This window comes from Carassius auratus, unplaced genomic scaffold (assembly GCF_003368295.1).
Source record: "Carassius auratus strain Wakin unplaced genomic scaffold, ASM336829v1 scaf_tig00032605, whole genome shotgun sequence".
Taxonomy (NCBI): domain Eukaryota; kingdom Metazoa; phylum Chordata; class Actinopteri; order Cypriniformes; family Cyprinidae; genus Carassius; species Carassius auratus.
The window spans coordinates 8085-76347 of NW_020526014.1; the positions used below are offsets into that span (position 1 = coordinate 8085).

The window sequence follows — 68263 nt, forward strand, 5'->3', positions numbered from 1 at the left end:
GATCTGTTTGCGACTCAGATGACATCGCACTGTCCCCTTTGGTTCTCTCTGACTCATCCGGCTCCACTGGGGCTGGATGCAGTGGTGGAGACTTGGCAGAGGCTACGCCGGGATGGGATCCATCTTCTATTAGTAGCCTCATTCTGGCCAGGCCAAGTATGGTTCTCTGACCTGATTTCTCTCCTCGACAGCAATCCATGGGAGATTCTCGTCAGGGGGTATCTCCTCTCACAGGAGGAGGGCACAATATTCCACCCCCGCCTGGAGCTACGGAAGTTATGTGTGTGGCCCCTGAGGGGGCACATCTCATAGCTTCTGATCTTTCAACCGAGGTTGTTGAGACCATCCTCCAATCCAGAGCTCCCTCAACGAGGAAACTGCATGCCTTGAAGTGGAAATTTTTCACCTCTTGGTGCGGAGATCACCAACTCGACCCAGTTAACTGCCCAGTTGGTACAGTGCTGGAATTGCTGCAGACCCATTTCTCCACAGGGTTAACTCACTCCACCTTGACGGTCTACATGTTGGCCGTTGCGGCCTACCATGCCCCTCTTGGTGACCAGTCAGTGGGCAGGCACCCTCTGGTTTCACGTTTCGTGTCCCCACGTGGGACCTGGCTGTGGTGCTACAAGCTCTTTGTAAGCCTTCTTTCGAACCTATTGAAGAAGTTGCTGATTGCTATCTCACGATTAAGAACTGCCATTCTCCTAACTATTACTTCTCTAAAAGGAGTTGGGGATCTTAAGGCCCTCTCAGTGGCCCCTTCCTACTTAAACTGTGCACCCGGCATGGCTAAAGTGTTTCTCTACCCTCAAGAAGGATATGTCCCGAAGGTTCCCTCAGTTATACCACAGTCTATTGTGCTACAGGACTTCAGTCCTTCTCCCTTCAGGGAGCCAGACCAGCAGAAGCTAAATTGTATGTGTTTACAGTATGATGCATACATCCACACAGCTGCCATGTGGAGAAAGTGGACCAACTGCTTGGTGGATTGTGGATGCGATTACTATTGTCTATGAGTCCTGTGATCACCCCACACCATTGGGAGAAAAAGGCTTACTCGACCCAAAGTATTGCGGACTCTATGGCCTTCTTGTCATGTGTGTCTATGCAGGACATCTACAACACAGCTAGATCTACAACCACAGCCCTCATGTTTGTCAGATTTTATAGTCTAGAGCTGCGAGCCACTCCAGGCTCTTCTGTTCTCTCACCTTAGTTGTGCTCCTCCTATACACACTAGGCAGGTCTTTGCAAGTCTGGTGGCGTGGGCATTCTCATTTCCATAGCTTTTTCGGACGCAGCTTGAGTTTCTGAAGGGGAACGTCCCAGGTTATGTAACCATGGTTCCCTGAAGGGAACGAGATGCTGCATCTCAAGGCCATACTTATGGCATCCCTTCCAGAGCTTGCTTCATTCCTAGAAGCTGACGCTTGTTCCACCTCATGTGGTTTTATAGCTTCCTGGTCGCTACATTACCCACCTATGACATCTCGCCCATTCATTGGACTGATTACATATGTTATTCAGAGCTGGTCACACTGAAGGCGTTCCCATAGCATTTTCAGATGCACCGTCTCGTTCCCTTTGAGGAACCATGGTTACATACAGTACGTAACCTGGGACAATTTTTAGCGTAAAAGTCAAAATTATTTTTGGCTATTGCTAAAAATATACCCCATGCAGTGACTTAAGACTGGTTTTGTTGTCCATGGTCACAAATGTGAAATCAAACTCACAATTAATGTTTGACTAGCAATAGCACTCAAGTGATTTTGATTAACTTAAGAATTATAGAATTCAACTTGAATCTCAGAACTACAAAATGAAAAAGCAGTGATATGAAATGCTTACAGCAGAGGCTATAAATAAGCCCTGCACTTAGAGACTGAGATAATGTGAAAGAGCAGAGACGAGTGTGTTGGGGCAAAGATTACAGCCGCACTCCCTCCACTGTGATCTTTAATGTCTCTAATGAGCTTTGTTCTCCTGTTTAGTAAAATACTCACACTTTCACATTAAGCTTTCAGGTCAACCACAGTATCTCCAAGGCCAAGGATCTCCTGATCACAAAAGAATATTCATTATCTTTGGGTTGTGTATATGTGTGCTCCATTGCATGTGTGCGTGTGACAGAGAGAGAGACAGGAAGGGAGAGAGAGAGAAACTCTTTGTCCGAGTAGGTTAAGGAGTAGGTTTTTTGATTAAAAATCACCAGGTTAGAAATGGGAACTTTTCCACCCTGATGTGCTTTGAATTTCAAGTGTGAAATCCAACAGCAATTCCATTTGCCAAAGTATAACAAGAACAGCCCTGTCCACAACCTAGTGAGCTGCCTCACTCCTTACAATCTAATAAAAATGTACCAACATTATAAAATTGACCCAAGATCGGCTAAAAGCATATACTGTATTAGACACTAGTTCATGCATTCACTGGATCAATGCCCTTGAGTAGCAAAGCATCAGAATTCAAAATTCAGTTTTGTTTGCCGAAATCATGTGATTTAGCAGTCCGCACCACTGATATGAAAAATAAGATTTGCAAGGTTTCAAAGCCTCGTAAAGCAGTGTTTCAAACACAACCATCACTATGCTCCAGGAACGTGTTTATGATGGCATAAAATGCTTTCTGCGAAGGCAAGTTTTTGAACAGCAAGTGAGATTGATTGGTTTAACAGCTGCCTTTTGGTATTGTGCAGGAAACAACAGTGGTCTTTCATAAAGCATATCAAAGAGTCCTGTAACCAGTGTCATTACATTTTCATTGCTTTGCTCTGTGCTTGTGTGTGTTTGTGTGTGAGAAAGTCTACCATTTAATTTACATCAAAAGTGTTTGACTTGCTATGTGAATGTTGACAGTGAAGATGACTTCAAGACTGTGAAACAACATGGTAAGTTGGAGTCGTGCTTTTTAGTTCTGAGAGGTTGTGATTTATTGATTAAGGAGATCATGTTTTATTCACAGGAAGAAGAGGGAGAGCATGAGTGAGTATATGGCATGTGTGTGTTCTGGAAGAGGATGTTTGCTAGAGGGAAATTATATGGTTATATACAGGCATGGAGCTAAAAGAACTGAAACAGCATGTGTGTTAGTTGTCAATGTCTGTCTGTTTGCATCAGGTGACAAAAAAACTAAATACAGTACTATACAGTTTGTCTCCAAATACATCCAAATGGATATCAGCATAAATGTTTAAATGCATACATTTCATAAATGCTTGTTTAATGCAATTTGCATAATCCCCTGGAAGTCATCACACCATTTCAAATATGAGATAGAAATTACATTTGCTTTAAACATTTTAAGGGATTTATTCAGAAGTATTAGCCAAACAATAAAAGCTATATTTTAGTAGACTGTTACCTAATAGGACAAATATGTTAAATTTGTGCTGTCAGAAGATTATAGATCTATATTATTGGCAGGGGTGTTTTTTTAAAAAAAAAAAGTTGCTAGTGCAGTGGTTCTCAGCCAGGGGGCCGGAACCTCAGCAAACTTCCAAGGGGCCAAATGCAGGATGCCTTAAAGGGGGGGTGAAATGCTATTTCATGCATACTGAGTTTTTTACACTGTTAAAGAGTTGGATTCCCATGCTAAACATGGACAAAGTTTCAAAAATTAAGTTGTATGTTTGAAGGAGTATTTTTGTTCCAAAAATACTCCTTCCAGTTTGTCACAAGTTTCGGAAAGTTTTTTTCGAGTATGGCTCTGTGTGACGTTAGATGGAGTGGAATTTCCTTATATGGGTCCTAAGGGCACGTCTGCCGGAAGAGCGCGCGCTCCCGTATAGCACAGCACTGAGAGCAGAGACATTCACTGATCAGAGCGATAGAGCGAAATTCCACCAAAGCACAGCAGACCAAAAAAAAAAACAGCATTAAGGGACCAGTGGATGGAGTTTATTTTTACAGAGCATCAACGGAGTTGTGCAAGTGTTTATGTTTGTTCCCTGCATTTCGAAGATGCTAGTTTTACAAACAAGGCCCAGTTTGACGCCGGATTTGCACATCGTTTATTTCTTAAGGATAATGCAGTCCCAACAAAAAAGGGTCACGATCGTGTGTTGGAACCGCAGGCGGTGAGTAAAACTGCTTCAAATATCTCTGTGTTGTTAACTTAGCTATCGACGTGTAAGCACATCAAGTAAACAACATGCGATGTTGTCATCAAACTGCACTTTCCACATGTACAGCTTGGAACTTAGTCATTTTCCAAAACTGCTAAGCAAATATATACAGTTTCAGTACATACCACATAGAGACGTCGTTGCTGATGCTGCTCTCGTTCAGTTTCAGCTTCGGGATCTGATTCTGGATCATAAATAAACGGCTGAATCTGACTGTTAGCCATGGTTTGTTTTGGATGATGTTTTTTTCCTCACGGTAATGTCACAGCTTCCAGACGCTCTCAACCCAAAAGATTCTTTAGCTCCGCCCACACGTCACGCCTCCAGACGCGCAAGTTTTTCCGGGACTATCTTTCTCTTATAAATATAATAAAACTAAAGACTTTTTGGAGTTATGAAGGATGCAGTACTACTCTATAGGTACTCATGATTAACAGGAGATTGAGTGAAAATGAGCATTTCACCCCCTCCTTTAAAATAAAATTATATAAAAATAATGATTTATATTTATATTAAAATGTATATTAATAATTATTCTTTGGATGAAAAACAAAGTCACAATAAAGTTATGTTCGTCTTTAGATGGCTGCCATAAGACACAATGCATCCTGAAATTCTGGAGATTACAGTTCATTCTAAAAACAACTTTATTAATTATTATTTGTAACACCACTTAGAAATATTTGACTTCAATCATCACAATTTTTAATAAGTTTTCATTCAGAAAAAGTAAATATAGTCACCATACATTGAATGAATAAAATTTTTATGTATTTCTTTAAGAGTTAGTTTTGGGGGAAAATGTTACCTGGCTATGCATTGAAAAGGCCAATTAATACATAAAATGACTTGACTACACCCCAGTTTTTAATTGCTGAATTAAGGCCAAACAATATGCAGGTCATTTTTATTTTATTTTATATGAAGTGAAGAAGATGTATAGCTAACACAGTGGTACTTTGGTGATTCATAAAATGCACGTCAGCAGCTGTCCCTACTTGAAAATTAAAAAATAAAGCATATTGAGGAACACAAAATGAATAGCTGTTGCTCCTTACAATATACTGAAGTCTTATGAAGCGAAATTATCAGTCTGTGCAGTAAATAAACACCCACACCACACACATATTAAAAAACCTCACTGCTTATTAATATTTGAAGAACTTTTCATGCCAAAAAAAATTCAATTTACATAGTGTTGTGACACCTTTTTATGAATTAATCTGTGATATATGTTACACAAATTTTTACCTTAAAAATCTACTTAAAAACTCGAAAATACCCTCATGATTAAAAAAATCTGTTAGGGTCCCCAAATTAGTCTTAGATGGCAAAACTGCACCATGTGCACTAGGCTTAACACATTAAACTACTGGCTACTGTTCGTTCACAGATAAAAATTCGATGGTAAAGATTGTTGCATGTGGTGAGTTTTGACTGTAATTAATGCAAAGCTGAATTTTGGAAGGACTGGAATAAAACAGTGTTTGTAAGTCTGCACGTGTGGTATCCCTAGCGAGAGGGATCAGTACAGACTAACTGCTTAAGTGGCTCTTCGGGGGTTTGAGAAGACACAGATTCCCCCTTATAAAATCTCATAGTGTCTTCTGTGAGAGTCTTGTGAGACATGTGGAGCACTACTGGTATGGAAACATTATAATTTTGAGGGGTCAAATGATCTGATGAGTTCAGTCCCACCCAGAGCATTAACTATGGTTATGTTCCTCTCATGCATTTCCTCTTTCATAATTAAACCTTTGAGATCATGCCAGAAGATGAAGCACAGGAGTGGGTCTGTTGTTTAGAGAGGATTTAGAGAACACAAAAGCTATACACAAATCATTTGACGCATTGCATCTGTTTGGGAGAGAGAGAGATAGAGAGATTGTTTTGATGATGGAAATGGTTTATAAAAAATCCCCACATGGTATTAAAATGTGAGTGCGTGCAAGATACATTCCTACAGCATGATCCTACTATTCCATGCAGAAAATGCTCCTTTAGTGGATAATCCAACACAGTTTCCATGAGGTTATGACTAAGAGGAAAGTCTATTAAATGGCAGGAATTGTGGAGTTTTAAAGATTATACTTGAGTTAAGTTACACTTACTTAACTTCCCTTTTAAGAAAGCTTAACAAACAGGGATCTCAGCAGTCTATTATGTTTCACAAAATGTATGTACTCTTTAATATGTGTTTAATCTTAGATTTTATCTCCAGTAAGTATTGATTTAAATCCAGAGTGACATTCAGGGTTCTTGTGGACAAGATATTTATAAGAAAAAAAAATGTCTTTGCTGTATAACTACTTGATGTTAGCGGTTGAATGAACCTTTATCCACTGAAAATGTCTTTCAATTTGTCCATAAAGGTTAAGGTATACTGTATATACTGTCAGATATACTTGTATATTTAATGTATTTTAGATTTGTTTGATGTGTTTTACCATTTTAATAACTTTTTAGGTTTATTTATTTATTCCATTCATTTAAATTACCTGGTGCTTTGACAAATATTTTTTTTCAAAGATTCCATATGTTCACTTTATTGATGGTCAAATATGAGAAGATTAGATAGATAGATAGATAGATAGATAGATAGATAGATAGATAGATAGATAGATAGATAGATAGATAGATAGATAGATAGATAGATAGATAATAAATTGAATATAAACCTAAAAATAAAACCTTATATTAAAAAAATTACAATAATTTACATCTACCTCTGAAAGAGTTCTTTGCAAGAAGTTTGGTAAGTTTTAATTTTGTGTGACTAATTTGCGCCGACAGTTCCTTCCCTAAATTATTCTTAAGGGAGGCTTTCCTTTGACAAGCACTGTTCCTGCTTTGCAAAAGAGCTTTAAACATTAAAAAATAAACCCACCACCGACTCAGACAGCCACAAAGTAAGCTTTTCATGTCGTATTTTCTCAATTTCTGTCAGGCTTATTTTTGGGCAGGTGGAATCTGTGGATAATGCTGTTTAGATGCTATACTCGGGTTCCTGGCAATACACTGTGGCATGAATAAACTATGCTGAGAAATCTTGCATATTATTATTTATTGTTATGCTTTTTGCTGCCTGTATTTTTGTCCTTGTCATGTATGTATTGTTCCCTTCAGTTATCTGTCATGTGGTTATTATCTTTGTCTACATAATAATTTTTTTTGCTGGCGTTGTTGTCTTCACAATTATTCTGGTTTGTCCATGTTCATATGACTGTATTAAACATAATTTATTTTTTTATTTTTTTATTTTTTTTACAGAGGTTACTGTAAGAGCATTGGTTAAACTTTGAGAGAATCAACATTAGCCAAAGTTCAACATTAGCCAAAGTCCTGAGACCTATAGCTGGGTTGGACCTGTTTAAAAAAAAAACAAATAAATATGAATATAAATACAAAAAGGGTTAATAGGGTTAAATATTATAAATGTGTACGCTGTAATATAACATCATGACAGCAAAGTTTGGAAAAGTACACTACCTCATTTTTTTTATTTATTTTTTTATTTTAGACTTACACAAAATGACCTCATTGACATGCAGTATTACTTATATATATAATTTATCTTTCCACCTTGTTTTGTTCAGACTACTGTGAGAATGTTACTTCTCGTGTTATTGTTTCCAAACTAATTATGAGCAGGCAAGCATCTCTACGTACATACAGTATTGTGGAGATTGAGTTGGGATGAATTGTAATTCTGACAGCAGCAGTTGCTGCCATTGCCTCTAGAGATGTACCGCTCTCAGCTTTAACAGCAGATTAACAATGACCAGTCCAGTCTCAGCAGAGACGCTCTGCTAAATCACAAACACCTCAGTGCCAGGGAAATGGCAGAACTGAGCAGGCATGAGCGGGTAGGCCAGATGGTTCAGGCATTGTCCTGTCTATTATTATGATGGAAACAAGGCCCCAATGAGACATTCCTGGGACATTTTGCAACTAACAATTTTTTTTTCTAATGGACCACTATCTCACGTAAATTTAAGAAGCATTGATAAAGCAAAATAGTGTGGAATCCCTATTTAATGTCTAATATGACTAGGTTAGTGATTCTTGTAGTACTGTCTTGTTCCTTTAAGAATTTCCTGATTGATTTATGCTCATTAGTTTCCTATTGCCATATTGTTTACTACCAGCATAAAGTCTAATCCAGATTGCAGTTTACTCTGCTCTAAAACCAGCCACTTATACAGAAAGCACCATCTGAGTGACTTGTGAAGTGTCCAACTCCAGTCCGTTTAATTTGAAGAAGTCATTTACTGTAGTAGCAGGTGAATATGAAATCTTTGACACCACAGATTTCTTATTGAATAGCTCATTACAATTACTCATGTCTCATAAGAGTAATTTGTTTTCAAATCTGTCTACACAGCTTGTGCAGTATGCCAAGAAACACTGCAGAAAACACTACTGCGACCTACAACACTGTATATTTTATGTAACTGTGAGCCTTTCCAGTTTGTTTTGACGTGTTGAAATGAACATACCATATTCCATGCATCTCAATATGGCTAATGAAAAAAGACTCAACAATCAGACTTATCTCCTCCAGAGAATAGCATTAGCTTTACGAAGGACTGGCCCCTGCTGGTTAGTGAATGTGATACACAACCACCTACAGCCTAACATTATTGTAAGCTTGGTGCTGAAATCACAGTCTCACTGTGAGGCAGTGGTCCCCACTGGTTAGTGCGAATGAAGTGTGGTAGCACACGTGGTGACGCTGAATGATTTACAGCCTGTCAGTCCCCGAGCAACTGGAGTAGCTGTGACTCTCATCCAACAGCATCTTTAATGAATGGGGAGAGTGTTAAAAATACACAGGTTGTCAATTATTGAACATCTTCTCTCTCTCTCTTTCTTTCTAACGTGCGAGGACACTTTCGCTTGAGTTTATTGGCCTGCTTCCTCCATCTTTCTGCCATTTTCCTTTTCTGCCCTCTTTTTCAAACCAATGTGGCTCATATTCCCTCATGCCTCCAGTCTTTATTTCATATGTATGTTACTAAAATACTCTTGTAAACAGGACCAAGCTGTTTATTGTAAAATATTTAAACTCTAAAAAGATTTTTTATTTTAAAAAAAGTACAAAAGTGTCCTTCAACAGACTACTTTGCAATAGAATATTTTTATGCCCCTATATATCAACTGAATCCAAGTCTTCTGAATGTCTTTATATGATGAACAGATTTAATCTAGGCTTTTATGCACATATACACTTCATCAAATGATAAATGGAAGCTGAAACGTGCTTTGTTTCACATGCAAGAATCAATTTTCTTTGTTCTCACACAGCAAGTAAGTAGAATTGAGCTTCCATTTACCAAATACAGTAGTTAGGGGAAAGGTGACAAATGTGTACTTCTGAAATTCCAAATGCCTCTTCACTATTTAATCCTGCCAGCAACTCTGCTGGTGCCTTCAAATCTCATTTGCACTTCTGCATATTTAAGCATCACGTTTAGCATCGTTGACATCAAATGAGAATGCTTTCATGAATCTTCAACCTTCTGTGTTCCAAAAATATGTTCGTCAGAAAGTAAATGATGACACACTTTCCTTTTTTATTTACTTTTTTTTTTTTTTTTTTTTTTTTGGTGAACTGTCCTTTTAAGTACTCGGTCAAAGCCTATCAGCACTGTTTTTATTCAGATTTAGAGTATTCATTGAATTTATGAAGTTTCCCATTGAATGATTCTCATATTATTCAAGTACATCAAAAGCACTCCAAAAGTGTTTTGTTAACAATAACATGATGTACTGAAATAAAAAAGGAACTGCATTAGTACAACAAAGCACTGCAGCTGAACTCAGCAACCTCCTCCGAAACCCTCTCACCTCTGGATTTTTTCCACACATGCAAATCGCTGCTTCTACAGTATATCACCTGGGTATTCAATAACTAGGGCACTAGCAGTATCTTGAAATACCTTATTGTACTCTGACCAGTTCAGGTCTTTCCAACACCTTTTCCCCAGCTAACTGTTAAAAAGCCATGAAGAAATAAACAGCCTTTGGATAAACAATACAATATGTAATTTATAATGCTTTCCACAACAGAACCATGAAAAATTATTTATTATTATTATTATTATTTTTAAGATTCTTGCCACATTCTGCACAGTTTCATTTCTGATGATTTGCTGAATTTGGCTATGGCTGTTAAGTGTGACAAATAGCTGAAGGTGAGGCTGAGTATACTGTTTATTACTATTTATTGTGTGACTACCCAACATAATCATAAAACAATATCTGCTATGTTGTAGTCATCATAAAAGATTAATGATCGAAGAGTGGGACATATATTAATGATGTGCAGGATGGCACATGTATGTAGTATTGCTCAGTATTTTGTCGATATTATATAGTGTTGCAAATCCTAGTGCATTGCCTGATAAGCAAATGCTCTGTTAAAGCCAAGTGCAAGTACATACTGCCCCCTATAGGCTCACTGAGCTTTACTTTTACAGAGATTGAGTGCTGTAGGCAAAAAGACAGATGTGAGTTATGATGCAAACTCCCTTGTGCTGGATGACACAAATGAGAGCTGTGCTCTGACTGAATGTGTGCTTTGCTCTGTCACCACCAGAACTAGAACAGAGAGACGAAGTTAGACATATAGCATCCCAATGAAAAAGAGTGAGACTTGAGACAGAGTCACACTTTCTCTTTTACTGGCATAAATGTAAAAAAAAAATTAAATGCTTTGAAAAACTTGCCGATGTTATTAGAGGGAGGTTGCAGAAAATAAACAAATAAATCTGATATTTGATATGTACAGCCTCAGAAGGCAATCATTACTTTGACAACTATACAAGAGTCGTCTGATTAGGGAATTTCATTATTCCATTTTAATGTGCATTAACTTAAATGTGTGTATAAATTTGTGTGGTGTACTGACACAACAATACGTTCAGGGTTAAATTATGTGAAGGAAAGAGGTGGTGAACCTAGCACATACTGTATACTTGCAAATAGTCGAATTGCATTGCATCAGTTGAAAACTGCAGTGGAGATTTTAGCCATTTTTAGCAATCAAGGTATATCATATCACCCAGTCAAGGTTATCTATTATTCCACCTACTAATGACTGATTAATATGTTTTTAAAGACATGCAACACACTCTAATTATTAATTTATGTATAAAAGTTTCAAATATTTTATTTAATTTTATTAATGCCACCTTATTGATCTATTTATCTTAACTCACCAGTCCAGGGGTCTTATACAGTAGTCAACATTTGAAGTGGATCAAAAAAGTTAATCAAAGTTGTCTTAAGACTAGAATACATTTTGTTTTAGGTTTTAGGACAACTTTGATGAAAGGTTTTATCAACTTTAAATGTTGACTAGTGTAGATATACATATGTATGTGTGTAATTGCCTATTTGTCTACAAAAACAAATAAAAACAGGGTTAAAAAAAAAGCCTTGAGAAATGACAGAAATAGAGTTAACATCTGCTTATCACACATGATTAGGTGTTTTTTGTGATCTAGTGGAAATTGTGCATTGTGTGTTTGTTTTGGTGTGTGATCTTTACAGCTAAATCTGTTAATGACACTTGGAAGAAAAGTGGAATCTGTCAGTCAAACTTGTGACTTCCTTTGCAACTCTCCCACTATGTTAATGACAGATATGCAGATGATTTATTTATTGTAAGATGTCTTGTAACTCTGCATGTGAATGGGAGACACAGAGGGAGTAGTCAATCATAAACACAGCAGTCTATGAGCAAGTGCATTTTTGTGGATCTTTAAAATTATGTGTTTGGCCAATGTTGATAACTTGTAATTGTAAGGAGACATGTGGTACTTTAACCTCTAAAAAGAGTCTGAGTGCATAATTCAACATTTATTAACTCGACCCTTTTTGGGATAAGGATTCATTATTTTATAACCATAATTTGTGTACCAGCCCACCCAATAAATATTGTCTTTTAAGATTTGAATACTTGTAATTTGAATACTTAAAGACTGTTCAATTGTTAATGGTACGTTCCTTTAATTTATAAGTGAAAAGCTATAATGAAGTAATGGGGAATTTACTGTAAAATACCATTTTGGAAGTGAAAAAGAACAAGTCTTTTTTCATTAGCGACATTGAGATGCATGGAATATGGTATGTTAATTTCAACACACACACACACACACACACAGACACACGCACACATTTTGTCAGTTTATCGTAAAGGTACAAAACCGAAGTTAGTATTAATTCAGTTGGTATAACATTATATTAGTTAATGATATGTATGTTTATGTACTGTTCATTTAAGTTGAATCCTTAAAAGCTAAAATATTGTTACCACATATTTTACAGTAAAGTTCTGGCAACTACAGCTGCTATTTCTACTGTAAATTTCACAGATGTTGGAAGGTATGTGGCTCATGAAGTTAAGGCTGAAAAATCCTCTTGTAAAAGGAAATACTGAGAGAAGGACAATAGAATAGAAAAGATGTAGCCAGAGAAACCTGGCCTGTTACCTCCTCCAGAAGTGTTGAGAGGGAAATTTCACGGCTAGTTATTCATGCTGCGATCTCTTCCCCTCCAAATCACAGTGAGAAATTGGCTGAGCCCTAAAGTGACTCTAGCTTGTAGTCTGTTTGAGGGTAGAGACCCATGACAGAGGCGAAAGCTCAGCGGGAGTCTCTCAAAGGTCTTCGATATATACAGTCTTTCCATAAGTTTCCTGTGCCTGAAGCTATTGTCCAAACAGCTCTGTTACTAAAACCCAAACCGATGAGCCTTTCCCATATGCCAAAGAGTAGATTTGACTAACTCTGACTTATTAAAACAAAGCAAGCAAAATGTTATTTTATAGAAACATTTGAACCAAGTAGGACATAGTTTTACTGTAGATTCTGCTATAAATTGTTTTATTGGAACTGCCAGGAATAAAATCCCAAATGTGAATTTTTCTGCAATCATTTGTAAAATTACTTGTCAGCAAAACCTAAAGCTATAGCTCGCTTTCTTAGGGCTTCAATCCACAGCTCAATCACAGGGTCAGTGTCATGAGAGACAACTTGTTAACCTCACAAAATGTGACATCATATCCTGGATTTAGCCTGAGGGTGGAGGTGGCACTCTAAGGATTCGGTTGCATGCAGCAGAGGCTCCCATAAATCCACATACATCGATGCAAGACCCTCATAAGACTGTATCCAGTGTGTATGGGTACAAGAAGGAGTCTGACATTCATTTATGCAGCAAAAGTAGAAGACACACACCTCTGTGTCGACCACCTGCTCTTCACCGTCAATCATTCTTCTCCAACTCAAATCTTTTCTCATTAACACATCAGCACTCAGAGAGACACACAGACCCTGAGCTACCGAGCTGCTCCTGCCTGTGAAATCACTTACTGTCTGCACTATGGAGGTGCTGCGGCCGTCCCATTATCAGCTGCATTCCCTGGTGTTCACTCCCCTTCCTCCTTATTTCTTCTGTCAGTACTTGTCAAATATTGGAATGCACAGCTCCCATCGGAGGTTTTCGGTATGCGAGCCTGTCACCTTCTCGTGCTCAGCAGTTTTCTTTAACACCTCATGGGGGCAGGGTTATCTTCTCAACACTCAGTGACTCTGCAGAGAATTTTACTAACTGTAGAAGCAACCAGGGTACACTGCTGTGCACTGCCATAAACAGAAAAAAATTGAGACATGCAAAGAAGCAAGGTATATGAAGTAGCAAGGCATAGTCAATCTTAAATCTCTGAAAATTACATATAAATAAAATTTGATTAAAATATTATAATATAATGAATAACTAATGCTGATATATTAATCAGATAATTTTCATATTTAAAACTGATAAGAACCCCCTCCAAATCAAGACTTTTTTTTTTAATGATCTATTACAATAACTAATCTATTTGTATAACTATAAATATCTACTTATCTATTAGGTTACTTATTTAAGTGTTTTTCTTATTGTTTTTCTTATTATTTTTTAATGACTTTATTTCTAGATTAAATTTGATAAATTAATTAAATTTGATTAAATTGCATGATGTGCTGTAACACCAAATTGCATGTGCAGTTTAAAGTGGGGATGTTTAATATACAAATTTCTTTAATTTGCTTCCATTCTGGAAAAACACATTGTTCAGCTAAATTCACTGCAGTCACCAAATTAAATTTGGCTCAGTTTCTAATAGTTTCCCTTACGAAAGTGAGAAACAGCATGCACTGGCTCTAAAACAAGTCACGTTTTGATCTTAATTTGTGTTTTTAGATTTGATTTGGAAGCAGCTTCCAAACTGAAAATCTGTGATTTTAGTTGCTTTTGGTTATTCTAGCTAAAAATAACAGCTGCCCTCAGATTAGACATTCATGCCAATGATTAAATGCATTTTCTCACTAACATTGGCATATTTATGTGTGTTTAATTGCATTTGGCTCATCTGAATTCATTATGAAATTCATCAATCAGCCCCCAATCCCAGAAGTATGTGATATGAAATCTGTTGTGTTTGCTTGTCAGCACTCAGTTACATGGCAGAATTGTTTTGAGCCAATCACGTGAGCCCTAAAACGTCACGTGACCAATGACTCTGCAGAAGCAAGAAAATTATGGCATGACCTTTCATTAGTGACTATCCTGAGCTGTGAAAGTCAGCAAACAGGAAAAATATCTTATATTTCAACAGAATATTATATGTAATAAATTAAAAGCACATACAAAAAAACACACGAAAAGACTAATATACATATAAATTTTAAGGAAGGAATAATTCTATGAAGAGTTGGTCTGACTTACATAATTACTATTTATAAGCCTATACTTGTTTCCAATGATACACTGTCAGCCATTCTGTTCCAGTTGGCACTGTTTCATGCCTTATATTACTTTGAAAGTCAACCAGTCACTATCTATAGCCGACCACTTGACTGATGACTGGCACCATGGGAGGAAATGAAAGACTACGCTCATTAAACTATATATTAAGCTATCTTTCCCTCGCTCTTCCTCCTCGCCATCCCCAATTGCTTTGTGTCTCATACCACATTGATGCTTGCTAAGGATGATAAATTTTCTATTCCACTTGAGAGGCGGAGGTAATGGGGCAGGCCGAACATGGAGACAAAAGGCCTTTCAACAAGGACGAGAGAAAGACATCGACGAGCACAGATACAAACATCTCATTAAACAATCCCATCACCGCAGCCACACGTCCTGCCTTCTTTAGTCTTATCATTCTAATCTGATACGGCTGATATGCATAATATTTAGTGTAAACATTGAGGGTGTCGTTGATTGACTTTTTAGGTTACTTTCTATTTGTGTGTGTAGCAGTGTCGTGGATATCTGGAATCCCAACCCCAAACAGAAAACCCTCTGTATGTAAAAAAATAATAATAATAACAAAAATACCTTACTTTATACTGTTTTCACAAAGTATAATGCCGGTTTTTGTAAATAATGTCAGACTTTGCACTTCTATGTACACATTTGTCACATTTGTAGGCACACACAATTATTATTAATTATTATATATTTGTGTCTGCAGGTTCTTATATACAGGATCCATAATTAAAACTGACAAGTGCATAGTGAGATTGGCCAATAAACTGTCTTTGGCAATTAATAAAATTGTATTATTACATTGAAAATTAATAACATAACACACAATTTAAATTTGACCCTCTTTTGAGTGTGTTCTTTTTTCTCAGTAGAAAATTTACCATCAGATGTTTAGCTAAGAAAAAAAAAAACATTTGGCAGTCCAATAAAACACTATGTCAAGAAATAGATTCATAAATTAAAAATGTTTTGAAAACTTAAGTCATACTGGAAATGGAAGGTCAAGTCAAGTGCAAGTGTGCATCCAAAGGACACTTTTCTAACCCATGAGGCCTCTGGAGAAAAAGCTTTTTATGGAAGTGATGCAGCCAATAACCACGTTACAAAGATCCAGATTTACAAAAACATCCAGATTATGTTCATACCACACACATTCATACTATATAGCAATTAGTATGAAAATATATTTAAACAAGCAAATATATGTCAATTTTCTAATGATTGTGATTGCAAAGAAATTACTTGGGCCTACCTCCTCAGAAAGTGATTTCGGACACAGACAAAATAAGCTCTGAATAAATCACAATAAACTTTTGTTTTGTTTTTTTCTTCAAAAAGAAAGCTGCTAATTTTTCAAGCTATCACAGTCAGTGCACGTTATATATTTCTCCGACCGATGTGTGTCGCGCTTCAGCCCAGCCGCGCGTTTTCAGTGCGGTTCTTTGACTCCTCTCGGCCACCGTACACACACAGAGCTGTTACAGGAAATCGTTTTCAATGCGTTAATAACAACGTTTGATAATCCTACATGAACGTTAGAAATTAAGTCTCTTTAACTGTTTGTGATAATGACCGAGTACTCACACGTCAAGTCCACCAAGCTGGTCCTAAAAGGATTAAACGATAAAAAGTAAGCCTTTCATTATGTATTGCGTTCGAACAAAAGTTGTATCGTTTCTCATGAATGTTTACAGTTAACGTTACGTCACTGTAATAATTGATGCAAAAGTTAATAATATCAGAAGTATTTACGCTAACATATATGGCCTGCGACTTCCAAATTGTGCAGAAAGAAGAAAAGAACAAGGACAAAAAGAGAAAACGAGATGATGATGAAGACAAGCTGGATATCATTGGTATGTTGTTTCTTTGTCCATGGAGTTAAGATAGATAGATAGATAGATCTTTGTAAATGCTCTGTGTTTTGTTGAAAGTGTTTATGATGCATGATATGAGCCTGTGTGAATGTGTTTTCAGGAGGCTGGTGGACAGTGAAGAGTTATGGTGAGATCACAGGCACAGTGGCCATTGAGATGCACAAAAAGTCCTTCATTCACGCGCTGGACACTGGACTCTTCACTGTAGGAGCTCCACATAAAGGTGCTGATTCTGCTTCATTAAACTCCTGAATGTTGTGGCTGCAAGGCAGCTTGGTTTATGTTGGCAAAACAGATATTTTAGCTTTGCTCTAAAAGATTCTCAGATATATCTTACTTTGTGGCTTATTTTGAATCGTTTTTAAATAACAAACAGGGTGGCAATAATTTCATTCCCTGAAGAAAAAAAAAAAAAAAAAAATATATATATATATGTGTGTGTATATATATATATATATATATATATATATATATATATATATATATATATATATATATTATTAAAATAATATTTTGTAGACCAGTGGTTTATATGTTTTCAAATTATTCTAAACCAATTTAATTTATATTTAAGTAGGTTCAAAAATTCAAATGTAAAATCAGTTAAGCTTATGTATGCATCAAATTTCTTACTGTGTTTTTTAAACTCATGTTTCCTTAAAAAAGTGTTTGGCTATTTGAGTAAGTTAGCAGTAAGTTTAAAATACATTAAAATGTCCACGGGCAAATCTGTATCTTTTTTGTGTGTGTATGTGTGGACCTCAATTAACACATTTAAATAGTAAAACAAATTCAAGTAAGAGTTTACAAAATGTGCAAAAATTGTTGTGCGTGTAGGATGGCCTTTTACAATATTAACACTGTTTGTGATAAGCAAGTGCATTAATATAATGATGAGTTGGTTTAAACGAACTAGAAGATTTATTGGAAATGAAATGCTTTATTCTTAAAGGCGTATCATGTCTTAAAATACACTTTACAAGCTCATTCTGCAGTATTTTCAGGCAACAAGCAAATCTCTGCGATTATACTGCATTGTATTTTTTTCAGCCATTGCATTTTAAATTGAAAAGGTTTCTCTAATAGCACGGAACAAATAAGTCTCGAAAGTGGAGATGGCTAGGTGCTGCTGTTTCTCTTTTGCTCTCACTGTGGGATTTAAAATCCTGAATAATGTTATGGTTGGTCAGTCTCCATTACCGCAGCCATTCATGCAAAGCACAGAGCAATTTTATAGTTCAGTCACCAGAAGTTGTTGTTTACAATTTTTTTTTGTTTTCAGCCTCATTTTCTGCTTTTCACTGACCGCTGATTGAAAGGATCGGTCTCTACATTTGTGCACGATCTCTAAAATGAATTTAATTTAGTGGTTGAGACCTGATATTAGTAAATGAAAGACTGTAACTGTTGTTGACACCCATGAGAATTCATGACAAGTGCATCTGTTTGATTCCTACACCTCTCTAGGCAGAAAGCATGGACACACACACGCTACTCTGTAAATTTTTGAGCATATCATTTGAAGGCTCTTGCAGAATTCAGTATCTTAGATAATTCATGAGTTTGTGATAGAATAGAATATCAGCATTACTCTTTCTTTTGTTCAGTCATTCATGATCGAAAAACAAATAACTGTTCAAATACAAAGACTCCGCAGTGTAATGAGTTGGGTTACAAGACTTTTTCTTTGTTTTCTGTTTTTGATTTTTATTCGATTTTTTTCTAGCATTGTTTCATGTTCTTGTAAATGTTCAGCCGTGAAAACCTTGATGACATGGAAATTATTCAGTTATAAAAGTGTGGCAGCTCTGAATTATTTTCTGGAATGGAAATGCTAGCTTCATCTCCAGTAATATTGCAATTATATACAGTAAATATAGACTACCATTCAAACATTTGGGGTCAGTGAGGTTTATTTATTTTGAAGAAATAAATAAATAAGAAATTAATACTTTTACTCATTAACCTTTCGGATGCTTTTACGTTGACCCAAATTGACATTAAAAACATTTATTATGATTAATTACTGTAGTTTTGACCTTTATTCATAAAGTGTCCTGAGAATTTTTTCCACAAAACTAGAAATCAATTGTTTTCAACATTGATAACAATAAGAAAGATTTTTATTAAATCAGCATTTTAGAATGATCATGAAGACTTCTGTATTAAATCATATTAGCAAACTTTTGTTTTACTATAATGCAGCCTCGGTGAGCATAAAGCATAATTAATAAAAATAAAAAAACTTGCACTGACTTCTGAGTTTTGAATGGTAGTGTATACAAGTTTTAAAATATATGTGACCCTGGACCACAAACCCAGTCATAAGGGTCAACTTCTCAATATTAAGGTTTATACATCATCTGAAAGCTAATAGGATTTTTAGGATCGGACAATATTTGTCCGAGATACCACTATTTGAATATCTGGAATCTGAGCGTGCAAAAAAATCTAAATATTGAGAATAATCACCTTTAAATTTGTCCGAATGAAGTTCTTAGCAATGCTTATTTCTTATCATAAATTAGGTTTTGATATATTTACAGTAGGAAATGTACAAAATATCTTAATGGACATGATTTTTACTTAATATCCTACTGTTTTTTGGCATAAAAGACAAATTGATAATTTTGACCCATACAATGGTTTTTTTTTTTGGGGGGGGGGGGGGGGTTGCTAAAAATATACCCCAGTGACTTAAGATTTAAAAAAGATATGTTTTGTGTTTGCAGACGATGAAGGCCCAGATCCTCCAGAGCAGTTCACTGCCATCAAAGTCTCCGACTCCAGGTAAAGATCATGACCATATCTATATCTATAACTAGTGTCATGAGCAGTGATGGAATAGAAATGTGTAAAATGCATAAACACCTTTTAATGTTCTGTAGCTAATTTAGTTATTTTGATCTTGTGACTCATTTTTCTCTTTTTTGTTTTGCTGGTGTGTAGGATAGCGCTGAAGTCAGGCTATGGGAAGTATTTAGGTATAAACTCAGAGGGTGTTGTGGTGGGGCGATCAGATGCCATCGGCTCCAGAGAGCAGTGGGAGCCAGTGTTTCAGGAAGTGAGTGAATCTGCCAATCAGATCAATTCACCTGTCACAATGAATATACTTCAGTTTGTGTAAATGTGAATCAATCTGGGACATGAGGCTGGAAAGTTTTGAATTCATTTTTGACCATTTCTTTTATTTTTGTTGTTTCCTGTTCGCAATAGGGTAAAATGGCCTTACTTGCTGCAAACAGTTGTTTCATCTCGTACAGTGAGAGCGGAGACATAGTGGCCAAAAACAAGACGGCGGGAGAGGAGGAGATGATCAAGGTGAATCTCTCATCAACTCACAGTCCACACCAAGATTCATTTATTTGTTGTTGTCTGAAGGAAATGATTCAAGGCTTTTATTTTTTTATATACATCCATATCTTTGCCCTTAAAAGCTCAACAAACATTTGAGAAATAACTCCATGAGAGTAGCCAGATTTGGCCACTACAGTGCAGAATGTATTTTATCTGAACACATCTGCTGTTGATCTACAAATTACATCTTTTTCTTCCGGAGGGAAGGCTATAAACTATTTTTTTTATGCTTATCTGTTGCCCACAGATCCGTTCATGCACGGAAAGAGAGGTGAAGAAAAAAGACGATATTGCAGATGAGGACAGGGGTGATGTCAAGAACTGTGAGGTCAACTATGTGTGAGTGCTTGCATTTATTACCTGCAGTGAGATACAGAAGCTGTGCTGTTTATTGAGCATGCAGTGAAGTGAATGTTTCCCTACAGGAAGAAGTTCCAGAGTTTTCAGGATCGAAAGCTGAGGGTGAATGAGGAAGACAGCGGTACGCTGAAAAAAGCCAGAACAGACGGAAAATTCCATGAGACTCTGCTGGACAGGTAAGACGTCTGACTTCAGGAGGACAAACCTCTTACTGTGATCATACTGAATAATAAATGACTGTAGCCTGCTGATCATCCTGATGGATGAAAAGGTGTCCGATTATGTTGATATACCCTATTGGGTGATTTATGGTGTTTTAAACAACATCGTGAATATGCAAAACGTTCTACAATAACAGTGGGAAGTGATGTATTATCATATGTGTTTATAAGAAATCATGTTTTTTGTTTATTTTTTAGGAGAGCCAAGATGAAGGCTGACAGATACTGCAAGTGAAACCAGCAGAAGTGTTTCTTTTTTTTCTTCCTCATCATTATAATTTTACATTGTCATGGATCTGCCTTTTTTTTTTTTTTTTTACAATAAACCTATTCACTTTACACAGGAAAACAGTGGTGTTATTGTTTTTTAAATAGCCTATAAATTATGTTGCTATTAGTAAACAGTCATTTGTTTAATATTGGGTTGTACATTTGCTTAATTCAACACATTAAATGGATTTTAAACTCAAAATCTCAATTTCATTATTATTATCCAATTTTCTGTTTCATACAAAAAAGGGATGATTAATCTATGGAAAACGTGGTTATACTTAATGTTTTGACTTTAGTCAATTAATGTTGATGTGGTGTAATTTTTTAGGGGTATAATATTTATTTGACCCTCTAACTAGCACTCTCTTTTCTAATTCTATATATATATATATATATATATATAAATACTTGCCCCATTTTAGACTTGCACTCTATTAATTTACTAACTGCTTGTTTCCTTAAAAAGATAAATATGTTTTTGTATTCTTAATTGATTTTATTATTTATTATACAATTAACAAAATCAAAAAATGCTTCTAACACCAGCCTGCTCTATTATTTTTCTATTGTTTTCTTTTTATTTATTATATAATAAAAAAACATTGCAACCTGTTAAGCTAACTGAGACTTGTTTTAGCACTTGCATATCATTCATGATTTGTATTGTTTCCATTGTCCTCATTTGTAGGTCGACCAACTGTATTGTAAATGTAAATATTTAAATTATAATTTTCTTCATGTTGAGCCACAAGATAAAAAGAATATTGAATAATGAATATTAATCTTGTGCAGTTAATAAGGCTTCGCGGTATGCACGTAAAATGAATTTGTACTTCCACTCTTACATTTGAAATAATATAACTAAGATATAAGATAGTTAAATATAATGTCATAGACTTTTTACTAATTTTCTAAAGATCTCTAAGTTTTCTATTTACGCACTTTGTGTAATTAAAAACTACTTAAAAAATATGGTTGTTGTTGCACTTCCCTCTATAACCGTTAGATGGCGCGAGACCGTCGCCTGTTTATCGGTCGATTTGACCTGCTCTGGTAAAACTGCATTATTTTTCTGCGAATTTTAGTTTTCCTAACAAACCTATATAATAATAATAATAATAATAACATAATAATAATAAATAAATAAAATATAATGTAGGACCGACTTATGGCTTAGTAAAATAAAACAAGGACCAACCCAAATCCAAGACAGAAAGTGCGAAGTCATCTTTTATTCTGTAACTCATTGTTATGGTGTCTCGTGGGTTTGTGTAACGTTAGATCACGAACCGTCACGAGTATCGTCGGTACTTCCGCGTTCACAGCCGCTTCTGAAGAACACCGGGTCCTGCGCGCGTCTCACCATGATCCCCAAATCAAACCTCTGCTGTTTTATTCTCTCTTCTGTGTTTATGTGCTTTTCCGCGCAATATGTCCCACCGGTAAGTCACAAACTAGAGTTTGTATTATTTATGAAAACAAATGCTTCTTTACAGGTGTCCTCGTATCAATTTAAGTTATAACAGGACTGCAGTAGTTTGTTTAAAATAACTTAAATCACCAGTGCTGTTGGCATAGAAAAGCTTGACTGAATAACCAACACAGTTTACTTAATTAAAAGACTAATGTTCACATTTCAGTTCACAGAAGAGTGCAGAAGTGGCATGTATCCTCCAAACGGCCCAACGTGAGTATGACAAGTGAAGTTATGGATTATACAACCATAAAAACTGCTCTCAGAGACCAAAATTAAAATCAGAAAATCAGTACAGGCATACAATACGAATGAATCACAGGAGAAAAAAAAAATTAATAGTGATATTTCCAAATGTTTTTATTTTAACAGCTTATTGTCTTTGCTTTACAACTAAATTATATTTTTTTTCTTATTAACATCAAAGTCAGGTGTTTTGTAACAACCGGGCGGCTGTTTCATTGTTATGCAATTGCGAAAGATGTATATTATATTATCATTATATATATTTACATTTTTAATGTTATATTATTATTACATTTATATTACATATTACAGTGTCCCATGTAATTTTTTTTTTAGTGCAAAAAGGTTCATTTAAAACTATTTAATTAATTTATTTATTTATTTGAACCAATTTAAACGTTTTCAAAAGTGTTTTCATCACAGTTAATCTATAAATCTACAAAAACTTCATTTTCTCTTAATATGAATGATTCAAAAAGTGAATTTGTATTTGTAATTCACATTGAAGGGACATAATAAGAAAATCTCTGATAATCTCTGGATCTTTTAGATTTAAAGGTGATGTGTCCTGGTACACGGTTAATCTGGATTTACCACCAAGCAAAAGATGGACAGATGTCATTACAGACAAAAAGAACGATGTGAGTTTATATCAGGTTCAATGTTCTGTCTATGAATGTACTTATAGCAACAAAAGAATTGCCAGTCATTTTGCCATGACAGAGTGTCACTTCATTATTAGTTGCCTTGTTAGAAGGCTAGTTTATGTATTGGTGAACTTCTATGTAAACTATGAACCAAAATGTAAGTGAAATCCTTGAATTCCACGAAACTAAAACCAGATGTTCTTGAGCAACTCTCGGTGAGCATTTCTCAAGAGCTTGTGTGCTTTGTGTTCAGATGGTGAGCATGATTCAGGCCATCAGAGATCTAGCAGACGCCTTTGTTCCCAGTGGAAAGCTCATCGAGCTCGTAGATAAGGATTTGGTGAGTTATTAAAGAATCTCATCAGTCTAATTACGTATGATGCTTAATTATGATTGACTTAAGTATACTACAATCTTAAATCTGGCAGACATACCGTATACAGTACCTGTCACCGTTCATCAACATAATTTGAACTGTAATAACTCTGCCTGTCATGTGCTTGTCCCCAGCCCTTGATGGTGGACACCCTGCCTTACCCGTTCAATGAGGAGATACGAGGAATCGCGTCAGTGTCTGGTGTTTCTTTGGGTATGAATGCATTCAAACAATCCTATTATGTTGAACACTTGAATAAAATCTGTATTTAAATCACACAATCACCTGTTCTCTGTGACTCAGGTGAGGTGGTGCTCTTCAACATATTTTATGAGGTGTTCACCGTGTGCACGTCTCTGGTTGCGGAGGATGTCAATGGTGAGGATTTCGTCAGAGATAACATTATTGGCATTTTTTTCACATTATTTTCAACAGATTTCATTCATTTCATTATTGGCATTCTAAAAAAAACAACATCTAAAAACTAAGCCAATAACTATGATATGAGAATATTCTGTTTGAAGTTGTGCCATATAGAACACTTTATTTATTATTATTTTTTTTTTTATTGTAGGCAATCTCATCCATGCAAGGAATCTGGACTTTGGTCTTTTCATGGGGTGAGTTTAAAGTTGTTTTGACATTTGTTGTTAACCTACTTCCCTAATTTAGTTTTAGTGAGTGAATGCTTATTTATATATATATGTATTGAAATCAAAACATGAAGACTTTATATTGTTGTGTGGTCTGCTCTGCTTACAGATGGGATTTGAAGAACAGGTCGTGGATCATCACTGAGAAGCTGAAGCCACTGGTTGTTAACATTGACTTCAGACGCAACAACCTGACTGTCTTTAAATCTACTAACTTTGCAGGATACGTGGGCATGCTGACCGGGATTCATCCAGTAAGGACAGAGCTCACATCCGTATAAAACCAATCTGAAATTATTATAAGAGAATGGATTATAAATCATGGTGTCAAGATTCAGAATGAGCTTTTGTCTCTGACATTGTTTTTAGTTTGGCTTCTGCAGTTTAACAGGAAGCAGAATTGTGAAAGCATGGATTGTTGGTCAGTAATCACTTTGCTTCTCTCTCTCAGTGTCTCTCTGTCTTCTGTTTTCTTTGTAGCACTCATTCACCCTCACTATGAATGAACGCTTCACTCTGGATGGAGGCTACATCGGTAAGCCTTTGCCTGATATTTGCCGAGTCATATGAGGCATTGTCAGAAATATGTTGAAGCTTTATATCGATGATTTGCAGATTTTTATTTTCTTCATTATGCATACTTATTTTATTTGCTCAGATCTTTGGTAAATGCTTGTTAGTTTTATTGTGACTTGTGATGTGAATTACAGGGATTCTGGAGTGGATCTTGGGGAAGAGAGACGGCATGTGGATGAGTTTTTTGACTCGTTCTGTGCTGGAGAATGCAACTAGGTTGGCTACAGATAAATATAATATTTGTGCATTACAATGCTTTACAAATGTAATAATTTATTAAAATTACTTAAAATACACATTCTGGTTCATTGTTTTGTAAAATAATTCCTTTTTTTTATAATTAATAATTAAGCACCATAGAATGACTTCTGAAGACTTTGCATAATAGTTTAAAAATATAGTAAAATAGAAAATAGTTTATTTTTAAAATTGTAATCATAATTCACAATGTTAGTGAGAATGATATTTCTTTAAAAAAAAAGAAAAAAAAAAGTGTACAAATTTTGACCAGTGATTATTATTATTTTGTTGTTATGCCTATTACTTTATTTATTGATATTGAAGTATGAAACAGAAGAATCATATCTCTTTGGTTTATAAAGATGATGATAATTTGGATGTTGTGTTCTTTTAGCTATGAAAGTGCCAAGGCTCTTTTGACTGACACGAAGCTGCTGGCTCCAGCGTACTTCATCCTCGGAGGAAACCAGCCGGGTCAAGCCTGTATTATCACCAGATCCAGAACACACAGCATCAGTCCACTGGAGTGAGAGAGCATTGCTATTATCTACACATAGTTAAAAGAACAGGTGGGAAGTTGTCAGTATTTCAGTTTATCATGACACTTTGTGTGTTTTTCAGGCTTGATGTGAAGAATGGCAGGTGGTATGTTTTGGAGACGAACTATGACCACTGGAAAGAGCCTCTGTTTCTGGATGACCGCAGAACTCCTGCTATGAAATGCATGAATCAGACCACAAAGGCTGTGAGTGTGGACACTGCAAACATAGACCTAAACTGGCGTTTAAAAAAATATTCTAAGTTTTACTTTTGTCTTTTTATTCTTTCAGGATATCTCCATAAAGACAGTCTATGATGTGCTGTCCACCAAGCCAGTCTTAAATAAAGTAGGTTCATCATCTTTGAGTGTTTCAGATTTCATTTTCTGACTTGTTTAACACTTCTCTTTATGGTGCTGTACAGCTGACCACATACACTACTCTTATGGAGGTGTCTAAGGGAACATTGGAGTCTTATATCCGTGACTGTCCTAACCCCTGCATGCCGTGGTGAGGGACTCCACCTGGACAAGCTGCATTACCGTGACAGTCTTCCGTAATTAATATTTTAGCGGTTTAAAATTGTTAATCTTACATTTAAAAAGGTTTGCAGTATCTGCTTTTGAAATTAAAGTGGGCATTGTTGGGTTTAATCAAGATTAACCTGTCAAACAGGTACAGTAGGGCAGCCTACTTAACACTTGTCTAAAGATGCATGTATTGAAACAAAAATAACTGCACTGAGAGTTTACATTATGTAAGACAGATTATAGAAAATATTTTTTTCAGTCAAATATTTGTGAATGTGACTGACATGTTTGTGTTGTTTTTTATTTTAATTTTTTGTAACCACACAGAAATGTGCACAGTGGAACAACTTGATAATTAACCTCATCAGCCCTGTTAACTAACAAATGGATGAGGGGAAAAATATCAACCAAAAGAAACAAATGTACATAAGTTGTACTCTTAAGCAGTAGACAACTTTACACAACTAACATCAATAAATCATGGAGATACAGTACTTGCTGCATAAATAATGCACTGAATACTTACCAAAGCAGGTTTTCTGCAAATGGGATAGAGAGCAATCACCACAGGAAATGGTAAAAATCAACGTTTTATTTATTTTAAATCTCAAGTCTAAACATCAGCAAATTACACAGGTAAAATGGGGTGAGAACCCAAGCATTGGACAACATGCCTTTAAAAAAAAAAAAAAGTGAAATTGAAAGCAAGAGAAAACATTTAAAAGAGTGCAATAAGAGAGGACAGGACGACGTATCAGTGCTAATATGTGATTCTGCTCTATCCATTACACAGTTCAGTCTAGGGACATGTCGAATACATTTAAATAGGGATGTTGTTTTTTCAAATGTGCTTAAGTTTTGTACTGAATCGGATGAAGAAACATCTATTGTCCTTTATGTACTGCATTAGCAAAAAAATGCTAGTGGTCCGGGAGGGAATCCTAGAAAGAAATGCATAAAAGCCAAACATAGGAACACAAAAATGACTTGCATCCCTTAAACCGTAGCCTTTGAAGGAGCTTTTACAGAGATTTCTGGCTGAACAAAGGGAAACAGAAAATGTACTTACAGACTACAGAACAGCTTTAAGACAAGCCCCTTCAAAACATCATCTCCTACATTCAGAATAAAACTACTTACAAGTGTAGAGACTTCTTTAACATCTCTTGAACTGTTAGACCACACATGCTGACAGGCTAATTCACCAAGACTTAGCTTAGCTGATTTTTCCAAGAATCTCAAGCTATTGAGCTCATTATACAGTAATGTTGCATGAATGATGGTGTGCAGTGCAAGACGGATAGAAAGATCATTCTCATGCACTCTGGGCTTCAGTGGTTTCTGGGGAAAAAACATAAATATACTAATATGAGTAAAAAAAATGTTCATCCATCATAGGGATCTGTTGATGTGCAAATCATTGTAATTCTACTCTGAATTTCAATATCCAATACATACAAAACCAATACATAAATTCTTAAATTAACAAACACACACAAAGTTTTGTTCTGTTGAACACAAATTAAATCACCATATATTCTCATTTTACATTTTGAAAATGAAAATGAAGTCTGAAGCGATAGCATATGGTTTGAGGTGATATTTAATAGTTACCAGGCTCTTTGAGTGCTTGAGGATTTCCCACCAATCCTGCAAGCTCTTCTTTATTTTCACTGAGAATTTCAGCTGTTAAGTTATCATATTGCTGCTCTTCTGAGATCCTCTTACAAAGCTCTTCCTGTACAAAGTACAAGCAGAGAACATGTTTAAGAGCAGCATTCTTTGGAGAAGTCATACAGTTTATAAACGAATATGTTAACATGACTACTCAAGCTTTTACCTCACACAGAAGAGACATTTGAAGAGGAAGGCCCTCCACTTTAACAAAATCTTCCTCATCTGATCTCTGGCTGGTATTTCCAGACCCTGCCTCCTAGATTATAAAAAGTCAAACATTATACCTTTTTTAAAAATCAGAGAAAGATAATTTGGTCAGTCTAAATAAAGAAATAAAAGATGTTTGATGAGAAGAGATGATCTGGGGTTTGCAGTGAGAGTGAGACATACATCAGTGTTGATCATGACCGGAGACTCTGTGTCAGGACTGGCTGAGTCTGAGCTCTGTGGTGTTTCCTGGGCTGGTGAAACCGTAGAGTCCTCCTTTTCTCTTTCATCTCCTGAACCAGTTTTTGCCTCCTCTCTGCCCTCCTCTGGAAGCTGAACCAAGTCTTTGGACTCAGATTTTATGCTTTTCACTATTTGAAATGGGAGACAAAATGGAGTGTGTTGAGTGTAAATACCCCAATAAATGTTAAAGGGTTAGTTCACCCTACAATGAAAATTCGTCCATCTTCTACTCACCCTTGAAGCATCCTAAGTGTATGTGACTTTCCTCTTTCAGAATAATCCAATCAGAGTTATATTAAATATTGTACTTACTTATCCAAGCCTTTCAATGGGGGTAAGCGGGTGTTTGTTGTCAACAGTTCTTTAGACGTGAAATAAAGTGCGCACATCTGTAATAAAACATCCCTCATACAGCTCCGGGGGATGAATAACGCCCCCCTGTAGTGAATCCATGTGTTTTTGTAAGATAAATATCCAGATTTCAGACATAATAAACACTTATTTCTCACTTCTGCTGACCGTGGAACCGGAAGACGTGCAGGTGGATGTCGTAGTTCGTCAGCGCTGCGCAGAGAGAGAACAAAACAAAACTAAACGCTGGTCACGAATTAGAAGCACAAAATGAGGATTTGTAAATAAAAACGGTGGAGGATTTCAAAATAAGCCAAGAGGAGACTGGTTTTTCCTTTGCTCCTACATTTTCCGTCTGAACATCATCCATATCCCAGAGTCAGCAGATGTAAGAAAAAACGTGTTTATTATGTTCTATAAATCTAGATATTTATCTTACAAAAACACATGGATTCGCTACAGGGGGCCTTTATTCACCCCCAACCCCTCCCCCCCAGAGCTATATGAGGGATGTTTTACTACAGATGCACGCACTTTATTTCACGTCTTCTGAACTGTTGACCCGCTTACCCCACTAAAAGGTTTGGAAGAGAAAGGAAAATTTTTTTATATAACTCCGATTGGATTATTCTGAAAGTGGGAAGTCGCATACACCAAGGATGCTTCGAGGGTGAGTAGAAGATGGACAAATTTTCATTCTCAGGTGAACTAACCCTTTAAGGCTATAATAAAGAGGCCTACATTGGCTGCTTTCTGAGTTTTCGATGTCAGATTTGGTTTCCTGGGGGTCTTCGTTTTGTAAGGCAGAGCCCTGGAACAGCACAACAGGTCATTATTAGTGTTTGTCAATTTGAGCTGATTCTGATTATTTGCTCTCTCGTATGAATGCCAACACACCTGTCTGTGTTCACTAGTGTTGTCCATGCTGGCTTCTAATGATGTTTGCACCTCAACAGGCCCAGCCTCAAACTCCTCCATCTCCTCCACTTCATTTTCATCTTCTCCACTGCCGTAGTTGCATAGAGCCTGTGTCTCTGCTTTCGACAGGCCTAAAACAAAATTTTTTAAAAACCTTTGATTCACTCAACACACAAGTCAAACAGATTCTTATCAAAGTCAAATACATTATAGAACAGTGTAAGCCTGTAGACGATAAGACAGACAACCTCCAGCAAACACTCCTAATGGGTACTGTCAAACAGTCAGAACAGTAAACACTAAATGCACAATAGATGGCGTTTTAGTGACACCAATCAAAAGGAAGAACATGTAATCACTTGAAATATAATCTTTTTTACATATGGATTTATTCAGCAAGGAAACGACTAAAAGTCAAAAGACTTTTCTAAAAGACCATGGTGACACTGAAGACTGGAGTAACAGCCACCAAAGGAATAAAATCCACTTTGAAATGAAAAGTACTGTATATTTATTTCCAAAGCCAAGCTATTTTTTTTTCCAGTTTCTTTTACTGTCTGTATGTTTCAGATAAACTCACTTATAGAAAGAGGCAGCCCTTCTCCCTCCTCTTCTTCCACCTCAGATGCTTCACTGCTCTGTGCATCTTTCTCCTTGTCCTCTTCCTTCTCATGAAGCGTCCCTCCCTGCTCAGTCTCATCCTGATCCTAAGGATGAAAAGTTCAATTTTCAACATTCAAAACATTTAGACTCGAAATAACAAAAATAAAATGAATTACTAAAACCCCATGCTTAAACAAAGATTCAGAAGCAGTGTATCTGCTAAATGTATTTATGTGAATGCTGCAAGTGTATCAACAATTATAACTTACTCTGTCTTCATCAAAATATGATGGGGAGATTGTCTTTTCTCTCTCTATAGTTTTCGCCTCCTAAAAAAAAAAAAAAAAAAAAAATCCCATCAAGCATTCTCTTCAAAAACAGAAGCATCATAACATACATGATGATGATTAATCACTCAAGCCTACCTCGGTGTGAGGTGAGTGTTTTGGAGATGTGTGATCAGAGCGTCTCTTGGTTATGAGTTTGTTTTTAGAGGTGTTCTGATCTAAATCCTGCATCAGTCTGAAGAAAGCAAGCTCATTAAAGAGGATCTCAGAGATCTCCACCAGCAGGTCCTCACCGCAGTCCTGCAGCGTCCGCCCGACAAACTTACTCAAGGAGTCCTGTGCACAAAACCAAGAACTTGTAGGCTGTGATCCAACTAGTGGCCTTCCTACATAGACTACATTTTAGGGCATCACATGCTCAAATATTCTAGCACACTATGATTCTCAAAACTAATTCATCTAAATAATTAGTTACTAATTAATCTTAAAAATAAATAAATTCAAATAATTACTGATGAAGACAAAAAAAGAACAGAAGCAGCTAATTACATTAGGAAAGACAAATTAAAACATTAGACCTGTACTTACCTGCAGGATGCCGCCCAGCTGTCGGTGGAAGAACTGAACAAACTCTTTGCTTTCATCATTTTGCTGAGTGAGTCTGAGCACCATGCGTCTCACAGATGTGAGCAGCTGGTGTGAACACACCTCCCCAACATGCTCCTGACAGAAAGACATTAGCAAGACAGCATGTCTACAAACTGCAGTTTTGATAGTTAATTTCTAAATTTAAAGAGATAAGTAAAGCAAGCTCACCTTTAGGAATGGAATAACTTCTGTCATTATGGCTTTAATCTGTCTGTCAAGCTGTTGTGTGTCAATCTGAGGACAATGTGCATCTGTAGACGAATGTCCAGCACCTACAATCAGAAAATTCATGAAAACACAAGTACATCTACTTAAAAGGATATAAAACCCAATCATTCATTATATACATGTTTAAAGCAAACAAAGCTTTAACCAGTGCTAATTAAAAACATTCAACCCCCATAATCCTTAACAGCAAACTCTCAGAAAACCTAATTAAAGGGAAATTTATCAAAAGGTCTTCTTTTCTAGGTATAACATCAAAGACCATCTTCTATAGGACACAAAGTTGCAGCCTGTGAAAATCAAGACACTGCCGCAAGCGTGATACACAGTCATTAGATTGTAAAAAGCCTGGATTATTCCTTCAAGACAGAAGCACTGGCCGTGATTATCTGTGCAGTTCAATCATGATTAAGCCAAAGTGAATCATAAGAAGATTACAATGCAGTAAGGTGGTCAAGCGATAACTCTCTAACCAGCCATTCGCTAGATGTTTGGTTTCTATTTACATGTGTTCATCTTTTAAAATCTACATAAATCAAAAGCTTATTTGTCAAAAATAATGAGAAAAAGATATATAATAATAATTACTAAACTTTAAATGAATTAAATGTATTTTATCATCAAGTAAATTTCAACATTCAACATGACTGATATGAATAGAGAGAAAGGGGTTCGAAACAGAAAAAGCAAAGGGAAATAGAACAAATGTTAGAAGGGCTCTACTCTGCAGTCTAAGAGTGTTCACAGCAGTACCTTGAGTGAGTGCTGAGGCGGCAGCAGCAGCAGCTCCGGGGCTGTGCTCAGGGTTATCTGTGTTAAACTCAGCCCTCAGCTTCATGCGCTCATACTCCCTCATCCTGGCCAATGCCTTATCTAAATGAATTACTGTGTTACCTGGAGGAGCAGGAAGGAAATAAATGGAGAGAGAGAGAGAGAGAAACATAACAGTATTCAAGAGTAGCATGATAAGATTCAGACCAAGCCCAGCAAAGCAAGCATGATTGTGGTAGCGTGACGCATACAGCGCTGTCTTCTTACCCAGGTCATCACTAGCAAAGGGTTCAAGGTTGGAAGAGGTGGACAGCAGGCTCTCGTTGTCCATCAAGTCTCTATCTGCTACCCTCTTCAATACAGAGTTGGATTTAACGGTTACAATCTTCTCAGATGCATCCTGGACACATCAGCAAAAATTAGCGTGTTAAAATTAAAGAGAGAAAAAACAAAAAGCAATGAGGGAGCAGATGTATTTACATTGTCACTAGTAGCCAAGCTCTCACTAGGTGTGAGCTCTGACTGGGAGCCTGTGGCCCATATGGCCGGACCCAAAGACGATGCCTGCTCATCAGCCACACTCTTCTCTGTCAGGTGCCTCGTTACAATGTCCTGCCAGTCAGAGCCAACAATGAAATATGGTTAGTACTTTAAAAACAAAAGGGCAGTCATCACAAAACAATCCTTAAAAATACAAAATTCTATTGATTTGTTGATAAAGTAGCTATTAAACCAAAGGCTGTGAAAATGATGTGATTAATGAAAACGTTTTTACAATTTCAACTTAAGTATTCAGACTCTTTTTTTAAAGTCTTTGAAAAAGGTATCAAAGAGGTCATAAATGTGAGAAATCAACAAACCGATAAAAAAAAAAAATCTCTAGTAATTGTTAATATTTATAAAACAATAAACGTGTATATTATCAAAAACACAAACACAAACACACACATATATATATATATATATATATATATATATATATATATATATATATATATATATATATATATATATATATAATTCATGCCACCTGCATATTTGTATTTAGTTGATCATTCTTTTGACATTCTAAGGTTTGGGCAACACATTTTTTCATTTTTTCCAGAGTCCATTTTGTAGACTTTCTCCATATTTAATGCAGAAATCGTGGAAAACCATCCAGTCTCTACAGGGGCCTGTTATGTCTGTAAAAGTGTGCAGTTTTGATTGTTGTGTACTGTACCTGTAGTGAGTAGAGTGCCCTCTGGCGCAGGTAGTCTGTATTGAGCAGCTGAAGCTCATGGAAAAGCTCGATGAGGAAGTGAGGGCGAGACTCATTCTGAGAGATCAGAGTTGCCACCTCAGAGTAGATCGTCTCTCTCAGCGCCTCAAACAGAGAGAAATCACTGCTCACGTCTACAGAAAAGAATACACACAGAACAAAATGAAAAATGAACAGGCAATCTACTGAAACTCTTCAAGCATGTTGGGAGTAGATCAAACAACTGCTGTATGTGCAAACTAATTATACAAACAAACAAAAAAATATTTGTGGAAGACATTTTACATAGCAAGACCTTGAGTACTGAACTTCACACAATTATTAAAAACACTGTGCTCACTTAACAATTAAGACAACTTAAGAGATGTTTTTGTGTTAAACCACGCTCAGATCTGTGACTTCAACTCAAAGGCAAAGGTATAAATCCTGGACCCTGGACCACAAAACCAGTCACACGGGTAAATTTTTACAAAATTTGAGATTTATTCATCACCTGAAAGCTGAATAAATAAGTTTATTAGGATAGGACAATATCAATAACTATTTGAAAATCTGGAATCCGAGGGTGCAAAAAATCGAAATACTGAGAAAATCACTTTTAAAGTTTTCCAAATGAAGTTCTTAGCATTGCATATTACTAATCAATAATAAAGTTTTGATATATTTACAACTGGAAATTTACAAAATATCTTTACTTAATAACCTAATGATTTCTGGCATAAAAGAAAAATAGATAATTTTGACCCATATAATGTTATTTTGGCTATTGCTAAAATTATACCTCAGTGACTTAAGACTGGTTTTGTGGGCCAGCGTTACATATTAGTTCTTAGTACTACCTTATGCATGTGGATGCAGTTTAAAAAAAAGGAGATAAAAAAAAAAAAAGAAAATGTTGACAAGTATTTAGCAGGTCAAACAGCTGGTGAACATGGAGTTACCTGGGACTTCAGTGCATGCAATTCTGTTAGAGAGAAAAGGTGTTCTCCAAGCATATGCTGTGAAGAAACCAAAAACAAAACCCAAAATGAAATGTGAACAAAAATAGAAAGAAATAAAAATAAATGAAACTGGTGAGTAACACTATAAAATACAAGGGAATGGAGACATAAGAGGTTTAAATGATGTTTAAATGAAATAAGAATGGAGGAAATTGCGTTTTCTTTTTATAATGTTATAGCAGATGCTTCTCTGATTGAAGAACATAACATAGACTATATAACAAGGCTGTTCTCATTGTTCTACACATTGATCTGTTTAGTTTTATCCAGTGTTATCTGTAGCAGAATCAATGAAAAGGCATACCAGATGAAAGGTCATTTGGTTTGCTGTTCTTAGCCTTGCTGTCCAGTTTCTCCTGGGTCAGTTTGTCTAGCAGACCCTGGTTGAGATCTTTGTATTTGACCTGAGAGGAGCGCTCTCTGTCCTGGTCAAAGTGAGAGTCACTTGAAACACTGTCACTGTCCACAGATGCTGAAAGTGAGAAAGACAAAACTGAACTCCATTTGACTGAATTGTGGGATTTCTAACCTAAATATTAAATAAAACATTTTTATGTGCTATTAAGCTGTATTTAATACACACACCTGTGTTCTTCCGTCCCCTGCCTCTCCTGCGGCGGCTCTTTGTGTTGGGGGTCTTGTCTCTCGAGGCCAGGCTGGCCTGTGCTGCAGCCTTGCGCCCTGCTCTGAAGCTCTTGGTGACAGTGGTTGGATCTACCCTATCTGGAAGGCTGCTCATTGATTCCTGGGAGTCAGGTATGTAAGAAAGATCCTGGGTAGTGGAAGGGTGAGGGATAGGAGAGGAGGAAGGAGAGTTCTGCTCTATCTGACTTGAATGGTCTGAGGGGAGGGTGGTTCTCTGACCAGAGCGATTCAGAGAGGAGTTAAACCAGCTAGAGTTATTAGCGTTGGCCACGGTATCAGGCTGAGATGGAAACCTATAAAGGGAGGGAAATAAATTACAGAAGGCATGGTTCAGTTCCTTTTTGTTATAGGTTATTCTTGCATTTTAACCTGACTGTGTTTAATATAATCATGATTATATCACCTTAATACAAAATACAGTAAAAACGTTTCTACCGTTTCTCTGTGTTGTTGAGTGGAGATCTCTGCAGCGGAGGGGGGAAACTCATGTATTCCGTTTTGAGGGATATGTTTGGATCATGTTGTTGATCTGAACCGGCCTGGTTCTGCTGGAAATCTCCTGCTGAGGAGGGAAACAAGGGACTGAAATTAAAGCCTAAAGGCAGAAAAGAAAAGTGAAAGAAAAAGGTTAGAAGTTAATTAAAATCGTTTTTTTTTTTTTTTTTTTTTTTTTAGGTTATTTCACTATTTGAATGAGTTACAGACAGATAATAGACTTGCCAGTAGGGAAAGGAGAGAAGTTTGGCAGTCCAGGCATTCTTAGTGTATTGACAGGTGGGAAGTTTACGAATAGAGAAGATGATGCAGAATCACACGCAACATTCTGATTTTGCTGTTGTCCTGTCAATGCAGGATTCTGCTGCTGCCACAACAGATCATTCAGAACCTGTTTCAATCTGCCCAAAAAAAAAAAGTTATAACAGTTATATAATTATAACATATGAAACCATACCTGCACTACCATCCAAAATTTTGGGGTCAGTAATAAATACATTCTCAAAAGAGACAATGTTCTTTATATCATATTTTTAAACATTAAAATAGAAAATAGTTTTTTTATTACTGTTTTTGCTATATTCTTTAATTAAATGCAGACTTTTGTAAGTTAAAAAGAATCTGACGCCAAACTTTTCAACTGTAGAGCATCTACATTAAATGCCTAATTTCTTACACTTAATATCTGACATAGATCCATTCTTCTGATTGATATTTAGATTGTTAAAGTCTAAAGACATACCGATTGACATTGTTCTGCTGCCAAGCCAGTTGTGTATAACACTGGTTTAGTTGGTGCATGATGAGAGGGATTTGAGGAGAGGTCACATTATTGGGCACAACACCACAGGGACCTGTGAGCAGATCCTGCAGCATGTATGAGAGAGTCTAGAGATGAGAGTGGGGAATAGAAAGGCTGTTAGTAAGGAAAAAAAACACAGTGGAAAAAAATTGATAAATGAAAATGTTATATTAGGGATGCACTGACTCAAAATTTCTATACCAATAGCCCATTGTTCAAATGTTATTTTGCTGATAGCGATAGTATTGTTTTCTCTAGAACAAATCTCTCTCAACTAATGCTGTAAACTATACAGGAAACCCTCTGATTTGATAAGTTAATATATTCTTTACAATTGCAAATAAGGCAGTTTCTTTGTGACAGATTTATTCAAACATACATATATATATATATATATAATTAACAGTAAATAAGCTTAGTGTTTGTGTAGCTAACTAACCAACAGTGAACACTGGATAACTTATCTGATGTAAATGCAATGTTAAGTAACAAAGATAACAAGCGGTTTTCCTGATGCCTTTCAACGGTCGAAACACTGATCGGGTGATTGCATGAGACACGATACATTTTGGAAGGTTGTTCTGAATCTTTCAACATATCTTCTGATGTTCATTTACATCACATGCTATCAGTTGTATAAGAGACTCGTGCTGCCACTTGAACCGAGGTTTGGAATTGTAAAATTGTTCTCAATGTTTTGGCAGATAGACACTGTCTGATGCCGATTTGGTAGACAAAATGGCAGCTCAAGCGAGGTGGTATTAAAAAAAGTAATGTGTCAAATTTCTCAGCCCTAAATTCTTCACAAGAGACAACTGCAGTCCTACACATTTCTTCAACCACTTTTTGATTGTCAAAATATATTTGGCTGTGATCTTTAGCTGTTTTTAATCAATCAGCCGATACATCCCTAATGTTGCACACTCTCTGACCTGTTGGTCCTGTAGCAAAGTTTGGCACATGGTAGTGCTGAAGTTGAGCTGTTTCTGAAGGTGTGTGATCTGCTCCTGCCAGTGTGCTGGTGCATCACCCTCAGAAGGAGACAGATCAGCCGCCCATCGTAGATTCTCCTGCCGTTTGGATTTATTGGAACTTCCTCTTTCATTCTGTGGATGCTGACGAGGACGACCTCTTGATCCACCGGGGGAAGGACTTCTGTTAATTTCCCTTCGAATTTTCAGACTTTAGAATTAAAAAGACAGTTGATAATTGATGGGTTTGATGTATAGTTAAATTGTATAGCTAATTGTGTGCCTATGTATTTACCCATCTCTGTTATTCCTGCTATAGTTGTGTTGTTTTTGTTTGCAAGCATGCATCTCATTGGTGGAACTGGACTCCTCTCCCTCATCATGTTCAATGTCAATATTTTCCTCAGCCCCCACCTCAGAGTAATCATCATCATCATCACCAAGGGGACACTGTGTCGAACCACCCCAGGTGGCCACAGTTCTGATGGAAAAATTATAATTAGCACCTTAAAAATTAAATCCTCCTAGCATATTTATAAAAGAAATTTTTAAACTCTAAGCCATGAGTTGTCAAAGCCATGTATCACCTTTCATCACGGCTGTACGACTGGGTCTCATGTGTATCACTCCTGAATGGAGAATCGTTGATTGTGTTTCTCCTCTGCTGCTCTGCCATCAGACTCTCCAAATGTTTCCGCCTCTGTCTCAACTCCTCACGCAACATCTGATGCCTTCGCATCTCCGACCAGAGCTAATACAAATAAAACATTTCAACTTGGGCTTCTTTCCCTTTCTGCAAACAGATCCCAATAACTTACTCAACCTCATGTAGATATTTTTAAAGAAACCCAAAGGATTTGTGTCCCTCTAATTAAATCTATATGTATATATAGTACATGGAAGATCAAATGTACTTGATTGACATTCAAAAACCAGTGAGGTTTGCTCTTGCGTGTCACACAGGTAAGACTGAGCTGCCATTGATTATATCTGATGTGCACTGGTCAATAATTTTATGCAAGTAAATTTGAAAGTGAAAAAAGTTGTGACATTTGCCAAGTATGGTAACCAATACTCGGAATTTGTGCTCTGCATTTAACCCATCCAAGTGCACACACACAGCAGTGAGTAGGGAACAAACACACACACACACACAAACACACACACACACACCATGAACACACCCGAAGGAGTGTGCAGCTATATTTTCCAGCACTCGGGGAGCAATTGGGGGTTCTGTGCCATGCTCAAGGGCACTTCAGCCATGAGAGTGCTGCTCATTCGAACCCCTCCACCTACAAATCCTGTACCCCTTTGGGTTACAAGTCCAACTCTGTAACCATTAGGCCACAACTGCCCCAAACTAATTTAATCTGTTCATCATATAAAGCAACTGTGTCTTCAGAAGTGTTTTTTTATGTTTTATTCAAATTGATTATTTTGATTTCTTTATGAACATTTCAAATCTTAAATATTTTGGTGAAATGGACTTTCTGTCGAGGGACAGAAATCTCTCTGGTATCATTAAAAATGTTTTACTTTGTGTTTCAAAGACAAACAAAAGTCTCATAGGTTTGGAATGACATGAGGGTAAGTAAAATATGACAATTACCATTTTTGGGTGAATTATACCTTGAAAACTCCACCTCATATATAAAAGGAAGCAAAACTGGTATTTTGATTACACACTTACCTCATTGTCAGTGACAGTAACTGGAGGAGGCTCAGTAGTGGGTTTGAGGCCACTAGTGTTGGCTTTAGTTGAGGAAGAGGAGTGTAACGGTACAGTAGCAGGAGTAGAGGCTGCTGCAGGAATCTTCCTCATCTGACCGCTGACACTACTGCTCACAGACGACTGACAGAACACAATGTGATCAAATAAATTAAGACTCCATCTCAGTAGTTGTTTGTGTATATGATAGTTACCAACTGTACATTGTGTTTTTAAAAAAAAGTGCAGATGTCTGAAGTACCTGAAGGTCAGGACAGACCCATTGTAAGTCTTGTATCTTGCCCTGAATCTCCATCAGTCTCTGTCTCTCTTCATGGAGCTGCTTTAGCTCTTGCTGCTGCTGCTTGAGTTTCTCCTCATACAATTTTTCTCTGAAAAACAGGTATTATACATACACAGTACATTTGTAAAACATGATATTAAACAAAGCATGTTTACAAACAACACATCATGAACTATAAATGCAAGCAGAGATCTAATTTCCATATGAGGAACACAAACAAACCTGGACTTTTCAGAAAGGACGATGTCTCTCTGGATTTTGGGAGCTGTTGCTCGGGTGTTATTGGGTTGTTGCTTCAAACCCTCATCCTCATTAGCTGTAGTACCATCTGTATCATCACTCTACAATAACAATAACAGATCCAGAGAACATGTTTGCTTATACAAGCTACACTCATAACATATTTGCATTGACATATAAATGTATGCAATTAGCAGATGCTTTTATCCAAAACAACTTACAAAAGGGCCAGGAATGTTCATTGTATACATTGCCAGGTTTAATAAGAGACAACTGGATTAGGAAGCAAGCTAGAGAAGACTTCTTTTTTGTGTTTGTGTAAGTGCATTGATTTAAGTGAATAGGGAGGTTAAGTGCTTGCAGAAAAGGTGTGTTTTAGCAGCTTCTTGACAGAAGTGATGGTCTCAGCAGTTTGGTTTGAGATTGGCAGCTCTGCATTATGAATGACCATAACTTCAAATTACCCCCGTGACTCCAGACTCTCACCTGCACCATGGCCACCAGTTCTTGAAGTTGTCTGAGTTTCTGTTTGGCAGTTTGAAGACGTTGGACTTTCTCAGCATAATCTGCGTCACCAACTAGACTGCTTCTACGACTGGACCCTGAACCGTCACTGCCTCTGCCTCCTTGTCCTCCTCTTGCCCCGTCATCATCCTCCTGTGCCTCATCATCATCTTCATCTTTATCACCATCGTAAGGCCTGTCCCGGCTGAACTGGCATTCTAATATGATAATGCAAAACAATTTAAAATAAATAAATTGTGAAGAGCCACTTTGAGTCTTTCAACCACTCTCTCCGAAAACTGTATGCCTTCTATACGGCTGTATATATATATATATATATATATATTTGAACGTGTGTGTAAAATAGTTATCGGTCTGGCGACAAAAAAAAATGCACTAGCCAAAGGATAGCCAAGGTGTGCATAAAGGGTTGTTTGCGGGAGGTCCGTGAATCATTTTATTCTCCTAAATCCCGCACATGCGAGAGTGTCTACCCGCCTGTACCCGCACTAGCCCATCAAGTGTTGTCCCATGCTGTACTCTGTTGTGTCCCGTGGGTCTCACGGTAGTCCAGTGGGAGTGCAGGTCTCTAGTTGATAATTTTGTTAGCACAGAATGTTTTTATTTTTTATTTTAGATTACCATATTTTCGGACTTTGTCAAAATTAATTTGACATGAACCAAGAGAAAACATGACCGTCTACAGCCGTGAGAGGGCGCTCTATGCTGCTCAGTGCTCCTGTAGTCTACACTGAGCAGCACATAGCCCCCCCTCGCAGCTGTAGACGGTCATGTTTTCTCTTGGTTCTTGGGTCTAAATAAATGCGATTTATAGTCCAATTATATGTTTTTTTTCCTCATCATGACGTATTTTTGGACTGATGCAACTTATACTCAGGTGCGACTTATAGTCCGAAAAATACGGTAATAACTCTGTAAAAAGACTGACTATGTTGACAGAAACTGCACAATGGTGAATATTTATAGATTTGAAAGATTGCAAGGTCTGACCTATGACTGAAGGGACGTTGAGACTGTGGAGATTGGCTGTGGAGCGGTTATTGATTTCACATTCTGTGTTCAGATGGCCATCTCTATTATTGGAGGCACCATGAGCTTTTGTCAAACTGTTTATGTCCATCCAGTTACTTGGAGTCTGTGCTTGGGCTGGATTTCTAAAAAAAAAAAAAAAAAGGATAGTTAGTTACTTTCCCTTTCCTTCAATTCTCAGGACAATTCTCACAGAAACAGAGGCAACATTGTATCCTTTAAATCACACAAATCACAAATCACCTTTGAATCACCCACACTGAAATGCGACAGGAAATGTTTTGGCATGTTACCTGACCTAATTTTACATTTAAAAGAGAAGACTATTTCATATGAATGTAAAGAGTTGAGAATAAAAATATGCACGTAACGGTAAATAGGAAACGTGCGGCTCTTAAAGTAACAGTTGGTTATTTTCCTGCTGCCGCTGTGTGGAGTGATTAACCAAACAACAAAAGACAAATTCAAAATCAGACACTACTCTTGAGTGAAGGATTTTTGTAGCTTTAATAAGAAACAAAAGTTTAACTCTTACAGTGAAGACATTTTACATTTGAATATTAAAGGGGGGGGTGAAATGCTATTTCATCCATACTGAGTTTTTTACACTGTTAAAGAGTTTGATTCCCATGCTAAACATGGACAAAGTTTCAAAAATTAAGTTGTACGTTTGAAGGAGTATTTTTGTTCCCAAAATACTCCTTCCGGTTTGTCACAAGTTTCGGAAAGTTTTTTTCGAGTATGGCTCTGTGTGACGTTAGATGGAGTGGAATTTCCTTATATGGGTCCTGAGGACACTTCTGCCGGAAGAGCGCGTGCTCCCGTATAGCAGAGCACTGAGAGCACAACAGACTTCACTGATCAGAGCGAGAGCGTCGTGAAATGTCACAAAAGGAGTGTGTTTTTGGTTGCCAGGGCAAGACAACCCTGCACAGATTACCAAAAAAAACAGCATTAAGGGACCAGTGGATGGAGTTTATTTTTACAGAGCATCAACGGAGTTGTGCAAGTGTTTGTGTTTGTTCCCTGCATTTCTAAAATGCTTGTTTTACAAACAAGGCCCAGTTTGACGATGGATTTGCGCATCGTTTTTTTCTTAAGGATGATGTAATCCCAACGAAAAAGGGTCACGATAGTGTGTTGGAACCACAGGCGGTGAGTAAAACTGCTCTGCCTCTTTGTTAGTGCGTCCGCCTCCCATGCCGGAGACCCGGGTTCGAGCCCCGCTCGGAGCGAGTCGTTGCTGCTGCTGCTCTTGTTCAGTTTCAGCCTCTGGATCTGATTCTGGATCATAAATAAACGGCTGAATCTGACTGTTAGCCATGGTTTGTTTTGGATGATGGTTTTTCCCTCACGGTAATGTCACAGCTTCCAAACGCTCTCAACGCAAAAGCCTACTGGCGCTCGTGATTCTTTAGCTCCGCCCACACGTCACGCCTCCAGCCGGTCGTGTTTTTCCGGGAAAAATCGGTACAGACTATCTTTCTCTTATAAATATAATAAAACTAAAGACTTTTTGGAGTTATGAAGGATGCAGTACTACTCTATAGGTACTCAAGATTAACAGGATATTGAGTGAAAATAAGCATTTTACCTCTCCTTTAATGTCTGTAGTAGGCAGTAAACTGATTTAGATTTTGCTAAAAAAAAAAAAAAATTAAAATCACAGTTTGTTTCAATTGTATCTTTTTATTCTATTGTATTTGTCCTTTGCTTTTTTTTTATTACTGACGGTTTAATAATTTTCAATAATTTTGAGGACTTTTTGTTTGTTTGAAATTCTGCTGGTCTCTACAATGTAGATGTCATAGCAAACCTATTTACAGGAAATAAATATTTGATATATATAACTATCTTTAAATAAATCACTCATAACAATTTTTGATCATATGGCCCCCTCATATGTTAATCATGATTACAATATTGGCCCAAATAATCTTGATTATGATTTTTGCCATAATAGAGCAGCCCTAGTATACACAAAATGTTTATACTCAAGTGACTATTCTGTACCTGATATTGGTGACTGGTACATGGTTCTCCTGCTCTGAATCAAACATGGCCTCGAAGAGTGAACCGTCCTCTGTTTCCTCATCATCCTCCTTCACATTCTCATTTACTGTGTCCACCACCATATCTGATGTCTGTTCATAATACTGAACAAGCTCTCTTAATTCATTCAAACGCTTGTGCACCTCCTTCAGTTTCCTGCATTGAGTGACAAAAAAGACTTCAAACACACTGCACTGCTAAAAGTTAACAATAAAAAACAGAAAGAAAAAAGAAAGAAAGTTAGATCAAATGGGATGAACAGAGTAACCTGAGTTTATCAGCAGGATGGTTATCATTTATCTGTGTGTAAGAGGAGGAAGAGTCCTGCCTCACTGGACGTGGCCCATTTCCCTCTCTACCCAATACAGACGGACGCTGTGACATGCCCATGCGTGCACCACGCTGACTGACACTCTGACCTGAAGAAACAAACACATCATTTAATCAATAAGCATACTTTCCCTCAACTGCATCTATGCATCTAACACAACACCAAATATATTGCAAAAAATTTAAAATTGAATCTTTCTAAAGAGAAGGGGCTGGATGTGGTGTGTAAGGGGGCTTACAGGAACTGTTGTTAAGGGTCTGGTCTCTAAGGGAGTGGAGTTCCTGAAGGATCTTGTCCATGGTCTGCTTTTTGTCCTGTAGCTCCTGTAGTTTGGTGAGTTTAGTGCTGGTGGAAGTTGATGCAGTAGTTAGTGGGGCAGAGGAGGGCAACTGACTCCTGGAATTATGGCTAGTGCGTGATCGGCACACCTCTCTTGAAAGAGAGAGACATTCTGCCTGTCTTCGGTTGTCAGGGACCGTCTGGGACTGAAAGAGAAACGGACATTTAGTAGTTAGTTGTTTTATTTAGGAACAAAAAAAAGTTCCACACTTTTTCAGTGATCATTTTCCAGGACTTTTAAGGACACTGTCAATTCAATTATGGAAAAAATAAAAGACAAGGATCAAGCTCTAAGTAACATAATTTTCTCTCCTGAAGTCTTTAAAAACATACAGTTTATGGCCATGATTTAACTAAAAACATAAGCTCTTTAATATGAGCTCTTAATTCTACATTACAACAAATGGTTTCCAGAACCAGTTTCAGTACCAAAAAAATAATAATAATAAAAAAGGAAACTATAACTATTTGAAAATAAAAATACATTAAATCAGTTCATTATTATTTCTAATAATAAAAATATTAAAGAAAAAAAAAAATAGTGGATTCTGACTAACCTTAAACACCTGATTTCACAGAAAGCGATATAAACATCACAATCCAGACAAAGATGCTGTATACATGCAGCATGAGCATATTTTTGCATCTAAATTAAATTAATGCATTTAGCAGACGCTTTTGTCCAAAGCGACTTACAGTGCATTCAGTCTATACATTTTTACCTATCATGTGTTCCCAGGGAATCGAACCCCCAACCTTATGCTTGATAGCACAATGCTCTACCAATTGAGCTACAGGAACATTAGAATTTATTACATTTTTGTTTGTCTAAGAGGAGCAAATGTCCATGAATACTTTGGGAAGTCTGTGTATCTGTATATACTGCTAGCCCTGTGTAAATTGCTAGAATTATTTTATGGTGTGCTTCGGACTTATCCCTTGATAAAACATGAACAAATACATGGTGAACTACTGTATTTATAACAGTATTTTTATTATCTGACATGGATTTGACAGTAATATTTATTTTCTTAAGCGAAAAAGAACTTCAAATGCAACCAAAGATCTAACACTGCAAACTAAAAAAGGTATTTTAGTTTTACAATGTAAGTGTATAAAAAACTGCAACAAATAAGTCTAGGAATATAAGAAATTCTATATTAATTAAAAAAGGTATTTTAGTTTTACAATATAAGTGTATAAAAAACTGCAACAAATAAGTCTAGGAATATAAAAAATTCTATATTAATCAGATAATCTCTTTACAACAAAACAAGTAAAAAACAAGCTACCGTCTAGGCATAATTATTATTATTAAGAGAGTATTATTACTATATAGAGACTTAGCTAAATCTACTGTAGGCTACAACAGTAGCTTAATATATTGTCAATTTACTCGCCATGGAGATCTTTGAGTGTCTGTGTTTATGATATGACAGTTTTCTCAAATAAAACTAACCAAAAAAAAAAAAAAGTGATGGTTTATGCGTTCGTGTCCTCATATAGTGACACACAGCAGAGACTACAAAACAGCGAGCTCCCGCGCATCTGCACCCGTCTCCCACAGAGATGTAGAATTTGCAGGAGTAATATTTAAATAGTATTTTGCAGTTTAATATTCACAGACACTAGTATATATTCGGCTACAGTATGGAGCCCTGCGCTTAGACTAACACAGAAACGAATGAACGCAGCTGTGGGGACAGAATATACTCTGGAGTCAGTAACTTACTACCGGTACTACAGAGACGCTGGTATCATCACATTTTTTAATTTTCAGCACCGTCTTGGTAGTGAAGTGCCAGTACTCGTGGCATCCCTAGTCGCTGTTTTACTGTCTGGTTGGTCCAGTCTGAAATACTGCTAAACAGCGGACATACTGCTAACCACTGATCTATAATATAGAAGCGGCTTCACTGTCTGTTGGCAGTTTAGAACGTGATGAACGATCCAGTCATATATAGATCAGTGCTGCTAACGCGTTTTCATTTCTTCTTCGCTGCTCTAAACAGAGGTTGCTTGTGGCAACACAGCACATCTTCCTGTCTTTGCAATGCACGTGTAGCGGTTAGGCAAAGCTAACAGTCATAACTAGGTCTTGAAAATGGTATCGAATCGGTATATGGGTTCATGTACTCGCCGATTGCCAGAATTTGTTGTGGTACCGGTGATATTTCTGATACTAGTATCGGAATCGGAACAACTCATATATATATATATATATATATATATATATATATATATATATATATATATATTCAATAACTAATATTTACCATATTACATTTTCAAAGTCTACAGCATGAAAATGTTTTATGTCATGAATTCTAGTCTTTTATTTGTTATATTGCACAGAAAATAAATTATACATAAATGTATAAATATTTGTCTGGTTAGGTGCGTATGTACCTGTGAATCATGGAGCTGGTTATGAAAACGCTGGATAAGATCGTTGAGTTCATCATTGAGCTCTGAGGTAATGCTCCTGCCAGACACACTTCCAGTAGTCTCTGTAACAACTGTAACACATGAACAATGTAAATAAAAATTGAAACAAGTCTAATTTCAAGTAGCATGAAGTAAGTTTGTTCCCCGCACCAGTGTCATCCATCACTGCTATGGCTTGTTCAGCGCTTTGCTGCATGGCCAGTAGTGCTGCCTGACGGCCTTGTAGTGCTCTCAGTTGTTCCTGCTGTTCCAGCATCTTTTTCAGTAGATCATGCTGCTTTCGCATATTCTCTAGCTCTTCTTTCTGCTCTCCACATAACCCATGGCCCTGAGAAGAAGGAAAGAGAAAGATATCATTAGATAAAATTACTACTATCAACCTGTGGAACTATGCAATAGCAACAACATGCTGAGGCTGCAGGTTGTTATAGAGACATTCCAGTCAGCTAAGGCCTAGGCCAACAACAAGGATCACCACCAGCCAAGCTGTCATTTTCAAATATGTATGCAAAGATGTATCTTACATTAGCTCATCTTGTAAACTGATTTTATGCCTTGGGAATAATTTGGTTTTCTGTGATGTATTGAACATTGTTGGTGTGAATTGTACTGATTCGAAGCTGTTACAAATGGCTTGTTTCAACCGAACGGTACAATACAGTTCAGTACAGTACGATTCCGTACAGGTAACCCTGATTAGGCTGGCATTTCCACTACCAATAGTACCTTTACTTGGTAGGTGTGGTGTATGACAAAGTATTGATCGACAATGAACAGAGACAATAAGAAAAACTCTGCCTCTTTTTGTTATTTGTAAGTTTTAATGAACGATAATAGCTATTATAAAAAATATAAGTACAAAATATAAGATGGTCATATAAGAGGAAATAAAGACAAAAGCAAACAGTTCAGTCAATCGTACGCTGCAGCATCGTACTATGTTGAGGTTCAAATTAAATATATAAAGTTAAACATAACTTTGTGGTCTGCCAAAACAATATGACCAGGAATAAATAATGGATTCATGAGGCCTCGAATGCCTGTTAAATATAGCCAACCCAAAATGATCCTTGTATCTCATGTTTAATCACTATAGAGACATCAGAGCCAGCGGCAAATGTCAGAAGGACTAGCTGAGCTAAGGCTGCTCTCAGTGAATACATAAGCACTGAACGCCTGGTGATCGCCTAGAGCTCCGAAATCAGCATAGCAAATTTTCATATAGGCACTATCTTTATAAATAAGCCGCAGATTTAAGTTTTCAACAATTACATTCTCACCTGAAAAACATTTTATTACACAATAACAGTTATATTTAGAAAATTACGTGGGTGTTTGGGCAATGACCTTTCACAAGTCCACAAGAACAGACAAGAACGCATATTGAGAAATGCTTTTGTCTGTGTTAAAATATAAAATACACGGGTTTTTTGTGTGTGTGCACACTCTGCTGTAAATAAGCCCAACATTCATGGAAAGCAAATTGGAACGAGTGAAGGAGAAGCTTATATCACGCAAAAGTGATGATTCTAGTCAACTAATCAACGTTCTGCCATGAGTTTAGCTCTACTCTTTTGGTACCCTTTGCTGTGCTAGGTAACCCAATGGAAGGATACCAAAAAAGTGGGACGGTACAGTTAGCTTTTTTGGTATCATTCACAACTTCTAACAGTGGAAACGGAAAAAATTGCGTACCATATTGTACTGTACTGAACCGTACGGCACAGTGGAAATGAGCCAAAAGATGACATTACCACACAATTTTGAGAACCCTCTACTCACACCCTGCAATATAATCACCACCTGCCAACCTTTTAGTACTATCAGGGTTGGGGGGTGGAGTCGGGGTAAACGGAGGTGATGAGGCTCCATTCACATAAGGTGCACAGAGCATCTGACAGGGTGAGCACGAGGCGTTTTGTACTGAAACTGTAAAACAGGGGTGGCAAATGTCGGTCCTGGAGAGCCACAGCCCAGCAGAGTTTTACTTCTACCCTAATTAAACACAACTGAACAAGCTAATCAAGGTCTGAAGGGTAACTAGAAAGCTACAGACAGGTGAGTTTTATGGTCAGAGAGAATCTTCACTTCCAGCATCATTGGATTTGCAACACAAGACACGAGTCACGGTAGTAGAGGTGGAGCAACTAGTTTATAATCCCACCCACTTTGAAGCAGTACTAACTGCAGTGGAAAAGAAAGCAAGCCGAGCCATATCACACAGTGTAAAAGTGCCATGAAGCTCTCTTTTCCTTTTAAGGCTTGATTGCTTTATCCTCAGTTGAACTCTAATACCAAGGACATTTACTTTCCTGAACACGTTATTAGACTATCGGCGACCTGCAGCAGATAATTAGCCAGTGAGCATCTAAGAATAGTATCGTCTCTGACTAAAGGATAAAAAGAAAGTAAAAGGGCAGCATCTACCAAGAATAACCTGTTGAGCTGCATAAGCTTCAAATATCATCATCAAGCAGTTCCATGGAAATGAGTCAACATCAAATTTCTTCCTGCAGTCTCCTATATCTCACCAAAGCATATTTTAACATGATATATAATCTGTACATACAAATCAATGCTGTGTTGCATTAATGTCACAAATATAAAAAATGAGCCAATTCTATAAAACTAATTCAATAACATTCAATGACAAACTAAGAAAAAGGGTAAAATGAGCTAAATATATAAATATAAAAGAATTCTCCCATCTGTTTAGAAGGTCAGAAGCATAAGCTTACAAAGCATGAGCTCTAGACTGCACCTTGCATGCCCATTACATTCTGATCAATGTTCAGTTCAGGCATCAAGAGCAGAGGAGGGGCCTTTGTGAGTACTCACAGTGGCACTGGAGGCTTCGGAGCGCGGCTCCAGGTTCAAAGATGTGCTCTCAGCCACTGAGCCTGAACCCACTGCAGAGTCCACCGTGGCACCTTCATCATCATCCTCATTTTCCCTCGCCTGTAAAGCGTAGGGAGGAGGGGCAGGGCTCAGAACAGACCCAATTCAGAAGGTGCAGACACTTGCTAATACTGCTACATTTGTGTATTTATACAGAGATTAAAGGCAACAGCTTAATACAAAAGGCCTGGAAAATACGCATTTTATATTGAGCTTTACATAAAAAAAATATTTAAAAAAACACAGCTACTGCAAGTGAGGTCACACTGAAGAACAAAAACAAGCTGAGGGGAAGAAAGATGACATGCCCTAGATTTGGGCTCTACATTTATCAAGCCTATGCCACTAGGAACAAAGCCTAACACTGCACGTGGAATGATTCAGATTATTAAGAGACTGCTGATCAGTTTTGTGCAATCTGACAATAGATCTGTAATCAATTTATCAAAATGAATCTCAGTCTTTTGTAGTTAACGTGTTAATGCTTTATTTTAAAGGAGAGAAAATTATAATGAAATGTGCAATTATTGTTTTCAACAATTTTATGTGGAAGGCACTCAACATATGTACATATATCAACACACCAGGCAATTTTCGGCAGCAATGCACTGTACTCGTTTGACTAAATGCTTCTATACAAATGCAGTTTTAAAACAACAGATTCCATATTTCTCAAACTGAATTACTCTGAAATAAATACAAACACTGAAATATTTAAACCTGCAATTTTCCCCACACTTGGATTTAATCTTGTTTTTTTGTAGCTAATTTGCTGTTGATGTGCTCTGATGGCATTCTTAATAATTTGTGGACAAATTAAGGTGATTCCCTCATGATTGATATTTCATACTTGTTGAGTTTAAATAACCTCTTTTTTCAGAAAAAAATAATAATACGCCATTAAATTTATTCAAAATCATTAACTTTGACAGTCATATTATGGATATTTAGGCAGCAGAGACTAGAACTTGAAGAGTTTTGCAGGTTAGCAGATCACGCTTATTCACAAATAAAGTTTACACTTTAAAAAGCAAAGACATTACATTAGAACTATTGGAAGTTTAAGATAATTAGCATGACAATTTCTTAAGTATGTTAGATGTATAATTATAATACCATCAGCCATTGAAAGCATACAGTGCCTGAAATTGTATTAAATTATATTCCTCTGAACAATTCATACAGCCTAAAAGAAAAGTCATGGTGTATAAATTACATTAAAGTGCATATAAAAAACAGTAACAACAAAAAAATGTTGAAATACTGACCAGCATCTTCTGAAGAAAACGCAGGTAAGACTTCTCCTGTTCTTTCAGGTGAGTGATGAGGAGAGAGAGACGTTCCACATTTGCAGGCACATCGTTCTTTTCCACCAGGTCGTCTCTCATGGATGTGGCCTTTCCAATGTATTCACGAATTTGGACCAGTTTACTGACCACCTGAATGGAGAAATAAGCTGAATGAGTGAACAGAGGTGCTCAAGCATAGAAAGAAAAAAAAATGAACAAATAAAGACAAGCAGACTGAGAAATAGATGGAAAAGATAAAAGGAAATGCAACGAGAAACAGAGAAGAGAAGAGAAAGAGACCAAGGAAGAGCTCTCACATGGACAGTGGCATATTTTTAAACTGGCCTAAATCTGAGCACTCACTGACACATCTGCGCTCCAGTTTTTGCTCAGCAACAACAGGGGGGAATGTTCTAATGAGCGAAGCGAAGGTGCCATCTACTTTTATTATTAAAAAACCAGATCATTCTAAAGCCTTTTACAAACAGTCTCCTTGCTATTCCGAATAACAGTGTTATAATATGTCGTTTTAATTATTTTTGAAACTTGATGGTTTCAGACTAATAAGGGAGAAAACACTTGTTAAGGGTTTAAAAAAAAAAAAATCAAATCTAGATTGTTAATGGTGCATCAAAAAAACCAGACTAAAATATTTCTCATTAGAAAACTATTTTGGAACAAATGAGAAAACATGGCTCCAGACTGTGACCCCTTTTTCTGCCGGTGCGACTAAATTTTGTAAGCGATTGCACTTGGGACAACCACTGCGTTGTGAAACATCCAACGGCAACATTTCAAATGTTAATACATTATTAATTTCAGGGTTTATATAAAACTTTTTCAAGAGGGAATATCAAGCACTTTCCATTGACTTTCAAGCTTTTTACACAACTATTTCCAGCAAAATATACTTTGTAGTAAACAAACACTTGTTCGTTTACCAAAGTACCAATATTAGCAGTACATGGCAGCAGAGGAGCACTTATTGGTTTATGGCGCATTCCAGGCAACCCGTATATTTCCAACCTTCTAGCCGTGAAAGTGCACTTGAACAGCAGTCAAACCCGTTACTTCCCACCCGTGAACTCGTACTAGATCGATGTACTCCGAGTTCCGAGCTCTGACGTCACATAGCCTGCTAAACAACAATGGCAGCCCCTACAGACAATATTGCCTACAGATGCAGTGTTTATAGACGGTTTCATCGGGCGCACGCGCCTGGACCTAAGTTAACTTCCGGTCTGTTGGCTGCAGTGCCTTGCCTTATACAAACGCAGTTAAAGTTAAGGTGATGAGTAGGTCATTCTTTGAATAAACATGAGTAACGTTATGTACTGCACTTTTATTAATAATAATTCCTTACATTTATATGTTTAAATATCAAAGCGAGGCACAGGTGTTTTTATATCGCTGTATTTCTGGAGGAGGACCTGCATGTTTAGTTATATGCCTGATAAAGCAGCGTGTGAGCGTAGCTCTGCTTCGTTTACAGCTGTTACTGGGGAAACCTCTATTTCTCGCGCTTTATGTCTATGCTTTAAAACATCTCCTGCTGGCAAATAATGAATTTGCATATTCATTAAGTCTGCCTGATCCACGCAGCAAACATATTTTGTTTGTTATCAAAAATATCTACTCTAGAGGGACTTGGCTGTTGTCATTTATTCTATTTGGAAGTCTACCGGAAGTTAGGTTAGGTCCACAATACGGGCACGCGCAGTAGCGTTTGTTTATATTGTTGCCGTTGAAACCGTCTATAAGTGGTACACGTTAAAAAAATTGATTTAGGACAATATAACGCTGCAATAAAATTAATAATCTAGCTACAATTCCTTGCGCTCACGAAGTTTGGCAGGACTTGCCTGGAACGCTACAAAATCATGAGTCGTGGTTTGAAGCCGTGACTTATGGGCTCAAAAACCTGTCTGGAACGCAACATTATTAGTCACTAATTTGTACTTTTTGCTTTATATTTTGAAATTATAAAATCAGTATTATAGAACTTCTTCAATTAGCGACTGAATCACACAAAAAGAGTGTTCTTTTTCTAATAATTGAACTTGTCAGTCAGTTCTGTATAATATGACAGAAGAATAATGGTACACCTAATAGATTAGAAAATATTTTCTATGTAAAAATTTGGTTTTGCACGGTACGGTTGTTAAGAAAAGTAAATTCTGCATGCTTCCCATCTTTTCTGTCTACCATCTTTGCTTTACAGTCAAATGTATATTACCAAGAAATGTTATTAGAAACTGCACTTATTAACGCAAAACAATAGTAATTTGTTTTATTAAAAACATCTTTATTTTTAATTCCCAGAAGAGAGTCCTGCAAATGCACATGTACACACATAGAGACATTATAAAGATATTAAACTCTTTATTACCTGACTGCTGTCAATGTTAAGCTCTGCTTTTTCATCCTCTGATGTGAACTGATGGGTACTGTCCAGACTAAAAGGCTCTTTAAACACAGCAGGAACTGGGGCAAACAACTCTTTCCCAGGACTCTGTTTCTTGGGTTCCTTGCCCCGAGGTGTGGAAGAGGTGGATGCAGTGGGCTCTTTGCTTTTGTTAGTGTTGAGGTGAATTGGCAGGAAGTTGAAAGGTTTCTTGGGCTCAGTGGACAGCTGTCTCTGATTGTTGGCTGCAGTGACACGGCCTTGAGAATCACTGCCAATACTTCTCTGTTGGGATGAAAAGTGATCATTTGGTTTACCAAAGAATGTCTCTGATATTTACATTTCCTTTAAAGCTGGCTTGAATTTGAAAGTGATCTATTTGTTAGTGACTATTTGAGTGTAAAGGGCTAGCTTCTGAGGATTTGCTTCAGAACCATTTCCTAAATCCATGCACTTTCAGCCTTGAGACAGTTACAAGTTTAAATCTTCAGTCAGATAACGCAAGTCAAATGAAGCGTGTTAAAAACCTAATCCTGATTATAAAGCACGACTCACCTCATCCAGATCGGTGAAGTTTATGACCTGCCGGAGTCTATCGAGCTCAGCCTGGTCAGGCACAGACATTTGAGTGCTGTACTTCACATGAGGGAAGGAATGGGGTGTACGTGCCCTCCGTCGTCCTGCTCCAGGAGTGGACTCTGGAGAAATGTCATTGGTTAGCCGGCTCTCTGACATAGCAGAAAACTTCTTCCTGTTCTTCTCAGAGGAGCGGTTGGCCTTCTTCTGCTGCATTCCCCAATCCTGAGAGAATGGCAAATCAACATTTACAAACCATAAAATGATAGCACAGTTTAATAAGGTTTTGTTAAAGCTTAATTAATCAATCAACTGCACAACAGCTCTCACATAGGGAGTGCATACATACAGAGCATGAAGAGTCCTAAAATCTGGACTTAATGCCCAATTAGGAAAACTACTGACTCACTAGTCCACTTCTGGACTGTAAACTAGACTAGGGCTGCACGATGTGTCGTTTAAGCATCGATATCGCGATGTACGAATCCACGATAGTCACATCGCAGGATGTGCGATGTAGGCTGTCGTAGTTGATTTGTTATTCATTAACTGTACGGGCCAGCTGCTTCCCGGCCCTTGACAAATGTGATTCGCGGATTAATTGCACAGCTTAACCATCATAGAGTGAAAGTTTATCATTGACAGGACCGAAAACCACATGCAAGTTTAACATGGCAGAGAGAGAGCGCGAGAGAGACAGAGTGAGAGAGTGCGAGAGAGACAGAGTGAGAAATCGAGAGAGACAGAGAGAGAGAGCGCGCGCGAGAGTGACAGAGAGAGAGCGTGCGCGTGTAGGCTGTCGTAGTTGATTTGTTATTCATTAACTTCAGTTGATTTGTTATTCATTAACTGTACGGGCCAGCTGCTTCCAGGCCCTTGACAAATATGTTTCGCGGATTAATTGCACAGCTTAACCATCATAGAGTGAAAATTTATCATTGACAAGACTGAAAACCACATGCAAGTTGGTTGATAATGAATAGTGATCGACCGATGTATCTGTTTACCGATATTTTTCCCGATATTTAAGCATTTTTCCATAATCGGGTATCGGTTTTGTAATATCGGATTCGCCGATTTACGGCGCCATCTTGTGGCCGTTTTGAGATTTCCGCCATTGCAGCCCGGGCGTCTGAGGAGATCAGTCAACAACAACTCAGTGCATAGGTAAATATATGTTCTACTTGGTTTGCTTTAATTAATCAACTTTATTTAACATAACAGACATGCACAAATGAGATCTGAGACATAAATTCCTGATATAGTTAATTTATGCAGCTTGTTTCTAAACAATTGAGACGAACTCATTGAGTCACGTAGTGTAATTCATCATGTCCTTCCCCAATAAAGACGTATCTTTACATGAATTAAATAAAACAGATATGAATGAGTGCATGTTGAAAATAAAAGCGTTGAATTTAATTCTCTATCTGTTGTATTTGCTCACCATTAGTCTAGAAGAGAAAGTTTGTTCATATTGCTTAGCAACTGACAGATGATCTGGAGGCTTAAGCACGGCCACTGAATGAAACTTTTGACAAGATTGTCTTGTTTAAACACCCTAGATTATATTATCATTTACTACATAACAATTATTTCGCTAATACACATATAAATATAGCCTACCGCTTTGTGGAAATTAATTATTTATTATCTCCATACGCGATCGCGGTTGATTAAGTTATAGTCAAACAGCACTTTGTCAGTTGGCATTTCATGATTTAACGTTAGATTAAATTTAGATCATAAAATACCAACTGACAAGTGCTGTTTCTGTTTAACTTTATATAGTCTCGGGGAAAAAAGTTCGTTCATATTGCTCAGCACCTGACTGGGTTGATGATCAGGAAGCCTCAAGCAATTCCACTGAATGAAACTTTTGACAAGATTATCTTGTTTAAACACCCTAGATTATATTATCATTTACTACATAACAATTATTTCGCTAATACACATATAGGCTACATATACCGCTTTGTGGAAATTAATTATTTATTATCTCCATACGCGATCGCGGTTGATTAAGTTATAGTCAAACAGCACTTTGTCAGTTGGCATTTCATGATCTAACGTTAGATTGAATCTAGATCATAAAATGCCAACTGATAAGTGCTGTTTAACTTTATATAGTCTCGGGAAAAAAAGTTCGTTCATATTGCTCAGCACCTGACTGGGTTGATGATCAGAAAGCCTCAAGCACGGCCACTGCATACAATTTTTGAAGGAAGCAGGCTTACTGGGCAGAATGCTGAAAGACTCTGTTTTCTACACTAAAACCTAGTTCTGCTTAACTGGGAGTATTAAGTTACACTACTAAATAGCCCTCCCGCCCCCACCAATATGTTAGAATCATTTTTGTGCTTTATTTTTTTACCTGTTTTTATTTTTTTTTTACCTCATCAAAGCTTTTATTTTAAAACAAAGACACTTAGTAACAGTGCGCTTAAATTTTTTGGACTCAGACCCCTCTATTTATTTGTGTATAAATATAATGCTTTGTTTTTTTGTATGCAAGGAGGGAGTGATTGTTATAAATAAAATGGTTTGTTCAGCTCATTTGTTTTGTAATAATTGTCAGAAACAGAAGTATAACAGTAAATAAATATCGGTTCTGCATATCGGTTATCGGGTACATAAACATTCAAATAATCGGTATCGGTTATAAAAAATCAATATCGGTCGATCACTAATAATGAATAATTATCATCACCAATATAAAGTATAACAACCTACACCTAGGTACAGGTTAATCAGATCTTGAGAGATTTCATGTATTTTATTTCAGTTGATTTCATCTAAGTCTGTGTCTGAAGTCAGTTGTAGTAGTTTTGAGAAGCAACTGGGCAGGATTTGTTGTGAAAACCTGGCAACCCTGATGTGAACACACGTGCTGGAGATATACTTCTAATTACAGGAGCATCTTTACTGATTAGATGTACATGAAAATCGCATTTGATTTTTTGCACAGCCCTAAACAGTGCGATTGATTCATACCATATTATTGAGTCGGTCATCTAAGCTTCCATTGGAGGTGGTCCAGTTGTGCAGCTCCTGCTCATCTGTGCCATCTTCAAACGGCGTTCCGCCCGTCGCCATCATAAACTATCAGAACCTGCAGAAAACAACCAAATCAGCACTTACACAGACCTAACCGAAAGAAATGCACAACCCTTATTCAAAGTCATATACACGGCAGAGCTCGAAGGTGCGACCGCTTTAGTTGCATATGCTCCCAAAATATAATCTGTGTAACCCCAAAATATATTTGGGAGCATTTTGCGACAATTTGCACATAATTGTTGTGGCGTAACCGGTCTTCATTTCCTTGCTAAACGTTTGCGAATTACTACAAGGTATGTGTCTGCTGTGTGCTGATAGCTCCACCATTCTATCTAATGTTACATAACCAATTTAATAGTGATGCACGAAAATGAACATTTTTGGCCCGAAGCCGCACAAAATTAAATACTGGGCCAAAGGCCGAATACAGAACATGGGTTTTCCTAACAACCAGCATTAGCGACCTCTTCTTCTAATCGGGGACATGTAATGCAACACTAAACGGTCTCTCGCTGTCAGTGCTTCGTGCTTATAATGATTTCTACATCTTTATCTGATAGTTTTAAATACTTTCACACTGCCGACACATTTGCTGCATTAGAGCGTGCGTCTATTTGATTGCGTTAGTCGTTAGTTAGCATTATATTAAGGCATATTATTCTGCCTTATTTTGCTTATTTGCGAATAAATTTGGTTGCCGAATATTCTGTGCATCCCTACGAATTAAGCTTCATCTTTACATTCTTAACTTTAATGCATATTTTAGAATGGTTATATTAGCCGTCAAGCACTACCTTTCGGTTTTTGTTTTATTTCAGCCGATCTCTGTTCTGGAATTGCACAAACTGCACTGAAACCATTTTTCAAAATATAATTTGTGTGGAAATAGTCTGTAAACCGCTGTTATCCGAGGCCAGAGTCACTGAAGATGCACACAAAGAAAAGAAAATACTGTAGAAGGCAGAACAAGCTTTCTGATCACTATGGGTGAAATATTCGAAGAAAAATCCTTAATATTCAATTGATAGTGGGGGTTTAAAATTTATGTATTTATGAGGGTAAATGATTGAGAAAAGTTTAAATTACTTTTTTCCTCATCTTGCCTCTGTATATGGCTTATAAAGAATAAAGCAGTGTGTTGCTTTGTTTACAGCGGTAACCAAGGAAACGTTTTATCCCTGCTGTTCCGCCACCTGCTGCAAGAGATTGAATCTGCATTTTCATTCATACTGCCTGCCGTTTCTGATTCCTGCAGATGCTTTATGTAGCATAATTTTACAAAGTTAAAGTCAGACCTGTTTTTTATTCAAATTTTGAAATAATACATTATAATTTGCATCTGAAATTTATTATGTATGCAGCTTCATGACTAAAATGCTGTGGTTGTCTCTAATTTTAAATGACTACTGATACAGACTGTAATAGATAAAATAAATATCTTGTTCATTTACATTCATTTTATTATTATTATTTTATTTTATTTTTTTAAAAGCTATCAGAATCAGCTTACTTGCTTCTGAATTGGCCACTAAAGATCGATGCATCACTAAAAAGAATTGACAGGTCAAGAGTGTGACAAAAAAATCTGGATCAGGTTAAAGCTTTTAATTATTATGAGGATGTTACCAGTCCTTCCGCATAAATTGGCAGTTGTGATGCTCTATAATATTCAGTGGATGTTCCTAAATATTTGTTGGTGCTCCTAACTTCTTGAAGTTGGGAGCACCAGTTCTACAAAGTAAAAAAAAGTTAATTTCAACTCAAGCACCTTATGGCCACACAGCTTCTTGTGACAGTCCCATTTAAGGGGCTGAGGTTTGTTTTGACCAGCTGCCAAGCAACATTTTAACACCCCACACTGAGCATGACAACATTAAACTGAATGAACTGTAACATGAGGTAATTATAAACGTTCCCCACAGTATTACAAATTCTTATAATGTCCTTAGAAAGTATTGTGCCAATACCATGGTGTAGTAATGGTAATACGATGATATTTTGCTATATGCTACTAGTCCACTTACATGATTCTCCTAGGCCTGAGGTATAAAACGAACCAAGTAACTTAAGTTAACGTTTAACACGTCTAAGGGACCATTCGGTTCATTTCCAAAAACACGACGGTCTAATTTGAAACTGTAATCTAAATAGAACTTACTTTTCAAAGCTGAAGTCTGTGCGATTTGTTCTTCGAGAAATGTGAACCTAGGTCTGGTATTGATCTTAAACTGCTCGTTGGGCAGTTGCCCAATCAGCTTTCCGGTTAACTGTCAACACTCGCTTCTCTCTCACAAAGGTGCTTTCACCTGTGCAGATTAAACCGTGCTGATTAAGTTGAGATTAGTTTAAGATATTATAAACTAATGATTAGTTGTCATAAACTGCGTACATCTCTGTCACGGCCATAAAATCCTAGAGCGTGGTAACTGACGGAAACTTATGAGGCGCGTGAAGGTTTTTTGGTGCGTCACCATGGTAACCTCTGGCACGAGCAGACACGAGCCACCGAAATCTAGCTCCCCGCGAAAACTCCCGGCTCAGAAACAAGCCCCGGCACCGTCACAACAACATAGCCAAATATATAAAGCCTGGTTAATATATTTATAATAAAGAAAAGATATTAGAAGCTAAATACCACATTTGTTTAATAGTCTGTTATTTTATTTTAACATACGGGCTTGGTGTTCCTAAACTTGTCCACCTGACACAAAGGCATCTGTTCGCTGCATCACTCTCACATAGTACGAACAATTTCTTCAACCTTCGAGCTCTCCAGATTTAAAATGGTGTCAAAAATAATCAAATGAATGCAAAACTTTCATAATTTAGTGGTAATTCCCTCTGGGATATGAAATAGGTTAATATTTGTTGAAATAACTTTGAATGTTTATAGTGAGGGAGCTAGCAAGCTAACAGAAGTTGAGAGAGAAACAACTGCACGAGCACAGCCAGCAAGCTGTTTTACCGAGTAGCCAGGAAACCTACCTTGAACGTGGATACGGTCTATAACTGGAACATGAAAACAATTCCCATATGAAGTTTATTCAAATCCCAGATAAAGTGTCAATGCGTAGTGTAGTTTCCACTCGGAGTAACCGCATCTCCAGTCGCGGCCATCTTTACCCCATATCCAAGCAAACAGGCGGATGGATACAGCTCTCATTTTCATTAAACTATCATTTAATGTGGATTCTCTTCTTTTTATTGTATATTTTGACATTAAAAGCTGTACAATATATTTTAATATGATACCCTAGCTAAGTTAGTTTACAAACTGAAGCCGTACATGAGTGGCACTATTTCACTTATCGGAAGCATTTGGAACACTTGGAGAAGTTGTGCGCAGTGTCTTAAAAGTACAGATGCAGTGAAATGCCAATATAGATCCGCAGTACCAGCAGTTTTAGAACCGCAGTTTCAGAATGCCATTGATGGAATCATGGTGATGAGTGAATCCTAATAATCCTTTTAGTATCCTTGTAGTTTTGCAGCACAGTGTCACTTGGATAATGAGAACAAAATTACAAAGTGAATGTGCTTACTATAGGGCTATGGTTTGATTTAGGATTAATTGCTTGTAATAATGCATAATTTACTGTCAGTACTATATTAAGTAGGCCTATATGTAACATGTAATAAGCATACTGTTAAATATGGTGTTACCATGATTCTAGGCTTAAGTTTAGAAACATTAAATCTTTGATTTGGTTACTTAGACCTTTACCAGTGTGAATGATATCCTTTTTTGAAAAGGTATCTTTATAGATTTTTATTGTTAAACATGTTTACTGAAATAGTTGAACTTTGGGTAGTTTGCACAACCACTCAATATAAAGCAAAATATTTTACTGACCCAGAGTAGGCTGTTGATATCATGCAGCGAGAAGAATACATGCATTTTCTCAGTGCAATAAGCAGATACTTTAAATCTAATGCAGTCTGTGAGCAGTGGCCATATGAATATTGACACATGCACACATACATATGTACACGTATGCATCTGCTCTAACATGCACATACATGCCCTATATAATCTGTCATTCCTGCACTATCAAGCTCTTTAAACGCACCGTAAGAAATTTGTAAACTCTATAGCTTGAAAGTTACTATATGTGATTAGTAATAACAGGGTTACTGCTGGTTTTATGAAAGTAAACGTAAGACTTGTAATTAATGTAATTAAAGTAATTAAATGTAATTAATTAACTGAATGGAAAAGAATGTGTCATTATGGTATCTAAATGTAAATGTCTTGTAACACCTCAAAGTTTTAAAGCAGTCTCCAGTTGATTTCAATTACTTTGTAATTCATAAAAAAAATGTTTCTACTTGCAGATAGTTTTGCAGTCTTCGTACTGTAAAAAAAATGGACATAAGAATTATAAAAATATAGAAAAATAGCTAAATTAAATTATGTGTCTTCAACTCCTAACCACTTGCACTTTTAGACTTGCTAAAATTTGAAAATAAAGACTATTTTTATATAATATATAAAATATATATTTTTGTTTGTAATCAGGATTCTCCAAACGCATATACAACACTTCGCATTTCCAATTATGTCCATTAGATGTCGCTCTTCTATGATTTGTCGTTCCATTGCAATGAAAATGTTTAACCACAAGGCGTCAGAGAAGGCTGAAGTGAAAGTCCACTCCAAATGAAGTCTGTCATAATTTACTCATCCTCATGTTGGTTTAAACCTGTATGACTTTCTTTCTCCTTCTTTTTTTTTCTCCAATGTTTTGGTTCCGATTGGCTTACTGCATTTACAAAAACCACAACAGTATGAAAGTATGAAAAAAAGGAAAACATTATATATATATTTTTTTTTTTTACTAAGGCGGTTGTAAAAAAAAAGAACAATGATAATATTTCTATATAAGAATTATATAGAAAGTATAACCCCCCATGCTATCTTGGTCAAACTGTAAGATAAAACTGATGAGTGGAAGGCTAAATTCATAACATAGATTCAAAAACATCTTTTTGCCATAATTTTACTTACATTTTCTCTGTGTATGTCTAATGTACGGTATATCTGTAGTACCTATTAAAACAAATTCTAAACTTAAACTTGTGTTTATTTTAAATAAAACTGTTTATTAATTTATTATTTGTGTTTGTATTAAAATAAACAGTTCAAAATAGGATAAACCTTAAAAAACAACATAAAGCAAAGAAGGGCACTGCGGTTGAGGACACACTCACACCTAAAGCGTCCTGGATGTGAGGGCCACTGGACACAGTTTGGGAGAGAAGTTAATACATTCCACAATATTAGGAGCAGAGATCTGGATCTACTGTATATGCGCTCCATTTACACAGTGAGCTTGAGATTTAAGCTTCTTTCCTGAATTTACTTTTTTCTTTTCTGTATAAATGCTCTAAACAATCAATAAAAGTCAATCTAAGTGAAAATAGGGCTTCTGTTTTCCATCCTTTTTGCACATATCATATATTGTTATCGTGAACATACAAACAAAAGGACAGCTTTACATCTTTTACTTACTATGCACAGACCATTTTAATAAAAAAGGATAAAAGTAACAGAAAATGGCAGTCCAAGGAAGAGATACTCTTTGTACAATCCCTGAGGTATGTTCCCTCCTCAGAGAAAATTCGGTATATGTTTGAGATTAAAGGAAAAAAAAAAAGTGAGGGAGAGACCGACATTAAATAACAAATAATCATGTAACTAAACAAGGCAATTCCTTGATCAAGAAGTGCAACTGTGCATCATTGTCTTTCACTGTAGAGGGAACATTTATAAACTTTACAAGTCTTTACAAACTGTACAAGTCCTATTATAGGAATAGAAATGGTCAAAAGGTCCATAGGTGCCTCTGGGTGAGTGTGGTCAGAGTTCAGAGGTTATCTGGGTGATACTGGAGTTGTGGAGAAGGAGGCAGAGATTTGGGGCGAGTGGAAGGGGGGCGAGGGGGAGAGACGTCGAGGGCTGCAAAGGTCCCCGTTGTGTAGTTTCCACAGCAACTCCTCGTTCTCCATAGATAGCCGTTTGTTGACCTTTGACTCTTTCTGTAAAGTCTGCTGAAGCATGGCTTGCTCTGTGGAGAGCTGCCTACAGTCAAACAGGGAAAAAAACAAGATTGAAATCTGCTTTGATAATTTAATACGCTAATATTAGAAACATGGATCTGGATCTGGATCACAGATGACAAATTAAACTCGACTTACTTTGAAAGTGCAGCATGTTTGTCCATCCTAGCCTTGTAGTCCTCGTTCTCCTGCTGGACTTTCTTTAAACACTCTTCTAGTTTCAAATTATCGTCAACCTGTGAGCAATTATAAAAACTTTTATTTATTTATCAAAACCACCTCATATCTGTGGTAAACCCAAAGTTAAGTTGAATATATATATTTTTTTTGTCGTTCTAGATTTCTCTATGTTCGAGAGTTTAAATGTGTTACAACAGGACTACAGTACTAAAAGGGATAGTTTCACACAAAAAAATATTTTTATGCAGAACTATTTTTAATTTCTCAGCATTTTTTGTGCATACAATGAAAGCCAGTTGTGTCCAGTGTGATTCTGGAAATAAATGACATTAATTTTATGAATTCTTTTGCGTTTCACATTATGCAATAATAATAAAATGAAGCTACTTGTCATGAAGGCGAAGGCTAATTATAGACACAGTGACACAGGCAAATCTAACTAGAATGTCATGGGCTCACGATGGCATGAAGAGGCTACTGGGGCATCTAATGGCATATTTATGTATTATATCTGTGCATATTCTCACCAGTTTGTCCATCTGCATGAGTTTCTTGTCTTGCTGGTGTATCTGGTTGGTCTTTATTTCCAGCACGGCTCGGAGACTCTCTAGCTCCTGTTCCAAATACAGCGTGTGGGCGTCCTTCTGCACACAGAGAAACAGGTGCTCAGTTTGTGTTTCACGCCATCTGGGACTACAAAGACGTCCACAGAGCATCTCTGTGGGTCACAGGCTTAGCATGTAACTAACTTTACATGGTCAGGATGGTTAATCAGACGTCCCACTTTGCAAAAGAACTACGCAAATGTAAACATTTCTGATCGACTGTATTAGAAAGCAGTTCCTGGTGTCAGCGTTGTTATTTTGAAGTCATTTTTGTTCATTTAAATAAAGCTGAATTACAATAAAATATAAATAATAGATGAAAAACTTGAACAAAAAATAGAAATGCCTTGTAAACTACGTGAAATAAAATAAACTGAAGTATTTAAAATTACTAAAATTAAAATGAACTTAAGCCAAGTAGAAAAAAAATTACTTAAATTAAAAATGAAAACCAAAAATCGGACAATAAAAGCCAAGTCAAGATATGATTAATTATAATAATATATTTCCAGTAGTTTTGGGCCTGTCATACAAAGTACATAGATAAAATCAGTGAAAAAAAGGATTTAAATTCAATAACACTAACTGTTAACGAGCCCTGTGTTTATACTGAGAATAATACATAACATTGCAAAAGTCTTGCAAATTTTACCAGGCTTTTGTCTGCCAGAGCTCTTCTCCATTCCTCCTCTTCTCTGATTCTTTCTTTCAAAGCCTCGTTTTCTGCTGTCAAAGACTGAATTTTCTCCTGTAGGGGAGGGAACAGTGATTAAATAAACAATTACTAAACATTTTAAATTTACAAATGAAGTAAATAAAAATGCGAAACAAGCTAAAAAGTGAGTTAACTCATATTTAAGTTAGACGGTGATGCATACATTGAGCATGGCTTCAGACTCTTTGAGTGTTTTATCAAGGTCTTGCATGTCCAATTCATGAATCTTCCTGAGCTCTGAAAAAGAAAAAAAATGTGATTTTCCTCGTCTGACATAAAGATTAGATCAAATTCAAAATATAGTATATAACTGAAAGGATAAACAAAAGGCGTTTTGATGACTGCAGTGAAATGACCTGCAAGTGACGTCTCATGTTCCTGTTTCAGTGTTGATATCTGCTGAGTGTGTGCCACTTCCTGTTGGTTCCTCAGTGCTTCTTGTTTGTTCTTCACATCCTCCACCTGTTAGTGGAAACCATACTCATCATCACATAAGAACAGAAACACTAAACCTGCTTTTTTGCAGTTGAACTGGTTGGTATTGCAGAGCATTATGTAAAAATATGTTTTCAGTAACTGATGCCATTTATTCAGAGTCATTCACGATGAACTTAAAAAGACAAACAAATGCACACACAATAAAACCAGACATAATATTGTGTGATTAGAGCTGTGTGATTTGCATAGTTAAACATGATTACATTACACGTTGTGTTTTCTGTGTGACGTAAGCAGAGGAAGTCCAGGTGAGATCCTACCTGCTGCTGCATGAAGGCCCTGCATTTATCCGCCTCCCTTTGATAGGCCACGTGGGTCTTGTCCCATTCTGCAGAGTAGAAGTCCTTCAGTCTTTCCTCCAGCTGCTGTAGTTCTTTCTGATGCTGCTCCTGTAGTTTCTGAAACAATGCCTCCAAAGATGCACGCACCTCTTCCTTCTCTCTCTCCAACTGCTCACAACATGAGACAGAGTTACCTGGGAATTAAGCGAATGAGAGGAGCACGTTAGGAAGAAGATGGCTCTTGACATTGTGAAACTCTCAAGACGACACGCACTTGGCTTTGTCTGGTACTTGGTCTGGATCTCATCTTGGCTCCAAACTACTCTATATCTAACATGGTATTGCTGTAATAAATTGTGCCTTCTATCTTAAAGTTCACTACAATACGTTTTAGACAGGTCTTGGTCTGGGACTTAAAATAGCCTGATCTGGACACAAACTTGAATCTGATCTTGATAGAATTATTGTATAGTAAATGATTTATTTTTATAATAATTAATCCAGAATGTCATTTTATTTCAATCTAGAATGCACTTCGTCAATTTTCTAAAGAGTCAGTAAAGTCCAGAAAAGAACCTACAATGTACTTCTCTAAAGAGCCAGTAGAATCAACACAATCTAGAATGAACCAGTGGTTCAATTCACTTAAAATAAAATACAAAATTAGAACATAACCCAGAACGTAAATTTAAAACAACAGGTCAAATTTTCAAAATAAACTGAAATAACTGAAACAGTTAACTAAAATAAAGCTGGAAAAAAAATCTAGAGACATTCTAGGAAAAATAAATAAATAAATAAATAAATATTAATGCATCCTTGACAACTTACTGAAATAAAAATGTTAAGTTAAATATTGAAATGACTAAAACACATTAAAGTTAAAAAATAAATAAAACAAAAAACACAAAAACTAAACTAAACTAAAAATAAAACTTAAAACATAAAACAAAAACTATATTCAATATATTGATAAATTCATAAATTTTATAAAATCATATAAATATACTGTTAAAACCAAATTTACATTCAATTCTAAAGGATCTATATTATCTAGAATGGAATTATTTCATAGAGCTAGGTAATTCCGTAAAATCTGAATCTAGAACATACTGGAGGAAGAATTCTATTCTGAAGAACTGAACCAACAGTACATTTAAAATCTGCAGAGTACCGATAGGATTCTTCTGAAATGTGTTTAGCAGAATAATTCTGTTTTTGATACCTCAGGACAGCTATTTCATTGAGTTCTGTGAGGTAAAGGGCAGTGACTGTCATTTGGCCAGCTGCACCTTCTGACTTGCGTGAGTGAACATTCCTCATATGCCACACACATCCTTCACACTTGTCCCGAAGCCAAAGACCATGACAGTGAGGCCAGACGAATTAAACATAACAAGCTGCACCATCTTTTTCATTCTACACCATTAGAAATGTGTGTCCGGCTTGCCAAGAATGCATGTGTATTTGTGTTCAAGGTACAAACGCATCGAGGACGAGTCATGTTTTGTTCAACTCCAAACACGATGAAAGGCTGTAAAATGTCTACAGGCAATAATAAAACAGGTAGAGTGTGATTGCCGTGTGGTTGATATCATCGGTTTCCCAAACGATGTGCTGTTCAGTTTCATCAATATGATGCTCATCAGAACAGAGCACTCAACAGGATAAAACACGAAACAACCTCCCTCTGGAATGTAGGAATAATAAACATCATCAAAAGACACACACACATATAATCACGCAAGGCAGTATAGCTTAAAACACATGCTAAATGGTGTTAATAACATAGACAAAAATAATTAAAATATATATAATAATATATTATATAATAAATTGAGTATCGCTTTTTTTATAATATCAGGATGTTGTAAATGTATTAGTGCATTAAAAATTTGTAGCTAAGGTGATATTCTGGTGCCTAAATTCAGCTAATTTTTGCAGCCTAAAATTATCTATGAGAAAAAAAAATGCTAAAACTCATTCTGTGGTTCTAAGTAGGTGTGACCCAGAAACTATTCACACAGACCTATTTCATCAGAATTGTGCCCTTGAGCAAGACTGTTATCCCAAGGTTTCTCACAGAGGCTTTCCCTACAATTAGTGTTTCTAGTCACTCTGAATAAAAGCACCTGTTAAATGACAGCTATGTAACCAAGAGGAAAGCACACGGTCTGTGAGCCATGAGAAGGTACATACATAATAACCAAGCCACTGTGTATGCTTACCCAATTGCTCTTGCAGTTTGTTGATTTGGATGCAAAATTCTTCCCTCTGTTTGATTGCCGCCTCACGCTATTTCAAATGACAGAAGAAACAAAACCAAAAATCAGTCAACATGATAAAAAAAAAAAAAAAAGTAAATTAAAAGGATAACTGGCAATAATAATATATAGGTAAAATAATATATAGTGTATAAGATTAAAATTACAATAAAATTTTTTTGTATAATAGAAATGCTTAATACAAAAACTAATGTTTAATTTTAAATATATAGTATTAAAATGTTTTCAGGTGTCCAAAAATTTTTTATCTGGAAAACAAAAATGAAGGAATACAAACCAAGGTTTTTAACTAAAACTAAACAAAAGCTTTATTTTAACTCAACTTTTTCTGAAATAGATAAAATAAAATAGATGAACAACTTAGGACAGAACTTTTGAAATACTAAAGTTGAAGCACAAATAAAAAAAATAAAAAATAATATATAATATATATATATATATATATATATATATATTAAAAGAACCTATAAAAAAAGAGGGTAAAACACAATAAATTTACTCAAAATTAAAGTAAAATGTAAATCAAAATAAAAGCCATCTTAAAATAATGATAAATACTATAATAGTATATAATTACATAAGATGGTAAAATAATCACTGCTGGGGAGCAAATAATATAAAACAAATGCCCTCCTTTTAAAAAATCTTATTTTATTGACATTAGATTCTACTCAGCCAATGAGCTTAATGAGCCGACTGTTTGTTAAACACATCGTATTAAACACATTTTTAATCACAAAATTACTGTGAACTTCACGTTATGAATTGATTAATCAGTAATTGTATTAATTTTTGTTACTTCTTTGTCTATTCAAATTATTTCTTTAGACACATGTTCTTTAATCAGCCAACCACCTGAAATCTGCTCATGGAGCTTCAATGGTGCACAGCTTGAAAACAACTGAAATGCAGGAAATTCATTAGAATTTCCCCAAAACCTTGAAAAATTTCCACATGTGCTTTAATTCAACCTATTCATCATACTTTAAAGAGCCAGCACATTACATTT

General features: G+C 36.6%; 4 protein-coding genes across 10 annotated transcripts; 2 read left to right on the plus strand and 2 right to left on the minus strand.

Annotated features, from left to right (window-relative positions):
* The first annotated feature begins 16399 nt into the window (after window positions 1-16399).
* On the plus strand, window positions 16400-21081 carry LOC113080948 (protein FRG1-like). The gene is made up of 10 exons (XM_026253013.1): window positions 16400-16580; window positions 16693-16694; window positions 16744-16806; window positions 16928-17050; window positions 19560-19617; window positions 19777-19891; window positions 20044-20148; window positions 20432-20523; window positions 20610-20720; window positions 20964-21081. Exons 1-10 carry the CDS (start codon window positions 16519-16521, stop codon window positions 20998-21000), a joined length of 768 nt encoding a protein of 255 aa, XP_026108798.1. The 5' UTR covers window positions 16400-16518; the 3' UTR covers window positions 21001-21081.
* A 1126-nt stretch (window positions 21082-22207) lies between these two features.
* LOC113080950 (acid ceramidase-like) lies at window positions 22208-26810 on the plus strand. The gene is made up of 14 exons (XM_026253022.1): window positions 22208-22480; window positions 22679-22725; window positions 23309-23399; window positions 23659-23745; window positions 23916-23994; window positions 24085-24159; window positions 24356-24401; window positions 24544-24688; window positions 24915-24969; window positions 25145-25226; window positions 25645-25776; window positions 25872-25995; window positions 26081-26137; window positions 26214-26810. The coding sequence occupies exons 1-14, from the start codon at window positions 22403-22405 to the stop codon at window positions 26301-26303; spliced, it is 1188 nt and encodes a 395-aa protein (XP_026108807.1). The 5' UTR covers window positions 22208-22402; the 3' UTR covers window positions 26304-26810.
* Window positions 26811-26893: 83 nt separating this feature from the next.
* Window positions 26894-59759, minus strand: LOC113080949 (pericentriolar material 1 protein-like). Of its 7 annotated transcripts, none has more exons than XM_026253018.1 (40): window positions 59616-59759; window positions 56565-56682; window positions 53550-53795; window positions 52980-53279; window positions 50570-50740; window positions 49242-49361; window positions 46554-46731; window positions 46365-46474; window positions 43855-44101; window positions 43554-43704; window positions 43247-43441; window positions 41195-41358; window positions 40166-40401; window positions 39662-39780; window positions 39398-39527; window positions 39118-39279; window positions 38012-38175; window positions 37720-37905; window positions 37386-37593; window positions 36394-36539; window positions 35877-36052; window positions 35592-35718; window positions 35097-35449; window positions 34816-34983; window positions 34452-34508; window positions 33472-33644; window positions 32730-32861; window positions 32517-32649; window positions 32232-32372; window positions 31422-31525; window positions 31194-31328; window positions 30744-30941; window positions 30588-30647; window positions 30296-30422; window positions 29695-29846; window positions 29539-29608; window positions 28387-28574; window positions 28160-28252; window positions 27934-28057; window positions 26894-27660 (listed from the first exon to the last, which is right to left on the minus strand). In XM_026253018.1, exons 2-40 carry the CDS (start codon window positions 56667-56669, stop codon window positions 27635-27637), a joined length of 6075 nt encoding a protein of 2024 aa, XP_026108803.1. In that variant the 5' UTR covers window positions 56670-56682; window positions 59616-59759; the 3' UTR covers window positions 26894-27634. The 7 variants fall into 7 exon arrangements, with proteins under 7 accessions (XP_026108803.1, XP_026108802.1, XP_026108801.1 ...); XM_026253017.1 differs by having other exon boundaries at window positions 37386-37620; XM_026253016.1 differs by having other exon boundaries at window positions 35592-35715; window positions 37386-37635.
* Window positions 59760-61712: 1953 nt separating this feature from the next.
* Window positions 61713-67282, minus strand: LOC113080947 (microtubule-associated tumor suppressor 1 homolog A-like). The gene is made up of 8 exons (XM_026253012.1): window positions 67198-67282; window positions 64949-65163; window positions 64547-64652; window positions 64354-64427; window positions 64128-64223; window positions 63398-63514; window positions 62829-62926; window positions 61713-62712 (listed from the first exon to the last, which is right to left on the minus strand). The coding sequence occupies exons 2-8, from the start codon at window positions 64958-64960 to the stop codon at window positions 62505-62507; spliced, it is 711 nt and encodes a 236-aa protein (XP_026108797.1). The 5' UTR covers window positions 64961-65163; window positions 67198-67282; the 3' UTR covers window positions 61713-62504.
* Window positions 67283-68263: the final 981 nt, after the last annotated feature.

Excerpts from the sequence above, each read along its gene's own strand:
- LOC113080950 (XM_026253022.1), top strand. The coding sequence starts at position 22,403 with ATGATCCCCAAATCAAACCTCTGCTGTTTTATTCTCTCTTCTGTGTTT. Across the intron at positions 24,689-24,914 it reads TGCTGACCGGGATTCATCCA|CACTCATTCACCCTCACTAT; the intron begins GTAAGGACAGAG and ends TTTTCTTTGTAG. Across the intron at positions 26,138-26,213 it reads CCAAGCCAGTCTTAAATAAA|CTGACCACATACACTACTCT; the intron begins GTAGGTTCATCA and ends GGTGCTGTACAG.
- LOC113080949 (XM_026253015.1), bottom strand. The coding sequence starts at position 56,669 with ATGATGGCGACGGGCGGAACGCCGTTTGAAGATGGCACAGATGAGCAG. Across the intron at positions 43,442-43,553 it reads CATCCTGCTGATAAACTCAG|GAAACTGAAGGAGGTGCACA; the intron begins GTTACTCTGTTC and ends CACTCAATGCAG. Across the intron at positions 30,942-31,193 it reads AGCTGGGCGGCATCCTGCAG|GACTCCTTGAGTAAGTTTGT; the intron begins GTAAGTACAGGT and ends TTTTGTGCACAG.
- LOC113080948 (XM_026253013.1), top strand. The coding sequence starts at position 16,519 with ATGACCGAGTACTCACACGTCAAGTCCACCAAGCTGGTCCTAAAAGGA. Across the intron at positions 20,149-20,431 it reads GAGAGGAGGAGATGATCAAG|ATCCGTTCATGCACGGAAAG; the intron begins GTGAATCTCTCA and ends TGTTGCCCACAG. Across the intron at positions 20,721-20,963 it reads CATGAGACTCTGCTGGACAG|GAGAGCCAAGATGAAGGCTG; the intron begins GTAAGACGTCTG and ends TTTATTTTTTAG.
- LOC113080947 (XM_026253012.1), bottom strand. Across the intron at positions 64,428-64,546 it reads ACATGAGACGTCACTTGCAG|AGCTCAGGAAGATTCATGAA; the intron begins GTCATTTCACTG and ends TTTCTTTTTCAG. Across the intron at positions 62,713-62,828 it reads AAACATGCTGCACTTTCAAA|GCAGCTCTCCACAGAGCAAG; the intron begins GTAAGTCGAGTT and ends GTTTGACTGTAG.